The 51,620-nt window shown below is 41.1% G+C and overlaps 2 protein-coding genes across 7 annotated transcripts; one reads left to right on the top strand and one right to left on the bottom strand.

Annotated features, from left to right (window-relative positions):
* Positions 1–2,005: 2,005 nt before the first annotated feature.
* Positions 2,006–23,165, top strand: FBXO9 (F-box protein 9). 6 transcript variants are annotated; one of them, XM_080614750.1, is made up of 14 exons: positions 2,009–2,291; positions 4,048–4,269; positions 6,218–6,291; positions 7,267–7,425; positions 7,791–7,848; positions 10,694–10,793; positions 12,474–12,604; positions 15,983–16,097; positions 16,788–16,906; positions 17,210–17,300; positions 18,340–18,435; positions 19,184–19,277; positions 20,019–20,173; positions 21,470–22,947. In XM_080614750.1, exons 4-14 carry the CDS (start codon positions 7,279–7,281, stop codon positions 21,576–21,578), a joined length of 1,215 nt encoding a protein of 404 aa, XP_080470876.1. In that variant the 5' UTR covers positions 2,009–2,291; positions 4,048–4,269; positions 6,218–6,291; positions 7,267–7,278; the 3' UTR covers positions 21,579–22,947. The 6 variants fall into 6 exon arrangements, 5 of the variants coding, with proteins under 5 accessions (XP_080470878.1, XP_080470876.1, XP_080470875.1 ...); XM_080614749.1 differs by having other exon boundaries at positions 6,214–6,291; XR_013956536.1 differs by lacking the exon at positions 4,048–4,269 and having other exon boundaries at positions 2,006–2,291; positions 6,214–6,291; positions 19,990–20,173; positions 21,470–23,165.
* Positions 23,166–37,353: 14,188 nt separating this feature from the next.
* On the bottom strand, positions 37,354–44,509 carry GCM1 (glial cells missing transcription factor 1; the record flags this gene model as incomplete). Its single annotated transcript, XM_080615922.1, has 5 exons — positions 37,354–37,956; positions 39,680–39,808; positions 41,413–41,525; positions 42,394–42,646; positions 44,408–44,509. The coding sequence occupies 5 exons, from the start codon at positions 44,507–44,509 to the stop codon at positions 37,354–37,356; spliced, it is 1,200 nt and encodes a 399-aa protein (XP_080472048.1).
* Between the last annotated feature and the right edge of the window lie 7,111 nt (positions 44,510–51,620).

The following is a 51,620-nucleotide window of genomic DNA, read 5'->3' as shown; positions in this document are numbered from 1 at the left end:
TGAGCTTGGAATAAGCAATTCTTGAATGCCAACCAACTATCTTGGGCCCCTTTACCTTCAAGCAGCCTTGCCCATGGGACTTCCCCTAGCAATTGCTTGAAAAGGCCAAAGTTTGCCCTGCTGAAGTCCAGGGTTGCAATTCTACTTGCTATTGTACTGGTCCTACCACACAAGATCCTGAATTCCACCATCTCGTGGTCGCTGCAACCAAGGCAGCCCTCAACCCTTACTGCTTCGACCAGCCCCTCCTTGTTAGTGAGGATGAGATCCAGCAGCGCTCCTCTCCTGGTTGGCTGATCCACCATTTGCATGAGGAAGTTATCATCCATCCACTGGAGGAACCTCCTGGACTGTGGCTGGGTTGCTGAGTAGTCCTTCCAGCAAACATCAGGGAAGTTAAAATCCCCCACGACGACCACGTCCTGTGACTGTGAGGCCGCTCTCAGCTGCTTGTAGAAGGCCTCATCAACTTCCTCACCCTGATCTGGTGGCCTGTAACAGACACCCACAACAGTATCGCCCCTGCCAGCCTGCCCCTTAATTCTCACCCACAGACTCTCAACTCGCTCATCCCCTGCCCCTGGACAGAACTCAGTACATTGTAGCTGCTCTCGCACATAAAGAGCAACCCCACCACCCCGCCTGGCTGGCCTGTCTTTCCTGAAAAGGACATAGCCCTCCATGAGTATATTCCAGTCATGTGAGCTGTCCCACCACGTCTCTGTAATTGCCACCAGATCATAATCTCCTGACTTAACACAGGTCTCCAACTCCTCCTGCTTATTTCCCATGCTGCACGCATTGGTGTATAGGCATTTCAAGGAGGGAGCTGAGCTCACCAATTTCACCCTAGCATTATAGGAGGCCTCCCGGTCTTCATCAATCCTAGAGTGCTGCCCCACTGGGGCAAGCCCAGTTACAACCCCATCCCCCTTCGAATCTAGTTTAAAGCTCTCCAAATGAGCCCTGCTAATTCATGCCCCAGCATCCTTTTGCCTCTGTGAGTTAAACCTTTCCCACATGCCATCATCCAGACTGGAGCCTTATAAAACCAGCTGTTATCAAAGAACCCAAAGCCCTGCCTAAAGCACCAGTCTCGTAGCCAATGTTTCGAATGTTTCTATGATTCCCAAAAGACAGGACATTCCAGGCAGGAGAAAAAACTGGCAGCTTTGACTCTTGACACCAAATGAGAAACAGCATTAAGGATCACTAGTTGTATTCATGATGACCCCACCTCAAAAACTCAGCTGCCCTGCTGTCGCCTCAGTTATTGACACAAGGATGCACTCAGTGGCTTCCCTCGCCCTCCCATCCTGTAGCCAGCCAGCCAGGGATTGCCAGAGGGGACACATGCCTCTTGCTCCTGACAACATTCAGGGTTGTGAATACATGAGGGTCCATAGGTCCTACATAAAGACCCATACACGTGGTCTTCCTATAGAACAGGATTGTAATACGGGTTAGAAAACAACAGGTTTAGTCCTATTTTAGAGAACCTGATGAGGTGTACTGACAGCACGTAGTAATTCTGTGCACAAAACTGGATGGAGAGAGGACAGGGGGCTGTGAACCCAACTGTACCTCAGCAGCGCTGCTGCCACACAGGAGCAGCACTCACCGCTCCCCTGCCACCGCGTTTAGCTGCTCTACAACGAGGCCCCGGTCTGACCGCGGTCACCGCGGAAATGGCGGCTCCAACAGTAAGCTCTGCTCCTGCTGACACCTGGCTGAGGGGCCATGCTGAGGGGGCAGGAGGCTGCGCAGGGGGGAAGGACATCTCCGCTTGCCCGCATCAGAGCGGCGGCGGCGGAGCGCTGGACCGGGCTCGCCTTCCGGAGCACTACGCTTCCCAGCAGCCTCTGCCCCACCGCCTGGCGCGGTCGGCCTGGGGACGAGCCACTTCCGAAGCGGGTGCCGCCGCAGGACTACGTTTCCCGACAGGCCCCGCGGCGCGCTGGTCCAGGCGAGAGAGCCGCGGCGGGCTGCGGTGCGCACTGGGACGGGTAGTCCGAGGGGCCGGTGACCGCGCCTCGGAGCGGCCCGCGCGTCAGGCGGCGCTCTGACCTTGCGGGTTTGTCTGGTTATGTGTCTCTGCTGCTCCCGGCCCGCCTGCCCATCACTCGCCGGGAAGATGGCTGCCGTACGCAGGGCCCGCAGTTACTCCCGCTGCGTGGTGCGCTTCTCCGACCGAGAACTCTGCTAATTTCCCCTCGCGGGGACGACACACGGACCGAGCAGGGGGCAGAGACCCCCGGACGGGACAACGCCGTCCGAGCGTTGACAGCATGGTGAGCGGGCCCCGGCCGGGCAGTGCGGCCTGCGGCGGAGCGTGTGCGGGCCGTGGCTCGGCTGTGGCGGTGGGGCTCGGCCGGCGTGGCAGGTGCGGGCGAAGCTCGGCCCTGCCCCGCCGTCGGAGAGCTGGGGGGTCGCTGACTGATACAAGGGGTGTGTGCCCTGGCGGGCGGGAGGAGCGGCCCGCCAAGCCGAGCAGCGCTGCCCTGTCCGCCCGCCCGGGCACAGGGAGATGCCTGCGGGCAGTATGCCGTGCTCCTGGCCGTGATCCCACCCCGGGTAGCTGCGCCGCAAGGAGGCACGGCCGCTTTCCGCAGAGGATTTTGGACTCGTGAGTGGGGCTGCTTGGTTCAGGACCGACCTAGCTGTTCTTAGAAATCCCCGGACAAATCACGGTATCATTTCCGAGGAGCGTGCCCTATCTTTCTCTTTCTTCCCTTCAAAGAACAGATGGCATAAAGTCTCTTCATAATTTTAGCAGCTCCATGGGCCCGGCACTCTACTTACTCGAGTTTGTGAGTTACTGTTGGGTTCAGTATTGCTTTCCTGGCTGCACCTCGATAGGCACTCAAGTATCCACCATGAAAACTTGATCATTCAAAGTTAAACCATTTCTGTCATTCAGGAGGTCTTAAAATGCCTTTCCACCATGATTAAAACAGGTATTTTTTGAGCACAGTGTTGCTTTCACCACATTGACAGGAAAATGAAGCCATTTCCTTGTTTTCATATAGACCCTCCAGTAGAACATTTGCTGTTCATCACTGTTTAGCTATGCCATGCTTGCCTCCCTTAGTTCTGTACAGCTTGAATGTAGCCGTGTTCAGCTGGTGACAGTCAACTTAGAACTCTTTCTGATCTTGGCTTTATTTTGCTGAAACAAAAGATCTGAACTATTAAAGGACTTGGCATTACAGTTTAGTAAGTGATTGTTGTGCTCTGAAGAAAACAGCATGGTTGCAAAACACTTAAACCTAAGCTGTGCAAGTAGCGTTTACAATTGGCAAATGGTCATTTGCATTTGGCAAATGATTTTGAAAGCTTTGCAAACAAATCAGAATCAAATCTACCAAGCTATTTACAAGTCGCAGTCTAATTCAGATGTTTACTTTTGACACGTCAATCTTTTGGCTGCTTGACCGCCACTTTTCTCATGTAAAATTACTTGAGCTGGTCAGTACACACCAAGGATATCTCACTTTCAGTCAGAATAATGTCCGTGTGCCATATGACAGCTGACTTGTAGCAGAGGGAAGGCCAGGAGCATAAAGATGAGCAGCCCAGATGGATGCACTCGGTAGCGGTTACAGTGCAAAGTTCTGTGAACTTTAGAAACTACAATTTAAGTATCATCAGAGCTAGGGTGAGGAGCCAATTTTTAAAAGTTACAACATGCTTTGTAGGTGTGGTCTCATGAGCTGCCTGCTGGTGAAGACCCTTGCTTCGGTGAGACCTGTGTTTACTCATTTATTCTGATTCTAGCAAAACCATAGGGCTTAGCAGATCAAATACATAGCGGAAAGGTTGTTAATAGAGATCAGTTTTCCAGTCCAGTTAGCCATGCAGTAGTAATGTTAATGAGTTGCTTACTGGTAGATTTAGAGGGATGGTCACTTATACTGCCACTGCTGCCAGGAGACAAACCTTTGATATGAGAGGCTTCAGATCACATATGCACTCACTATAGAGGAGGTAGTGATGAAAGTCAAAACTTTGGTTGTAATGAACTTCATGATATTTTTTTTTTGACAGCTTTTAGGCTGTGGACTAGGTCTTCATAATTTGGTGTATTTTTTGTTTGGATTGAGAGCACATTTAAGTTTTAAAGAGCATTGAATGACATTTTGGAAGCAGTTGGTCCAGAACCATGACTGTCTATGACTCAGAAATGAAGGAGAAGGAGGGCAGTTGAACAAAGGGAGCAAAATCAAGACTCTTGAACAGATTACTGAGACAACAAGTTTTGAACATGAGGTAAACATCAGTCAACTTCATAACCTTCTAAATAATTCTAACTCGTACTCTTAAGTTAGTTATTTACGGACTTTATGAGTTAAAGATTTTAATGGGTGTGCCCTTATGTACAAGATCGTATGTTGATTTGGTTTAGAAATTGCTAGTTTCTGCAATTTGCAGATAAAACCAGGCTTGTTTTGCCCAGAGAGCTGACCGGACATAATTCAGCTGAAACCAGTAGCCTTAATCTCTGTGCAGACTTTATTTTTGTCAGCCCAGTGCCGTAATAATGCACTTACAGACACCCATTTCCATGCTAGCTCGTTCCTAGGCTATCTCCTTTTGGCTAGCATAGATGTAATCCCTGGATGCTGAAATAATGTGATAGAACTGCTGTAACTCATAGGGCATTAGCTGCCTGCAATAAAATTCTGGAATCAAACCCCGTGAAATTCCTCAATTATTTACTTCCTGCTTAGAGGTAATGCTGCTTCAGGCTTTGGAGCTTAGGCTTCCCTGTTTTCTCCACTGAGAAATTAAAAATGTACAGCTTTCAAATCAGAATGTAGAAGTAGATGCAACGTATGTTTACTTCAACCAAGCAACACTGGCCACCTTATCAATTGTAAAAGGTAAATTGACTGAGGCATCAGTAAAAACATGTTTACAGATGACAAGCAAATAAGTTTGTGGTGGTTTGGGGAATCAGAGACAAGTACTCCGGGTGAATTGTGAGGAGGTGCTTGTCACCAAGACAGAGAGAACAAACATTGCATTCCCACCAGATTTTTCAGTATTTTGTACTTTGAGCATGAACTTCTAGGTGCTATGAAAGTTTTGTGCATTTTCTGAATACAAGAATGCTTTGATTTCTGCACTTTGTGCAGGAAATAGAGATTTCTTTATGAGAGTTTGGAAGAATCCCACTGACAGAATGTCTCTTGAAGTCTTTGAGCACTATCTACAGTAGGATTGAGTGGGAACCAAAACTTTTGTAAGCGGTTGTGGTAATCTTAATGCCAGGTTTACCTTTTTATAACCTCACTTTGCATTTGTGCTTGCAGAACTACAGATGTGAAACAGTGCAGAAAGGTAGAAAAACAGGGGTGCTTCAGCTGCAGGAAGAACTTTAAACAAATGTCTTAGTAGTGGCATCTTGCTGCTGTTGTCATTGCAGTGGCTGTCACTGATGCTCAGAATTAATTTTCCTTTGGTTTAGTATAGATTCCAAAAGTCTCAGTATATTTCCCAGTGAGAATTTATTGCATCTTTTTGAATTTTGCTCTTAAACTAGCTGTAATTCCTCTGTAGAGCTCTGTCAAGTTTTCTGAAAGATCTTATGTAAGGTCTTATTTGTTTAACCTATCTCACAGCAGTACTGTAAATAAAACCAGCTGTCAAGCTCTCATGCTAGCTTTTTGTTTTCTTTTACAATATATTTTTTGTTTAATTTCTAATATATTTTTTGAGATTCCCATATTGACCCATAATTCTCATAAACTATTTATTGTTACTCAAAGCACTGGTCTTTTGTGCTTTTGTAAATATTAAGCAAATCAGAACCACTGGTTGTCTTTACAATGAGAAGACAGTTATTAAACTTTAATTTCTTGTGTTAAGCATGCTGCTGTTCAATACTGAAGCTTTAGCTCTATGCTTTGATTTAGACACTGACCTTTATTCGGGTATTGTGGCACTGTACTGATGCAAGTCTTCAAGTGATACGTAACTAAGCTGTGTTAGATTGATGTGGCTGAAATACAAAATCCAGCTTCATTGGGTTAATGTAGACAGCAATTTTAAGATTAATTTTTATTATCAATTAATGAACTGTGAGGTAGGTAGGGAAAATGGGAGTATGCTTAAGGGTTTTTTAATGTGTGTCAATGACAGTTTTGATTTTTGAAAGTGCTGTAGAGACTTACTCAGGCTCTATAATCATGTCTGACTGCTCTCTACTAGGCAGAAGGTGAAGAAGATTGTCACTCTGATTTGGTAAGAACCGATGACAATGAAAGACCTGGTGAAGTGAATCTTCAGGTATGTCTCTCATGCTAATGGTGTTTTACAAACATATTACTGGTGTGATTTAAGCTGCATTACTGTGCTCATTTAGTTACCACACATTTGTTGATCTGCCAAATGTTCAATCTGTCTGTTCTTTCAAAAGTGAAATACAAATTCTGCATTGTTTTCCACGTGTCAGATTAAGTCTTCAATTATCTGTATAGATGAAAAGAAAGCTTGTGACAGATCCGGAATTTCTTTGAAGAAGTATAGAAATTGGAGAGCAGTTTCTGTATGGATCGTATTCCAGTTTAAGTTGTCATTCTCTTCTGGAGAAGAAAGTTGATAAAAGCAACGTAATAGAAAAGTGTGTTCTCACTAGATATCTGTGTAGTTGCTTCCCAGAAGTAGTGATGATTGCAAGAGATGTGTAAAGTGTAACTTTAAAGATGCTGAAAAAAATGCATGGCAAGAATTATAACTTACTTTGTTTCACATAGCATAGTCCTTATTTATTAAAAGAGAAAGGAGTGTAAGGTATTATTTGCATATTATGTGAATGACAGCCTTGATTGCTATAAAGCTCAATGTGCCTGTGGACAAAAAATTAGGTTTTCTGAATTTTAATTTGAATAGTTAATTGACTTCTTGCTTAAGATAACTCTGCCTAAACAAGAGCAAACATCGTGTCTAGAAAGTATACTTTTCTATGGAGTCTTAGGTCACAACTATAGTACTAACAATCACTTCTGAAACATCAGTGTTTCTTCTGAGGTGAACAGTGCAGGTAAAAGCACTTATGTTACTGCATGAGATTGAACAGGTATTTGTGCACTTTTTTAAATTTACTATAAAACAATTGCTAATTGTGTCCAAACTCATGGAAACTATTTAAGACTTTGAAGTGTGAAGCGTAATTTTGAAATTCTTTTTTGTGTTTATAATACTCCTCAGAAGATGTATTGTTTGAATATGTGATACTAAGTCAGAATTAATCGTATTTTTTAGGCAGAGCTCCAGATGTTCAGAGCTCAGTGGATGTTTGAGCTTGCCCCAGGTGTGAGTTCTAGTGGGCTGGAACCTCCACCGTGCAAAGCATCTTCAAAAGGACCTGGAGTAAAGTCTGTAGATGCTAGAAGGACACAAGAGATAGCAAAAGAGGAAAAGGTACAAAGACATAAATGTATAATTTGGGGATTTTTTTGTGTGTGTGTGTTTATGTTAGTATTGCAATATAACTGTCATAAAAGCTAATGCTGAATTATATATAGAGAAACAAGAGAGGTGATTAACCTGTTGTCTCCGTACAAATGTCTTTCCATAATCCTACACTGATTTTTCTAGTTTTTGTTCTTGGCTTTGTGTCACCTTCCCAGTCTACTTTCTTAAAAGCTGTAGGTAAGGAGTGAGCAGCAGGAACTTAGATAGTTTGTTGATTGGAAGTTTCAGTTATGGCTTGTAGCATACTCTAAGTAAAGGGACATTGCACTTGTAAGGAACTTAAGAACTGGTCTGTGTAATTTGTTTTGCAGGCAAAAGAACTTTTCCTGAAGGCAGTGGAAGAAGAACGAAATGGGGCCCTTTATGAAGGTAATGTGAAATTAAGGTAATGTGAAAGTCTACAATGAACATCTTTATTGCAGCAGAATTTAACCCTCTAATTTATGTGCAGGACGGCATGATGCCAGTGAACTTAAACTGCAGGCTAATAGTAATTTGAGAGCTCAAATACTCAGATAAGCAAGCACACTTGCTATAAAAGGAACACAGTCCTAAGGCTGAGGTGAAGCTAAAGTGAGATCAAGAGAATAATCTTTAGCTTTCAGACAAAACAGCAGCATTTTGAAATCTGGCAATTTAATGAAGCACTGGATTGCTCCTTCGTGTAACATACTGCTTCTTATGACTTTTCTAACATGAAATAAGCATAGTAATTAATCAAGGCAATATATTTCCTGTGCTCACAGTTTTCTTCATTTCACTTTGAACAGAACTACTTAACCCATGGAATGTTTTGTTGTTTTTTTGTTTGTTAAATTTCCACAGCATGCTAAAATAGCTTCTTTTAAGAATTCCTGAAGCAAATCTTTAAATCTGGTAGTCTTACGAGGTTTGCCATAAATATTTAAGATACTTAGCTTGCTTGCCCTCTTGCTGTCAGCATTGGTAAAACTGCAAATTCAAAGTTTTCTTCCTCATATTTAGTTTTCAGAATATGTAGAGTAAGAAGCCCATTCTAACTTCAAGTCCTGTAGGTCTGTAGTGGAAATACCAGTTTCTATTTCTTCTGTGGCAAAAGAAAGGAACACAGGACATACATGCCATCCTGCTCGTCCACTAGAGGTTTTGGCCGCCTTGGTTCAAGTGCAGGTGCAACATATGTCGAGATATGCAGAACTCTGGGAGCTCCTGAACTCAGCCACCTGTTGAATACAAAATTTCATCTCTGCCATGGAAGTTTTCTTTCCCTTGCAAGGGATTTCTGGTTGTTGTTCCAGATCTCAAATGAACTGAGTGACATAAGAGTCCCCAGTAGGTAAGAAAAGTAGTTGATCAGTTTCTAATTTATTACATGCTTTTACAGGGCAAAATTATTTCAGGCGAAGGTATTTTGTGTTTGGTATAATTAAATGCACAGTAAAAAAAGACATCAGAACTAAGTCTGGTATGTAATCTACCATATAGGAAATCATGTAGTACACTATAAAGGTTCTTTCATACCAACAATTTCCAAGTAAATTTAAAAACAATATGTGACTAAAGCAGTCTGTTTAAGCATTGTGCATATAAAATGAACACTATAGCTTGAGTGTACTCTTTGTATGTTAAACATAGCAGCAGAGAAGTAGTAACATCTAACAGTTGCTTTCACAGATGTGTTTTAGGCATCTGGATTGCATGAATATGAATCCATTTTTTCTCATTTGAATTTGATTTGAGACTTAAAGAAACAAAACTGAACTGTTCCTACACATGTATCTATATGAGACCTTAGAGACAAGGTCCTATGCCAGACACAGATACATTATTGAGCACATGTCAGGACATCTGTTTTTAGTCCACACCTTTTGATCTGCTGATGTGGCTCAGGTCACCAGAATCCAAGTGACATTTCAGCCTGCTTCTGAAATCTGCTAACAGCTGACGTATGTGAGACAGCTATGTGCAGCAGCTTGTTCATGTTTAAGTACAGTACAGGTGTTGCTGCAAGATGAAATGCTAAAGTTGACACTGATCTCAGTTTAGCTGACTCCTGGTATTCCTCATCCTCATCAGCTGAAGGATACTACTTGTCAGTCACCAGCCCTGAAATGAACTTGAAAAAATAGGAACATTTATTTGCCCCAAAATCAGGCTTCTCAGACTCACTAGTGTGTTAAGTTCTGAGCTCCACACTCATTGATATTTTACTTTGGGTTTTGTTTTCAAGGGTCCAAACTGAGGGAAAGTTGCCCTCTGATCAGCATGTGGGAATACAGAGACATGAATATTTATATGATGTTAATAGTGGTATTAAAATGACAGTGTACATACAATGAATCCACTTATAGGATCCACAGAGTTAACTCAAAAGAAAGATGCTCTGCAGCTTAAATAATGGTTCATTCCCATAGGGTGATTTTCCTGGGCCCATTTCTCTACTTGTGTTTGTATCGTCTTTGGAGTGTTAAAGGCAGAAGTACTTCTCTGTGTGCTAGAAGAAATCCAGTCTGTCAGTTTTACCTTCACATCCCATAATCTTGTGCTTGCTGCATAGCTTTTTGACAAGGCTTCTTTCCTCTAGTCAGGTTCTTCACCCTCCATGAAGTGGCTTGCTTCATTGCTTTCTGTAACTTCCAGGGTTTTGCTACAGTAAAATTTACTTGTGTCTGTTGTTAAGTTTTAAAATTACAACACTGTCTTGCTGATGTTTCTCACCTCCATAATGTTGTATATGTGTGAGTGACTGCACTGTACAGGGACTGCACAGTGACTGCAGGACTTTAAGGTACTTGCATCATTCAAATTTGTTTTCATGTTCCTCATGGTTACTTATGAATATAATGCCTAAAATCTGTATGGCGTGTGGAGAAAGCTTTGTAAGTGCTGGGCCACAAACTAAATCAGGACTTTTTAATGTTTTAGTGTAAAATTTTGTGCTGCATAATTGAATTAGTAGTAGTTAAGGTAAATCTATAAAAGATGAAGCGCATCTGAGGGAGCTCTTTATCCTGGAAAAATACATTACATTTTAGTTTGGAAAATAGGTGCTTAATGTACCTCTCTTCTATATCGAATTTAAACCTAATCAGTTTAGACTAAATAAGATTTACTAGGCAAAGGCATTTTCTGCCTTTTTAATGCTTTTAGCTGAAGCCATCTCTGAAAAAACCCTTTGCTTCGATGTGCTAGTGTAGGTATCAGACATGTTTAAACACTAAACCTTTATTTTCAGCCATCAAGTTTTATCGTCTAGCAATGCAGCTTGTACCTGACATAGAGTTTAAGATCACCTATACACGGTCCCCAGATGGTGATGGAGTTGGGAACAGGTGGTAAGTATGAAAATTTACTAATTAAGTGCATAGGAGTACTGAAACCTGAAATTTTGTTTCTAAAGCACATGAATGCTGTGCTGTGCTGCACAGTTGTAAGTTTCTCAACATTTGGAAAACTTGTCCTCTTTCATTTGAATAGGCTGCTGCTACATAGAAAGTTTACAGATGCATTAGTCCAAGGAGGACTTTTCTGCTGTAGTTCAAAGAAAGTAACAGGCTTTGTTTTTGCAGATAGTTAAATTCAGTGAAAGTTTTACAAATAGTTACATTGTCACTTAAAAAAAAAACAAAACAAAAACCACCCAATTTTTCACTTTATGACTTTTGATTTCTGAGTTGTGTTTTTTTACACATTTGGGATCATGTACAAAATTGTAGGTGGCAAAAAGATCAATTAGTAGAGGCTTTGTACCATGGAATAAACATAGTAATTAAGCAAGGGAATATACTACCATTCTTGTGCTAACACATCCAATGGAGAGCATTTTCAGTAAGTAGAGCAATATATTTAGGAGCTCATAGATTGAGTAGTCTAGCCTTTCCTCATTGCAAGCAGTGGAATACCTCTGGCCTAAGCACATCCAGATGTGTAGCAGCTTAAGGCTGGCCTGACTTGAGCCCAAGACATAACATTTGAGGACAGGATTCGGGTTAGGGCCAGAACTTCTGTTATTTTTCAGATACCATAGTGAAGACAACCTTACGATACAGAGCTTTCCAATTCACTGCTTACTGATAGCGGGCATAAATGCTCCTGATAACTACAAGAAATGAAGAGTTGTAAAACTGAAGATAAAGGAGGAAAGTCCAGTCATGTTCGTGCGGTATTACTCACTCAGTCTTGTTGCCCTAGGACATGACAGCTTCAGTGCAGTAGTTGACTCAGTATAAAAGAGAGTAATATGAGCTAAGTGCTTTCTTTAGTTTCAGAACTAACATGAAATCTTTGCTGTGCATTTGTGCACTAGGGAAAATACTGGGTGATAAACTACAGTCATATAAAAATTTTGGTTTCCTTAAGATTATATTCTTCTTTCAGCATCATTTTCCTACTCCATTAAGCCTCTGTGACTCTGGGGGTGTTGATCTGCTTGAGGGTAGGAAGGCTTTACAGAGGGATCTGGACAGGTTGGATAAATGGGCTGAGGCCAGTGGTATAACATTCCAAGGAGAAGTGCCGGCTCCTGCATTTGTGTCACGACAATCCCATGCAATGCTACAGGCTTGGGGTTGCTCTTCAGTGAATAACGCAGGAGTCAAAAAAAAAAAAATCCCTAATTGTTTTCAGAATCTTACATTGTGACAAAATACAACTTCCTGTCAGTTATAATTTATTCCTGTATATGGCGTATTTTAGAGAAAGTAAAAGAGGAGGTTTTTCTTCTTATGGAATCAAGCAGTTCTTCAGTGACTTCACTAAAAATGGTGAACTCTTAAATACAAAAAGGAACTGGAATTAAAGAAAGTTGGTACTGGCAGAGGGATGCCAGCAAAATCTAAATGAACTTGGTAAGATTGCAGTAGGTGTTTTATAGTATGTTGAAATCAGATTTCTTCAAAAACATACAGGAAACAACTATATTAAGTACGGGTAAGACAGTGGGTTGGTGCCAAAAGAACGATATCTGTTGGTATGTTTTGTCCAATATCACAGTGTTGGCATTCCCCCTTTTCTAGTGTTGAGGATAACAAAGAGGAGGACAAGATGGCTGATCTCCTGTCGGATTTCCAGCAGCAGTTGGCTCTTCAGGAATCTTCAGTCAAACTTTGTCAGCCTGAGGTTGATGCCAGCCAAACCCATATCTCAGGTATGACTTAAGATACACTCAGTGTGAGGGTTCAGTTTCATGTTTCACTCAATTAAAGCATGTCTCCTTCATTCTAAAGCAACTTTTAAAGAAATGTACACACTATCTGTTTACTTTTATAGTTAGATGTAAAAGAAAAAAGATCATCAACTAGCTAAACAGATCTTGCTTTCATACATGATTTTACCTTTATTGCACAAGGTTCTCTATATAGTAGTACTACTAAGTAGAATTTTTCAGGATCAGTCATACTTAAAAGTAGCAACTTCTAGGAACACAATTGCTGAAGTAAGTGTATTCCAGTTTTCCTTCCAGTTAATGTTTGAAGAAGTGAAATGTAGGTTTGTTTTTGGTTTTGTTTTGGTTTTTTTTTTTTGCAAATACTTGTTAGAATTCTGAAGTCTGAAAAAGAGGGAGCTGTTCTGTGAAGAATGTGCATCTTTGCATTTCCTGTTTTATCTGATTTTGTATCAGATCTTTACAACAAACATGTTTTCAGGTTCAGCAAGACTGTATAACATAGCTAGAAAGGCTTTTGCAGGGTAAAGCTTTTCAGTACTTCAATTCCAAGATAGTCATCCTGAGAGTTCCTTGAAAGATCTAAACCGTAGAAAGTATATATGTTAGAGACTCTCTTAAAATGAGATGCTGATTTGCATCCCGAATTACCAGTTGCTCTTGGAAATCTTATTCTGATCGCCTCTGTTCTGCTCAAGGAAGGAAAATAAATGTAGCAAGCTGTTAAAGCATAAATTTTAACAACTTCGGCATTGTACACATGAGAAAGCATCTTTCATTTTTTTTTTTTTTTTTTGCCAGTAAAGTCAATATTGTAGACGTTACTGTAAAATGATCTCAAGAGATGTCTCTTTTAAGCAGCAGTCTTGGTCTCTGTCTAGTTACGTTTTCTGCCTTCCTGCCAGTCCTTTGTTACAGTATCTTGTTTACTAACTGTTTTTAGCAGAATGAAAACTCTTAAGATCATGATGTCTGCTTCAGAAGTTAGTAGGCTAGAATGATGACCGTTCCTCTTGGTCATCACAGTAGTACAATAGTCACAGAATTCAGGAGCCCAATATAAATTGAAACAGTGTGAAATAACAGATTTGGTTGAATGGATTTTCTGTGTTCCATTTTACATTTTGTTGACGTTCATAATCTTGGAATGCCAGTTAACCCTTTGTACAGGACAGGATCAGACTTCTGCTATGTAACTGACATACTGAATATATTTACTTCACCTCCTGTCGTGGTTTAAACCCAGCCACACAGCTCGTTCACTCCCTCCCCCCTCTTTCCTTCCCCCACTCCTGAAGGGATGGGGAGGAGAATCGAAAGAGTGCAACTCCCACAGGTTGAGGTAACAGTTTAGTAACTGAGGTATAACACAAATCACTACTGCTACCACCACTAATAATAATGATAAAGGAAATAACAAGGGAAGAGAATACAACACCTCATGACCTGTCGACCGATACCTCGTCCCCCACCCAGCAGCGATCTAGCCATTCTGGGTAACTCTCAGTTACATCCTGGGCATGACGTGCTCTGGTATGGAATACCTCTTTGGCTAGTTTGGGTCAGGTGTCCTGTCTCTGCTTCCTCCCAGTTCCCCTCCTCCCTGGCAGAGCATGAGACTCACAAAGTCCTTGGTCAGACTAAACATTCTGACCAGCAACTAAAAGCATCGGTGTTATCAGCACTGTTCCCAGGCCGAAAGTCAAAAACACAGTGCCGCGCGAGCTACTCGGAGAAAAAATGACTGCTACTGCTGAACCCAGGACACCTTCCTAGTGTACAAGCAATTTTTCATATTAGTTTTGTTGTTGTTTTACACAAGTAAAGCTTAGGGCCAAGATAACATTCTTCACCAGAAATACTGTATTTTCTCTACAGGGTGTGCCCAGTATCTGAAGCAAAGTGTCTTAATGATCCCTAGTTTACTAGAAACTTAGAAACATGGATGATAAGATGGATAATCAAAGTCTTTGGCTGACGAGTGACTATCTAATAAGAGGTTTTTAATCCTTTGCATCTTCCATTCTCCAAGGCACTAATTGTTCACATACCAAAGTGCTCATAAGTTGCCAGAGACTGTTTTGTACCTTGTAGCCATAATCTGCACAACAGTTTTTTTACACTGGAACATTACTTTAGTGGTTACAAATACAGCAGATATATGACTTCTCAATAACAAAACATAGAATTAAGTCAGATTCATGAAAGGAGATATGTGTTAAATGAATACAGAACTAGTGCACAGTGATGTTATGTACTTTTTATCATGTTAGTATTCTGAAATGTGAAACTTAAGTTTCATCAAATTTTATAGCAAAACCAATCTCATTGGATTTGTGGGAATGCAGCAGTGCAGTCTAAAAGAAAAGTTCTGAAAGTTTGAAAAGTTCTTAAAGAAGCATATTCTTTTCACTAACAATCAGTATTCTATTAAATTGCAGTCTCTGTCACAGTATTTACAACTAGTTACTGTTTAGTGTACCTTTGTGCCACTCAGCTGCTTTCTCCGTTTAAACTCAAAACAGTTACACTGAGTAAAATCATGAAGTCTTAAATGCACGTGCTGCTATAGTTCAAGTCATAGGCTCTGGAAAGAAGCAGTACTTGGAAATAAATGAAGTATAATTCCTGGTGGTATAAGAGAAGCAGAAAAAAAAAAAAAAAAAAAAAAAAAAAAAGAAGAAGGAATTTTGCCTTAATTTTCCAGGGCTTTTTCACTGAATGCTAGGAAAATTATCATATGATCTTGTGGTGCTTTGATGAGGATTCTGTCATTATCTTGTGTTACGTTAGAAAAAGTAGTTCAATACTACAATGATGTGTGATAGCATTTTCAATCATTGGAGCCGTACCACAAAATATAGAGTGATATCATATCAATTTCATAGTGGATAGGTTGGGCTTAGGACCTCCTATCCAGTACTGACCCTGACCTGAGCTTATTTTAGCTTGGCATGCAAAAGTAATATGCTTTGAGCTAATGTTACACACTAGGTCAGTTTGAAGAAATTACTGCTTCACAGTCACTGTGCGTGGGCAATATACCTGTGGGATTTTTGGTGTAATACCTTACAGTTGTGGATATTTGTGGTCTAAAGCTATGTTTTACCCTATTATCTTGCTGTAATGCACTTCTGGCTCTTGATTTTTGTGCTTTCATTACGTGACTTTTTTCTAAATGTCGTGACTTTTTCAATTAAAGGTTGCTTGGTTTTTTTTTTTCTGTTCCCTGGCTGCCATGTGAAAACATTGAATTTTTTTAATGGAAAGTCAGAACTTCAGTAATGGTCAAGCCTGGATTGTAGATAACCTGTTGATTTATAGGCTACCATCTCACAAGGATTTATTTTCTCTTTGCAGTGTTGCCTATGGAAGTACTAATGTACATTTTCCGATGGGTGGTTTCAAGTGACTTGGACTTAAGATCATTGGAGCAATTATCTCTTGTTTGTCGAGGATTTTACATTTGCGCCAGGTATTGTAGATAAGTTATCTAGAGTGAAGCTTGTCTCTGCTCTAGGGAAGAAGAAAGCACTTTTTTATGCTCAAATATGTGTAAACTATGTAGAGGTGGAATCCATAGAGCGAAATTGCTTGTGTTGGAAAGGTGGGTTTATGGATTTTTTTGCTTTTATGGTGCTAAAATGTACATGTTGGAGTATGCCTTGCTTTTTCTTCCTGTGGCAGTTTTCATGTTATGCTCCTCACAGTGCTAATCAGCTTTCGAATACACCACTAATGGTATGTTAGATAGATGAATTCACTGTAATAAAAGATGTTATTGGAAGTCTTACTTGCTCTGCTCCGAAAGTTAGAGTTGCAAGATCTCCAAAATAATGTTTGTTGTGTTGACATCCTGATATGCCCACTCAGAGCAGTGACAGGCTGCTGCAACATTGTTGTTCTGTACTTGGCTGAAAATGGCATTGTGTTCTTGAATTTCAATGGGACAAGGGAGTAGCTTTCAAATGCTCCAGGACTAAGTAAATAAGTCAATGTTTTTAAATTAAGAGCTATTGTTGTTCAAGAAAGTTTCTTTCAGTTGCATCCAAACAAAATAATGGAGTGTATATATATATATATATATATATACACTTACATACATAAAAGCTAAACAAGGTTTTCAGAAAAATTACCGGGTTTGCTTTTTTCTCATTTTCACTAGAGATCCTGAAATCTGGCATCAAGTCTGTTTGAAAATATGGGGTAGGAGCTGCAATAAGCTTGTTCCATATACCTCTTGGAGGGAAATGTTTTTGGAGAGGCCTCGTGTTCGATTTGATGGTAAGGTGTACTTTTGGATATAGTTTTGTTTGTTTGGTTTTTTACTGCATGTAACAGTGACAGAAGCAATCAGGTGGGTTTGATGTTTTTGACGTTGTTAGACCTAATCTGAATTTGTTTGGGCTTTTGAATCTGTAGAACATCTAAACAAAAGGGAAGGGTGCAAGGGAAGAAAATAAAAACCTTCCATGTATCTAAGTAACCAAAGTAAGCTCAAAAGATTTAGATTATTGTTATTTTTTCATCTTAAATATTCTATGTACTAAATTTTTGTTTGTGTAATTCTATCTTCCTTTCCTGTAGGTGTCTATATCAGCAAGACAAAATACATACGTCAAGGAGAACAGTCACTTGATGGTTTCTATAGAGCGTGGCACCAAGTGGAATATTACAGGTAGAACTGTAGTACAATGAGTGAGTGAAATGTTTCTCTCTCTTTAAGTTTTTTAAATCCAGCCCTCAATATCACAAACACTAATCATTCTGTAAAACTCAGTGGAACTACCACAATGTGTAAAGCTATGTTTATTTTTTGAGAATAGGTCTTAAGAAACAGAATTTATTATTATAATTAGAGATGGACTTAGAAACACATTTCATCCTCAGTTAACCATTTCATGTGGATAAAACTTAAACAGTAAAGAACAGCAATACTTGCCCACATATTTTTTTAATCCAAATTACTTGTGTTTTATGTTTCCAATGTAGTAATTGTTTTCAGCAAAAGGAAAAGAAGCGATTATACAAGAATTGTCTTTTAACTTACTTTTAACTGGTTGTAAATAATCAAGAGGCTGGGCTGTCTCAACTTGCTCTTAATACCTTGCCATTTGTTTTCTCAGCCTGTTTCTATGCTGTTCTCCTCTTGCTGTGGCCAGCATTTGTTGTTCCATTCTGTTGTTCCTTCTGAGGCTGGAAGCTGTTACTAGAAACCATGGAATCTTGGGGCTATTTCTGTAGTCTCACAAACAGTAGTGTAGTGTCTTGAGTACTGCAGGAATTGATCAGATCCCAGAACCTGAAAAAGTCCACATGACATTGTCCATAACATGTACTGTTAACAGTAATAAAGATTTTGATGCATTTGTCTCAATGGATGCTCTGAGTGGAGAAACTTACTTCAGGGCAGTTTTGCTTCCAGGGTGGCCTTCTTGTTTTGATAGAGGTGAAAAAAATCCTGAACTTCTTCCCTTTTTCATAACTCTTCATAACTTCATCTTTCAATCTTCAAAATTCTCTTTTGGTTTCTGCTCTGTTTTTTTTCTGTTATATCATGCGTGAAGAAATGTATTTTCAAATCCTGTTACCTAGTAAGTTCTGTATCCTTCTGGGAAACATCCTGTGATTTATTAAAAAAAATCCTGAACAACCCACAGCACAAAAGAAAAAGGATATGTTTTCTAGGTTTATGTTGTGTAATTATATTTTTGCAGGTATTTGAGATTCTTTCCAGATGGCCAAGTTATGATGCTAACAACACCTGAAGATCCTCAATCTATAGTTCCTCGCTTACGGACTAAAAATACAAGGTTATTGAAATAAAATTCATCTTGCTTTTACTTGGCAATTTCTGTTTACTTTTGTCTCAGATTCTGTATATTGGCTTATCAAAACAGGAGTAAAAATACAATGTTATTTATATTATAGATATTTATAGTTCTCTTCTGAGAATTAAAAAAAACTTTTACTTGTATGCAAAGATACCTTTGTATTTAAGGTGCTGATACGGTAATTACATTTCCTTTGCAGATTATGTGACTTTAGACTTTGAAAGGAGGTAGATGGAAGAATATATGCTATTAGCTTGGTGGCTTTAGAATCCTTTTGAAGATAATATTTCGTTATTGACTGCCTTCTCGTAATTCCTTGACGGTTTGAAGGAAAGTGAAGATTTTAGTGGGATAAGACTCAATTATTGCTTGATTTCTTTATGATGTTTGCACAAACTTGTTGAAAGCAGAGAAAATTGTTACTTCAGAACGGGTTTGAGCTGTTCCTTGGAAGTCTGAAAGCATTTAGCAGTAGGCTAGGTAGAACTGACTAAATTATCTTTACTGTCCTATCTGGGAAAATGAAAAGCAATCTTCCAAAATGCTTCTATCATATCGTCAATGAGCCTGGTACTTTACTAAATGGAAATAAAATAATAGTTTCCGTAATTACAATATGCAGCCAGTCTTCTTTTCATTGCTGATATTTGTATCGTAAGTACATCACTCTTCTGAGACACAGAGTGTTTTTTATGTCCTTGACCCTATGCTCCTCGTAACCTTCCAGAACGGATGCAATCTTGCTTGGCCATTATCGCCTTTCCCAGGAAACAGACAATCAAACCAAAGTATTTGCTGTAATAATGAAGAAAAAAGAGGAGGTAAGTAGCAAAATAGAATAGAGGAAAAATAGTGTAAAGATGGGGCTTTTTAGTTTTTTTTTTTTTTTTTCCCTCAGACTGAATATTTTAAGGCACGCGAAGATTTGCATTACACCAGCGGATTAAGAAAAGAATTTTTTAAATGGTTGAAAAATAAATCACCGTGTTTATTTACGTCTTACATTTCCCCCCACCCCCATTTTATTAGGACAGATAAATATCTGGTTCACATTTGCACAACGTTTTTACCCCTAAAGTCTTAATTGCTGTGCGTGGTGCTATTAGGTAGTTTGGGAGCATTCTTAATAGACAGAAGGGCAGAATGAAGAGGTCATGTTCTGAGATCAGCTTTAACTGTATGCAGTTCTGTTCCTCAACATTAAATAAAACTAAGCAGTATTCATTAACTGAACTCTGAATGATTTGGTTAACTTCATATCACAGTTACACCAACTTTATATTTTCTGACTAACAACATGTCTGTAAAGAGAAACTTGTGAAAATTTACAAGTGTTACATTATGTTACAGTGAGTTTACATAGTTTTAGTGCTGTCCTCCACACTTAATCTTACTTTCTGTGAGAACTTCTTCTATAATTAATGTCTAAATTGATGTATTTTCAAAAAATACCAGTACTTGCTTTTAAGTATGAGGGTCCTCACAGTTACTTAGGCATCAGGATAAATAGTTACATAATGTGTTTCTTTGTAGGTCATGATACTTCTTTCCTCTTTGTACAGAAACCAATTGACTGCCCCAAATGCAGGTATTTCCGACGTGTTCCTGCACAAGAAACAGATTACAGCTTTCATGTAGGACTACAGTTGTGCTCCAGTGGGCGCCAAAGGTTCAACAAACTTGTCTGGATACATCATTCTTGTCACATAACTTACAAGTAAGTAAATGGAGAATAAGGTCAAAGAAGGATACTTACCTCCAGAAGCACAGGTCACATTAATTTGTCTGGTATTAAGTATAGAAGATGTAAAGACTGTGAAACATAGGAGACTTTAATGAAATGTCCTGAAAACAGTAACTGGTCTTGATTTGACAGACTGTAATGAACTTTAAGAAATCCCAAGATTTACTAACTTCTTATAAAGGTATAGGAAGTTTCTGAAGTGGTAGAACTGCAGTATTTTAGCCATTATGCACAGTGTTTGGATGATTTCAGAACTGAATGGAATGACTTAGTGTGGTGTACTAGTAAAGAGGTTTGGAAAACATACATTAATTGAGATACATTTCTTTTCCTCTCTGAGCGTGCAAGCCAGAAATGTCTGCACCCTTCATGTGAGAACTGTAACATGTACAAGCTCTGTAATCCAGCAGTGCAAAATATGGGCATGTGTCCAGCTGTTCTTATCACTAACCAAGTGAGAGCCACTGTTCTTGCACCTCAGGCTCTAAATTACTGTCAAGTTGCCTGTCCAGATGTTAGATGTCGGCATTTAGGGTGGATTTAGGCATTGTCTCCCAGTCTTCTAAATCTTTATATTCAGTGTTCTTATAAGGACATAACTCAGCTATTGAACTGTAAGTATATAAACCTAGGAAGTAAACTACTGGTGGTTGGGAGTATAGGTAATTTCCATAAACAGAAAAATGACTTTTTTCATTTTTTTCAGAAAAATGACAGTTTTTCATACTTTATTTATGAAGAAGTTGCAATATCACAGACATTCTTTTCAGTGTTGATTTTCTGTACTGCCTGGGTTCTGCTCTATCTCTCAGTATGGTGGTGACCTTTTGAAACTAGAATAAGGATGAATATAAAACACAGCTAGGAGGGCATATGCTTTTTGTCACTGATGTTCAGAAATACTTGATTTTCTTGTTTTTAAAGTTTTGCAAACATGGTTTTTACTGTCACTCTAATTCAAGGATCTAATTGAAACAAATGAACGGGTTTTTTTACTTCAATATTGATATGGTGACTTGAGTGACATCCTGCACTGTTTCAAGTCTAGGAGCTAATAAGAATGAAAGAGGAAAGTGGTTTCTTTGATATTAAAATAGAAGTGTATAGTGTGATTTGGCCAGCATTCAAATGCTCTCAGAACAAGGCAGCATGAAAGACACATTCTGGCTGTAGTTTGGTGCACACACTGTACTGTGAAACATGATTGCATTATAGAGGGCTTCAAACAGCAACTTGTGCCTAATTTAGCTTCTACAATACTCTTTGCAGATCGACTGGTGAGACAGCTGTTACTACTTTCGACATTGACAAAGTGTACACCCCTTTGTTCTTTGCACGAGTGAAGAGTTTTACTGCATTTTCAGAAAAGCCGCTCTAAGAAACGCCTTTTCCCCTCACAACTCTTGCATGAATAAAAGGTTGTAGCTAATGAGCACTTAAGTTATAAATGTGTATATATTTGGTACATTTTAAAATTTTAGGGAATTTTTTGAAGACAGTATGTTCTATTTGATTATGAATGGCCAGGGTTTTATTTTGAGATCAAGCTTATGAGTATTAAGCACCTTTACTTTGTGACAAGAATTTGATAACAAAATTCTGTTGTTTGTTTTGTTTTGCATTTTTCTTCTTGAACAGATTTTGTAAATCAGTCTGCTTAAAATTTGCATTTTCATCTGCCTGGACACTGGTTTGTCCAAAAGGAATTATTATAAGAAAATCTCACTGTCCATGGGACAGTGTGTGTGGTCTCTGGTGAAGGCTTGAAATGTGAAGAAGAGAAAGTTGTCTGGTATCTGTTAAACTGTGTGATTTAAAAGAACTTCAAATAAATGTTTTCTTTAAATTAAACTTACTTTGTTTGCCTTTAAGATCTGGCATTTTGTCAACATCAACCTTAAGGCTAAAAAAAAAAATCGAGGACAAGCAAGCATGGAGTATAAAATCTAACTGTGAAGGTACATCCCCACCAATGCAGTGATGTTGGTTGGTGATAAATTCAGTTTGATTTTGATAGAAGGTCGGTGGGGCCTGCCTTCTCGACAGGACAGGCATGAAGGGGAGTGGGATGTGGGCAGTGAGTTGTTCTCTTATACTGTAGGATGACTTTGCAGAGTACGTGGCTCTGCTTGGGAAGTGCTGCAGTGCAATGGTGAAATGCTGGTGTATACTGCGTGTGCATTGGCTAGGTCTGAATGCACAGCTAAGCAGGGCTCACTTGGACCTGGCTGTAATGTGTTTTAACCCTTCACCTAACCTTGCTACAGATACTATAAACGCTTTGAGCATTTGTTGTACTAAGATGAATTTTGAGGCTGCTGTAGATGTTCAGGTGCTGTGTACTGCTAGTGATAAAGTGTACCTTGAGGTTTGGTGCAGGCACTGTTTGCTGCGTCTCCTGCATTTGTAGCCTGGGGGGGTGTAGTGCAGACGCTGTAATACCGCTTGTGTATGTATCTTGGATGCTGAAAGAACTGAATCTATTTAGTGTAGTTTTTAAAAGCCATTTTGCATAATTTACCTTTGAACGTCTCCTTTAAAATAGTGACCTGGACTTGAGGATTGAAATGTGACAGTTGTTGAAAGAACTATACTTGGTCCATAATTTATAAAGTGTATCTTTGCAAGGAGCTACATGATTAAAAATACATCAATAAATCATGATTTTGAACATGCAATCCCTTGCAATTCCTTATTTTGACAAGAAATTATTTTCCTACAGTTAAAGATGATTAGTTAGGAATTAGCATGCATAAGCTACATGCTAGAAAAGATTGAATTAATTCGGTAGAATTAATATCTTAATCTCTTACATTACTTACAGGTTATCTGAGAAAAGTAGAGAAGCTTTTGGGTATGTGAGTTCTAATAGGATGTGTATATCTGAAACTATATGCTTTTTCTAGGTAATTAACAAGACTCTGCCTACAACCCTTCTTTGGCCTATGTCCTTAAACTGCAATTGCACTATTACTTCATACAACAGCATTTAATAAAGAGTGTACCATGTTCTCATTGCTGAACGATTACTTAGAATATCAACTTCCATGTTTTGAAGTATTGCCAAGTTTGTAAACAGGGAAGCATGTTAGTTAGGTACATTACTGTTGAGGGTGAAAGACAAAGATCTGATTCTGCCTGCTGATGAATATCAGAAGTTTTTGTCACAAAACTCAGAAGATGATTATTCATTTAGATATAGTTTTGTCCAGTAACCAAGTTGGGTGTAATAGAAGAGCTTTTTGAGTCAGAGCTTTTTGAGTCAAAGCTTTTTTCATAGCAAGACTTACCTGCTGCTTCTGAGCTTTTGTTTTTTCTTGCCTTGACCATGTGTTGGAAATACATTCTGAGTGGAAAGGAAAAGCTGGCTAATGTCCTGTTATAAATTGAGATGTTGATTCAATGGAAGTCTCAGGCAATGATGAATTTAAGATTATATGAAGCATTCCTTCACCAAGAAAATCATGTGAGCCTTCTATCTGTGAGACAGCTGCAATTAATATGCTTGCTCCTCTACATTTAAAAATGGAGAAAAGTCAGTAAGAAAGTCAGCTTAGTTTTGTCTTTTGAAATGGTTCATCAGCATATACTATTACTGGCTGTTCACGTGCAGCTATTAAAATAGTACTTGTTTCAGAAAAGAAAACCAGTTGCTCTCCAGTTGTTCTGTGTAGTATTTTTAAAGTCCAAGGTTTTAGTTGCTAGATGCTCTGTGTTCTTATAATTTAGTTCTGTTGTCCTTTGAATTGCCATATAAAGACATTAGTTGGCAGAACTAGTTTAATCCTGGAAAATTGTCCTTTATTAATTATATTAGTAACTTGAATAAAAGAATAAGGTATACACCTATGCAATCCTTTTTCCCAAGAGTTTATTGTATAAGTTGAGACAAGTTCACTTCTCAAAATGGAAGGAGGGCTACAGGAGGTGACAGAAACATTGTTCTTGGAGCTGTAGGTCTCTTTTATGCGTTGGGTTAAAGACAGTGGATAGTTCTGTGGAGAGAAAATGCTCAGAGGATCAAATGGAGATTGGCAGAAGTTAAGCCTTTATGTGTATTGCTGGGCTGTGTAGGTAGAGAGAGGAAGTGGAGATGGTGTGATTCAGCGCTGGGAGCTAAGGACCGGCAGTGGACACTTTCCAACTGCTTCTGATTCACTTGGTAACCATGAGCTAAGCTGGTCAGAATTGAAAAACACATGGTGTTTATACAAGGTTTTTTGATTAAAGAAAGAAAACAATAGGGTCTGTTTTTATTTTTTTAAGCCAAGAAAATTCCTCTGTAATGTGTGCCGGGGTATTTGGAAACTTTTGTTGATGATAGAATGGCTGAACTGTTGAGGTGGTTTGCTGTTTTGTCTTTTCTACTGTCCAAGATGAGAAAAATATGAAAGTTTATGTACATTTGCAGAACAGTTTGGGTTTCAGAAACTAATGTTACATATGTTATTTAGTATTAATAGGACCTGTAAAGAAATAGAAAGCTTCCCTTTGGTAGTCACTCAGTCTGGATTCAAGCTTTGCCTTTCATGCTAAGACTTAGCAGCTTTCTTAATAAAATGACTTGCATACTTTTTTGCTTACATTGTGGTTTAACTTGGCTGAAACCAGGACAGCTTAAAAGGAAGTTAGTGCTTCACCATATCTCGGTCTTGTCCAGAGTATAGTTCCTGAGTCCTTGAAATAATTCTTAAATCCACAAGTCCTAGATAATATTGACTGAAGCAAAGGATTTGGAAGAGAAACTAGTCTGTTATTGAATGGAACTTTTCGGGATGTAAAGTGGCACTCTCTTAGGTAAAACTGCTTTCAGCTTTGGTAGCATAGCCCATGTGAAAGGGTCCAGGTGCACCACGCTGACATGTACCTATCCTTCAAGGCAGTAAGAGACAGGTGTTTAAATTATGGTACAGTGTTATTTTATGGGGCACATATTTAGAGTATGAATAGAAAAATATCATGAAACGTGCCTGCTTCTGCACACAGTGCATCTTTCAGGATTGACAGCCTTCCTACCTTGGCCACTGCAGGTATTCAGGCATCTTTTGAAGATTGTAGCACATTTATTAATTTAGCCTTTGAATGCTCCATGAGAAATAGCTGGATAGGATGCAGAGCTAAGAAAAGTAAGACTAAACTCTGCTAAATTAAGTTATTCTTTAATGTGGAAAGCCAAGATGAGTAGGCATTTTTTCCGCACATTTTATTTCTGAATTATTTTTTCCTTGAGAAGAGACATACAAGCACCGTGGCCCCTACGTGTTGCCATGCTCAATTTACACGCAATGTAAATTTCATTCATTCTATACTTCCAGGATGGTAAGAGATTGCTGAAGTTGCTAAAACAGAAGTTCTGCCTGTTTAAGCTTGCAAACTTTTGGGCTTTTTTTGCAAAGGAATTTCCTTGCTTGATTTTTGTTTATTTATTTTTCCCTAAAGTAGCACTACCCCTGCAGGTTGTGCAGCTCCGTAATAATCAAGAGCTTTGGGGGGTTTCCTGGTGTGTGTTTACTGGCACCAATACACCATATTGCTGTTCTGCCATTAGGTGGCGTGCCACAGTTTGAAGTCTTTTGTAGTTAATAAAGTAAGTATATTTAATTTTCCCTACAGCTTATTTAAAATTTGAGAACATTCCAGGAAAAATAGAGCAAATGCAACAAGCAGTAGTTTAGCATTACGTTTAGCGTGTCAAGCGTTCAGCTCCTTAGGTTTCTGCACTAGTCAGACATCAACAATAACACAACTGAACAGGAATAAACAGGCCAGTTTTTCAAAGGGATTTTAAGTACCTGAATCTCAGAGTGAAGCCTTCAGTCCTGAGTTTGCTTCCCAGGCTCCAGAAGGACAGCCTCCAAATGGGATCTGAAGCAACCAATATGCGAAGCAGGAACATCCTTATATGACGAAGGATGGTGCACTGCAAAGAAGTATGTTTTAACCACTGGCACTTACAAAGCGTAAGTTCCCTAAGCAGTGGTCATCATTTCAGTCCCTGCCCTGCTCTGAATGTTTCTGTTCAGAGTCCAGGTTTGCAGGGACAAGGTTGTTAGCAGTAGCCAGGGCCAAGCAGAGATGCTGTTGGGGGGCTTTGGTCATCCTGTCCTGTGGTATGGGCAACAAATTGATCTGTTCTAGAACAGCTTTAATAAAGAAGAAGGAATCCCTCCCCAGAAACCCTATAAAACTGGTAAATGTGGATTTGAATGGAGTACTTCTGCTAGAGGAGAGAGGTGAACCCATGAGCTGAAAGTGTGTTTACCTTCTTCTGTATGGATCTCCCTAAAACTTTGATATTGCATTGCCTGGTGTCTCTGGGAAGGAAAAAGGAGCAATCCTTTCTCATATTTTTAAGAAGATGCTGCAGGGGTGTCTGGCTTCGAGGGGAGTTCAGGAAGCTCCTTCCTACACTATTAAGAAATTAGGTTTAGGTCTAGAACTTCACACCCCAGTGTTTATTGACCCTTGTTAGCCAATTAGGATAAGTAAGTAAGTGTTAACTCATAACTCAGCTGATTGCTGCTTCCCACACCTCACTGATTTTTTTTGGGGGGATGGGGGATACCCAGGGAAAAGATTGTTCCTATTACATAATCTCCAAGAAGACCTTTGAAATTCACCATACATTCCACAACTTCAGTTCTTTGGTTTCAGAAAAATCAGTGTAAAGGTCTTTAATTCGTTTGGGATAATGTGCCATCTGCCTTAAATGACAAATGCGAATATAGTGCTGCCTGGAAATTTAATCACATGGAGAACAAAATATTGAGTACTCTTAAACTCACCTTGAGTACACATGTTAGTCATTGACAGTGTCTAGGCAGATGGTGATCTGGAAAGTAAAGTCTGGGAAAAATAAACTTACAGATATTAAAGTCAGCCGCATTTCCCAGTGGTAATAAAGTGGGAAGACTATGAGCCTGTCATAGCAGCCAACAAAACAGTTGCCATCATTTTTGTTTGGAACCTGCTTCTTCTTTAAGACGTGTGCCTTTTTAAACATTTCACATAAACCCCATCAAAGTCTGCAGAACCTGAAAAACTACCACAAATCTGATGATAAGGTGAATATTTGTCTGGCTATGTGCAACGTGGTGAATCAGGTTTTTCTTCTTTCCTCTTGAAGGACTCTAGAGTCTTTTATAAGACCAGAATCATACAGTGTATCGTCAGCATGTGGTTACTGCTACTTACAGGATCTAAATAAAAATGCTGGGGTGCACTGTGATCACTGAGCTTCAGCACAGCAGCATTCCTCACCATCATATGCTAAAATTGCATTTCTGCTTCTCCTCAGGCCTGGAAGATGGTTTGCTATAGAACAATTGCAATGTAAACAAAGTTTAAAAACTTGTGGTGTATGAACAGAGAAAAGATTACTGTTACCCCATTTTACAATTAAGTCTCAGTTAAGGTTTTCCAAAAGTTCAAGAGCACTAGGTGATGTGCTGTCCTTCAATTCAGTGCTTTTTGCCCTGCTGTAGTACCTCAGAACTACTAAAATACAGAGGTATTACAGTGATGAAAGGCTGAAAATGTGGGTGAAAGTAAGAGTCTGCAAGCTTTTCAGGAGGCCTTGTGTTTGAAATGTGCAGAGCATGCCTGCTGGTTTAGGCAGCATATGTATGGCTAAATGCAGGGTGGGCTGAAACAAACCGTGCCTTTCTACACTACGTGGGGACAGAGCAGCCACATGGTTGTGGGACAGCCCAAATGCTGGGGCCCACTATCTGTGTCTGGGTGGTTCTCAGGAGGATGCTGGCTGACCCATCTCCTGGCCTGGCTGTATGCCTTCGGCATAAGGCATTTGAGGTTAATGATGGAAAACCTGGCCTAGGCAGCTATGCCCAAACCACTCACATTTCATGTAGTAGTGATGTTGGCCTGCATGAAGATGTGTGTGAGCTTAGGCTTTCCCCCATTTGCTCTGAAGCTTTCCTGAAACCCAGGCCTGGGAGCAGGCTTAATTCCTTGAATGGGCAAGAGCCAGACAGGAATACTTTTCCAAACTGGAGGAAGAAGTTATCTTGAGTTACAGCTGGTAGAGTCAGTCACATGTAGGAACTGAGCTCCATGGGGGTAGTTCCAAGTTCCCACAGTGCAGTTAGGATAAGGTAAAACTGGACCTTTAATGCCTTGCTATAAATCTGCATTTATCAACAGGACTGGGATGAGATAACAGCTGGTAAGTTATAGTCATCAGGGAGACAAAGAGACTATTTTGATGGAAAAAAGATCACATTATATAGCTTAACTGGATAATAATAACTACCTGCAGCAGCAAATGTACCCGTGCTGCCCTCATCCTCCAGTGAACCGGCGTCAAAGCCTGTCTAGATTCCAAGTCCTGTGGCTGCTGCAGGTCAAATTTTAGGCAGTTCCCTAAAGAAAAGAAGTATTAAGCAGTCATCTTGCCAGCCTGACAGTTTCCACCAATAACTTTTGAGCTCACTGACCAGTTTCCAAATATATCTGACAGAAGGGACCAATTCAAATATAACCAAGTAGCAGAGGGTTTCATAAAAGTAGGCAATGGGTGGAAAGAGATGCTGCTAGTATCTCCATGGACAGAAAGCCTGCCGTATGATGTCTATTTTCAGGTTTTATATTATCAGAAATGATCTTTTCAGTACTTAGTTTTTTTATACTGTTCAATTATTAGATCCAAAAAAATCCATGAGGGAGAGTGGCACAGGAAGCTAAGCCCCAGCTTCACAATTTCTGCTGTATAAGACCTTGGCTTTAATCAAGTAGGTAGAAGTTCTGAACGATTTTTTTTTTAGGTTAAATTAGCCTTCAAGAGCAAGTGTGGAAAAACATAAATCCACTCTGTGCAGTGACAGGAGGGAGGGAGGAGGCTGTGTGGAGTTCAGGACACCATATTCCCAGGATGAAGGAGTGATCACGCTTGGAGGAGAATAGCCCTATGCTGCCTGAGGCGGTGTGAATGGCCAAGAAAAACCCACTGACAGCATTAAAAGGATCTACTTAGAAAAACTTTAAGCTTCTTTCTGCATAATGAGGTTTGTTCTCTTACTGGAATAGGGCTGCTGAGATACTAACCATTTAAAAATACTGAAGCACTCCCTTGGTGCCTGGGAGGGACCTTTCCAGAAAGCATCAGTTTTACAGGAAAGAGCAAATCACAACGTTATCACGGGGTCAGGAGGGATCAGGGAATGCAGAAAGACAGCTTGGCAGGAGTCTGAGTGCTATCTATCGACAGCGAGATGCCTCATCTCCATCTCAGAGTGGTGACTCTGTGAGTGTGCAGGCTCGCTGAGCAGCCCAAGTCACAGCAGCCTGGCTCTCCTCCTCCTGCAGCCAGGGCTGGGAGCCTGGGCTGTGGCTGTCGGCACTCACATGGCACAAGGCCACAGACATGTTTTTGAGCCAGCTTTTTGTGCAAATCATGGTAATGGAGAATAGTTTAATCTGGCTGAAGATAAACCTTTTTCCTTACATTCTTCAGTACTACTGTGTGTAAAGAAGTTAACAGTGAATGTGGTGATTTAGCAAAGTCAGGCAAACCTCCTCTGCTCCCAAAAGCAGGGCTCCACAAGGTGCTGGGAGGGAGCAGGGCTCAGCTGTACAGAAGTTAGTACCTTTGAAGGAGCATTTTCTGGAAGTTCACAAAAGGGGAGGCTGATATGTGGCAAGAGTTGTGTGCAGTTGTTGTGTGCAGTTCTGGTTTCCTCAACATAAAAAGGACATGGAACTGTTGGAACAAGTGCAGAGGAGGGCCACGAGGATGATCAGGGGACTGGAGCACCTCCCGTATGAAGACAGGCTGAGAAAGTTGGGGCTGTTCAGCCTGGAGAAGAGAAGGCTGCGTGGAGACCTCATAGCAGCCTTCCAGTATCTGAAGTGGGGCTATAAGGATGCTGGACAGAGGGACTCTTCATCAGGGACTGTAGTGACAGGACAAGGGGTAACGGGTTCAAACTTAAACAGGGGAAGTTTAAATTGGATCTAAGGAAGAAATTCTTTACTGAGAGGGTGGTGAGGCACTGGAATGGGTTGCCCAGGGAGGTTGTGAATGCTCCATCCCTGGTGGTGTTCAAGGCCAGGTTGGACAGAGCCTTGGATGACATGGTTTAGTGTGAGGTGTCCCTGCCCATGGCAGGGGGGTTGGAACTGGATGATCATAAGGTCCTTTCCAACCCTAACTATTCTATGATTCTATGATTCTAAGAGTTTTAGTATCATTGCAGTGAAGTACTCAGTGAGGGCCTCGTCTGAGTGCTTCAGTGCAGTTAGAGCTTGTCAAGTCACATCAGCACCCCCTGTTAAAGTCGTTGTACAACTATTGTTAGCTAATGAGCTATAAAATAAAATAAACCAGAACGTACCTCACTTGAACTGGAGGGAAAAACCTTCCTCTGCCCATTCCTAGTGGTGAGTTGGCCTGTTCGCCAAGAGGAGAAGACAAGAGCAGGTTACTGGAAGCCTGGTAGCTGGGTGATGCTCTTCAGATAAGCTTTGTGTGTTTCACTGCATTGTGCTATCTTTATAATTTCAGTGGCACAACTGTGGTCTGTGCAGGTAATCCTGCACATGAACCCCACATCAGCAGGGAGCAGCTATACGGGCTGCACTGGTTGGGACTTTCCTCTGGGTCACTGCCTCCGAGCACCAAGTGCCCCATGCCAAAGGGACCCCCACACCCAGGCTGCACGAGTGCAAAAGTGAGAAGCAGCCCCCTGATGCAGACAGTGCTTGGACGGGGCTGGTGCTTTCCGTGACCCATCTGTACGAAGAGGAGCAGTTCTGGATTTCCATTTCTCCAGGGGTGGGCCTTGGCAGGTAAGTGGGGCTTATATGGGAAGTTCAGTCCTTCTTGGTGGGGTGATTTAGTGCCTGAAAGTGTGGTAAGGTCAGGGCAGGATTACCGTCTGGCCTGAGGTTTTCTCTTTAGCACATACAAAGACTGAGAAGGGTGAATGACTCCAGCGGAGTAAACTGTCTAAACATCAGATTACCTTGTATTTTAACTCACTTTGGCTACGGTCTATTTGTTCATCCTATATTTCACCCACCCTAAGGGCAGACACTGGTTCTTTTTTCTCATGCCCTCCTCCTGCATCCACACTTTCCTTGGAGTGCGGGGTTCAGTGGGTCTGCATTGGCCTTTGCTTAACAGTTCCCATCAGGCATGGAAAGCAACAAGAAAAGAGGACAGTCTTATGCAGTGGTTTGTGTTATTTATGACTAATCTGTCTTTAGATGAGCAAATAAATTGGGCAACCCTTGGTAACAGAAGACTTAAACATGTCACTGGTGATATGATTGCCAAATGATGTGAAGTTTGAATCTTGACATAACTGGTCTTGAGAAATGAAAAACACTCATCTGAGACAAGCCCAACTAGGCAGTTTTGCTTCCTCAATTGCTAACTGGAAACAGAAGGAATGAGCTCAGAATGAAAAGCTGGCCAAAAACCTTCCTGTCTTGCTCTGTCCTCTGAAGAGACTGACTGTGCCTCAGGAACTACTTTCCATACAGGAGATCATCTCACATTGCCCACAGAAATAAAAAAAATCCAACAAGAAGAGCAAAGGATGGTTGTGGCGTTCAGATGCTGATGCTGCTGTCTGCAGTGTCCTTCTGCCCCGGGGTGTTCTCAATATGTCAGGCCTTTGGATGACTTTCCGGATGTGGCACATGGTACACAGCTAATTCAAGCAGAAGCATCTGGATATTGCAGTTGTCTGGTATGAGAACAGCTATGGCTGATCCTAAATGTTCCCAGAGTCACAGAATAGCGGAGGTTTCACTCCACCTGAGTGTCCACTTAGCAAGTCCATCCTTCATGAGCTTGTCTGTGAGGATGTTATGAGGACAGTGCTGAAATCCTGGCTAAAGTCAAGATGAAAAAACAACCACTGCTCCCTGTCTCCATCCACCAAGCCGCTCATCTCACTGTAGAAGGTATCAGAGGCTAAGCACAATTTACCTTTGATAAATCCATGCTGACTACTCCTGATCACTTTTTAGTCCTTCACATGTTTGCAGTTTCCAGGAAGATTTTTCTCCATTACCATCACAGATTTTGAGGTGGAGCTGGCTGGCCTATATTTCCTCAGATCTTCCTTCTTGTTCTCCTTGAAGACAGGAGTGACACTTCTTTCTCCCAGTCTTCAGGAAGCTATACCAGTCACCTTAACTTTTCAAAGATGATTGAGAGTGGCCTCACAATCACACCTGCCAGCTGTCACAGCACTCACAGGTACATCCTGTCAGGGCCCATGGTCTTATGTATGTAGGGTTTAAGTGCTCCCTGACCTGATTCTGCTGCATCAGTGGTGAGACCTGTTTGCTCCAGGAGCTGAGAATGTTGGTGAAGTTTACCTTGTGAAAGGCAAAAACCCAATAGTGCCTAGGGACTGCAGCAGGGAGAAAGGGGCATTGTATTGAATCAGGGCCAGTCTTCATAGCTTGCACAAGAGCCAGGTCCAAATTGTTTAGAGTGTTCAGATGTGCAATGTCAATATCCTATTCAAGCTCTGATTACGGATCACATCTATTTTCACTCTGACACCAGCAGACATCCTTCATTTTTACTTCTTAAATAAACTTTCCATCTTCCTTTGCCTCCTCTGGGTCCCCACACCAGTCACTACCCTGCCACGTAAGGCCTATTCCTGGCACAGATGGGCCATATCTCTGCTGAGATTCACCACAGGGACCACATCTGCATTTTGCTTGCAATAAAGTAGAATACATTAGATGGTCCCTTTCAAACTCCTTGGCCATAATTACTTAGAAAGGCCCAAATTATTACACTGAGGGGAAGCAGAGCAAAACTGCTGGGAGTACCAGCCAAATGGATTAGGAAACCTCCCAAAGGCTGTGAGAAAAAAAAAGCTTTATACAATTACTTAGGAGTATACCTCCTAAAGCTTCCTCAGCTGGAGTCCTTCCTGCCACCAGCAGTTTGACACACTTGTTTTGTCTAAAAATATAGAGGACGTATTTAAAACCATATTTGAGAAAATAGTCCATAACTTTGCAGTTCATATAAAGCAGTTATAGCTTCAGTCTACCAAAGGGCAGGAGCTTTGTACGGGGTGGGGGGGGTTGGGGGGGGTTGAAAGTGAAAACATCTGGCTGTGCTCAGTCTGACCTGCAAATCTTTTCACATGCAAAGGTAGGGGCCCTGAGGAAAGGAAGGCCTGAAGAAATGCAGGGTATGTGTGCCCAAGGCTGGGGAGATGTGGGTCAAATCTCTGTTCTGCCTTCTCATCCCCCCATCGGTATGACTGATACAAAAGCATTTCCCTTTCTCACAGCGATAGTCTGAGGATAAATATGCTAAAAAATGGAGGTGTCCAGCTGCTGCCTTGTATTTATTAATATAGCTTTTTCTGATTATATGTCTAGACTTCATCTTTAAATGCTGTATGAGTCATAAAAACACCCATAAAACTGTTTCTGTAAGATACAGTCTGGCTAATGTATCATTCTGAGCAACATTGCTGTGCTTCTCTGATGGCCTCAGAAGAGCCCTTGTAGCTAAAAATATTTGTTTCAGAAAAGTACAGAGATTACTCCCAAAGAATTACCCCTTAAGTATTAAGGCTAGTGCTTTCAGAGCTAAGACCTTAGGAAAGCAGCAAGCGTGGAACATCCATGCCATGTAGGGATATTTTCGTAAGCGCTGGCATTAGCTAGAGCCATCTGAAACAACGATAAGCCAGAACAAAACATTTTGCCTGTGTAATCATCCATATCCTGGCCTCCTTGCATCTCTGCTGCCTTCCTAATAGTTTACTGCAGCTGTGCCTTGCAAAAAACCATTTTCTACAGCAGAGAGAAAGGTTACAGGGTTACCTGTGGGTGGATCCTCACATATCAAACGGTGTTTCTTCAGGAAGCTACCCTGAATAATGTATGTCTTCTTAAAATTGCAGAGGATAATGCATCTAGTGCCATCTTTCACCTTTGATTCTTATCACTCAGTTGAGCACAATACCTTAGAGCTGATTAAAAGAGGGTTGAAGCAGCAACGTGCATATGTTTCTTTTCACATATCCCGAAATATGTTGCAAAAAGTAGTTTTTGAGAAGGTCAGAGCTGAGATTGGTATCTTCATATTTTGAGCCAAACGTATATAAATTTGGCACTATATCGACCCACTGTGCTGGTTGTACGGTGGAGGAAGTGGAGGAAGTTGCTGCCAGCACAGAAGTCACTGCAAGAACACAGGAAGGTTGAACTGACCCTGGCAGCTTATAAATCTGGAAAGCCTTTCTGCATTTAACCTTAGAAAAATAATGAAGTCTCAGTTTCCTCCTTATTTTAAAGGAATAACATGTCTTCCTTGAGCCTGAAATTTGTTCCTTTTGGAAACTTACTGGGTGCCATGAATGTTGCATGAATGGGTACTGGGTGTCCCCTCAAACTGCGGGATGGTTCTGGGTGCTTGGGATCACAAGCTGCAAGAAGATACAGCCCTGCTATGGCAGGTAGCTGCTAAGTGGAGCTGTGCTCACAGGAATAGGTTTCCTTTTGCTTCAAACTTAAAGGCAAACCAACAAAAAGTTTCCTGCGTCTCAGGCAGGAAGACAGGTTTGGTAGTAATTGGCTTTTAGGGAAGTTTGGTGGCCAGAGTCCTTTAGGAAGCCCGTGAAAATTCTACTGAGTTTCACAGTACACATCTTCAAAGATTTGGAGAAATGGTCAATCATTGGGAAAGAAAATCAAATGTGAGGTGAAAATGGTAACAGTTGGGATTGGGACGGTGAAGCTGTGTAACAGGTTATGTGATTATCAAATCGCTTTTGCTGGAAGATTTTAAAATCAGGGGAAGGGGTTGGTGGGTGTAAAGGGAACTGATGGTACTTAGGTGCAGTAACACTGTCCGAGGAGCCCCCTAGCCTCACATCTGTATGGTACCATTGCTGAAAGGTGGTGCTGGCAGTGGTGCAGTGGACAGGTAAGGAATTCAGAGGAAAGGCGAGATGAGACAGAACAGGATGAGAGGAGGCATGGTCCATGCCCTGCTCCGTCCTCTGCTGGTGTGACCGGTTTGGCAGTCATTTGGCAGTTGCAGAGGAATCTTGGCTATTGGACATGAAGCCCTAAGGGACCTGTCTGTCCCCATAGTCCCACAGCTCACCTCCCAAAGCACAAGCACTTATAGCTCCTGTTGATTTGCCTTTTTCTGTCTTAGAGGTGGAGGTTTTATTACCCTTGATCAAAGTTTCCTTCTCTGGCTTACTAATCCAAAGAATCATCATAAAAGACATAAAAGTATGGTATTAGCGTGAGAGTAACTCACAAACTAAAGGAAAGTTTGGTGAACTGACCTTCACATAAAACAGCAGACTGTCATTTTGTGATCTACATTTAGATTTTGTCCACATAAATCACTACACATCCCCTGTTTCACAAATTGCAGTAAATATTTTGAAACACTCTACCAATATAATTTGTTCTTGCCTCATAAATGTCTCTGAACTCCACCCCCTGCAATGAGAGTTGTTTCCCTAGTAAGTAATATATTCTAAAGTTTTTTTTAAATAGAGGGAATCTAAAAAGATGAAAACAAGCAAAAAACCCCACAAAACAATTGTAAGATTGAATGTGTTTGATGGACACAAGGTACACCACAGTTTGAGGTACTGTGAAGTTTTTATTGTCACTTGTCTAGTAATACTGTCCTCCCAGACTCATCCCAATAAAAGGTGTACTTTGCCTCGAACTTAAAGGCACAACTTGCTTTTGCAGGCAGGGTAGGACACAGTCAGGACCAACAGCTGGATGGACCATGGAACTGAGGCTCTCTATCTTCGTCATGGTTAAAGGAACCAGCCATGAAATGTGGCTTCAGACAGGACATCCCTCAGCTCTTTCTTGCAGAGATGGCAGCAGGGATGTGTGTCACTGCCTCCCTCTGTGGGGCAAGGGATAGCAATTCCTGAAACAGTCCAGAGAGCAGCAGAGGCTAGTCAAGCAGGGAAGTCATGCAGATGTGAGTTATGGGAAAAGACAAAGGAAGCTCTGCTAAAGATCTCTGAGCTGGCCATTAAGTTCAGGCAAGAAAATACATATTCAGCAACCTACTTTTTAAAACAAATGTAGGGAACTGGTAGATCCTGCTGAAATATAGCTTACGGTAGTGGTCAGAGAAGGAAGTGGATGTATGGAAAAAGATGCTGAAGGATTTGTTATAGTTTGCAATGAAAGAAATGACGAGTGGAAAAAGCAGCAACCCACCTTGACCATAAACTTATACGAAACTGGGTTCAGCCCTGCAGAGAAGCACTGGAGCAGGTTCAAAGGAGGGCCACAAAGATGAGAGCACCTCTCCTGTGAAGACAGGCTGAGAGAGCTGGGGTTGTTCAGCCTAAAGAAGAGCAGGTTTGGGGAAACCTTATTACAAGGGTATATGAAAGGGGCTTATAAGAAAGACAAAGAAAGACTTTTTACTAAGGCTTGTAGTGATAGGAAAAGGAGCAACAGTTTAAAACTGAAAGAGGGTAGGTTGAAATTGGACTTAAGAAGAAAAAATTTTTAAGAGGGTGCTGAGGCAGTGGCACAGGTTGCCCAGAGAAGCTGTGGCTGCCCCATCCCTGGCAGTGTTCAAGGCCAGGTTGGATGGGCTTTGAGCAAAATGGTCTTGTGAATAACATCCCTGCCTATATTGGGGGGGGGGGGGTGTGTGTGGAACTAGATGAAATATAGGTCCCCTCCAACCCAAACCATTCTGTGATGATTCTACACAATACTTTTGCTGGGCTGGTGCAGTGGAAGAACTTATCTCACTGCCCAAAGGAGCTGGAAGAGTGCAGAGGGGCACACAGGACATTGTGGTCCTTGAGGTAATTTGTCTGCATCTTCCACAGTCCCACAGGCTTGAGCAAACTGTGTATCAAGGGGGACTGAAATGCTACCAAAACAGAATGGCAGCAAGGTCTGTCAGCAGAGCTGATACCTTTTATTAGACCAATGAAATAGTGGGGGAAAATACAACATTTAAAAAACCTGAACAAAGACAAGTCTTCAGGTATATGAAAGCCCCACCTGAGCCCTGCAAGAGCAGCCGAAGTGGGAATCGGCACGGTAGCACTTTGACATCTGCGTTGCAGCAGGGATGGAGAATTAGGCCTGTTGCCAAAGGAGGCGGCGGAGAGGACATTTAAAGCCGGTCACCGTAATGGGTACAGGTTAAAAAACATGTCGTCATTGCAGTAGTTGAGACCCACGTGGCGCCCTCCCTCACCATCATGTCCTTCACTTCCCCTCGAAGGCACTGAGAGCTGTTGGTGGTGCTGTGCCCCACTCTCCATGGGGCAGGGACCTCCCTGAGGCGCAGGGTAGGGCAGTGGAGGGAGGCCGTAGCCATTGTAGGCCAGCGGGGATTTGTCCTCACAGGATCCATCCCCTGAAGGACCAGTGCTATGCCTGAAGGGGCCATGTCCATCCTTCTCCATGGGCAGGGTGTGTGGGGTGCTGAGGTGGGTGCAGTGCTGGGGGGAAGGGGCTGTGCAGGGGACAGCAGGGCCGCTGCCAGGCCTCCTGGTGCTGGGGCTGCTCCCGAGGGCTGGGCTCCTGCTCCAGGCCAGCACCTCTCCGGAGCCCCCATCCTCCCCAGCTCTGGAGCATGGCATCCACCCGGAGCAGCTGCTCAGCACCGGCTCCTGCGAGCTTCTGCTTATGTGTCCACTGAAATTATCCGGTAGCGAGTAAGTGTCTGGCTTGGAAAGAAGTAAAGGCAAAGCCTCCCGCGTCGGCACTGCACCTGTCAGAAACTTGGGAAAGCACGGCATGGGTTAGCAAAACAAGGGGTAGTCTGGCAACATGACGTAACACCCGTCCTGTATGAGACACTCATGAATGCATTCGACTAATTCAGGTAACGAAGCAGGTGCTGTAGCAGAACCTCCTTATGGGGTAGTGCCAGTGGGCTTTAGGGGCAAACCAAACAGCGCTCCCAGACCACGGATCTGGGTTTGTTTCACCAGATTTTGCTCAAAGCCTGTTTTACACTGAAAGAATTGTTAGACCTCGCATTCACAGCCCTCAGCTCCCACTGCCAGCATATGTTAAATAAACACCTGAAAATTTAATTATGCGAGTACACTTGACGCCACAGATTCCTTTTTTCCTATGGAGTTTGTAAAAGCTAAGTGTGATTTTTCAAACTGATTGTTCTGAGGTGATCTTTTCACTACAATAATATTATGCTTCAGATTTTCAAGACTCTACCTGTATTTCTAACTAATAGATTTTCCTGTCTTTACATTTTTTTACCCCACAAACAGAAATTTCCTTCAGGGAGGGAGAAGCACACAAGAATTATCCTATGTCTTTTGTTCTGGATATTTCACAACTTCTTTAATTGCCCTAATTATTGGATTATAATTTTGCAAGCTTTACTTCCTTTCAGAACACTCACTTCGTGCTACCATTTTTGATGAGTACCTACAGGTCTCTCTTCTTTGTAATTCTACTTTTGCATCCATTTAATTACAGTGATTTTGCTGGCTGCCAGAGTAGCAAAGCTCCTTTCAGTTGTTCTCCACTCACCATAAGAAGAAATTCCAACAACCTGATGTAGGACCCAGCCCACCTTCAGCTAAAGACCTGCTGACGCCATAGGGAAAACGTCCTGTGTATCGCTTGCTCTATTTTGGGCTCATATTTTTTCTCTTCCCTTGTCTCTTGTGAGCACATTAAAATCAAATCTTTCCAGAAGACTTTTTGCAGATTCAGTGACACAGATTTTGTGTGTCAAATCAGGCTCCTGAGTTAGTCGTATTGCAGCCAATCTTGGCAGAACACAAATATGATGGGTTATTTACCCCCAAAGAACCTGCTGGAGAGCCATGAACAGGGAAGCCAGCTGAAATTAAATGGTATCACACCAGCTGCACAGAGTCAGACCAGCTGAAGAGCAGGCTCTATAATTAGGTATTTAGGACATCTTTGGTCTGTTCCTACTCCCACATGATTCAAAGTGAAAACACCAGGAAGCTGTTGTAGGAAGGGAAGGAAGAAGGCATAGAATCATAGAATAGTTAGGGTTGGAGGGAGGCTGTGTCCAGTGACAGGACCCAAACCTGATGCAACTTGGTCCAAAATCTGCCAGGAAATGGCCACTGGCACGTGCTGTTCTCCTTGACCTGTGCCAGGGCATGTTGTCTTGGAGCACAAGTTAGCACTGGCCAAATCCATGGCAGGGACGACGAGAATAGTGACATGATTGAGTTTTCCCTCCAGCCCTGCTTTGTTTAACAGTATAGATGTAATGCCATGTTGCCACCATGCCCAAATTGGCTCCAGGCAGGATGTGCTGGCAGTGGATGACAGTGCTGAGCAGAGAAGGATGCTGAGAATAGCTCTGTTCCTTCTTGAACTGACCACAGGGAGGCAGAATGTGTGGTCACCCAGACCCAAAGCCAGATAACCTCCACCATGCTTGAACCATGGATCACTGAACCCACAATTTCATTGATCAATAATAAAAGTTACCTCAAGTTCCTGTATTCTTTTTAATCTTGGACAAGATGGAGAAAAAGCTGTCTGTGCTTTTTGGGTTGATCTTCTTGCTTCTGCTTCTAATTTTGTTTCTGGACGTGGATGGTCATGAGCTCCTTTGGACTTTAGAAAGTAATTATGGTATGTTAAAGTTAGAAACAACCTTGTTATTAATCTTAAGGGAATAGAATTTGTAGCACAGGCCAAACCCACGCATATGGCCTGATTTAACACTTTGTATTTAATAAGTCAATGTGTGCTCACAGCCCAAAAAGCCAGCCCTGTCCTGGGCTGCATCAAAAGAAGTGTGACCAGTAGATCGAGGGAGGGGATTGTTCCCCTATACTCTGCTCTTGTGGAACCCCCACCTGTAGTACTGCATCCAGCTTTGGTGGCCCCAACATAAGAGGGATGTGGACTTGCTTAAGTGAGTCCAGAGGAAGGCCATGAAGATGGTCAAAGGGCTGGAGCACCTCTGGAATGGAGACAGGCTGAGAGAGCTGGGGGGTTGCTTAGCCTAAAAAGAGCAGGCTCAGGGGAGACCTTAGAGCAGCTTCCAGTACCTAAAGGGGGCCTAGAAGAGAGCTAGAGAAGGACATTTTACAAGGGCATGTAGTGGCAGGGCAAGGGGGAATGGCTTTAAACTGGCAGAAGGGAGATTTAGATAAGATATTAGGAAGAAATTCTTTGCCCAAAGAAGCTGTGGCTGGCTTGTCCCTAGAAGTGTTCAAGGCCAGGTTGGACAGGGCTTTGAGCAACCTGGTCGAGTGGAAAGTGTCCCTCTTCATGGCAGGGGGATTGGAACTGGGGGTTTAAGGTCCCTTCCAACCCAAACCATTCTATGATTCTATGGTAAGACCTATTTAATGTGAGCTCAAGTAACAAATGTATCCCAGATGAAGAGTGATGGGGTAGAAGTTCTCTGAAATCATAAAACCAGTGCACCATATTTATGTGCAGAAAAGACTCCCACACTAGAGCCTCAGTTGAAGCCACTGGGTCTTCTGCAGCCTGGCTACAGTGTTCCTGCAGTCATTTCCATCCTTCTCACACTTCAGACATTTTTATCAGAACATTAATTTCCTTTAGCTTCCATAGAGAATCAATTTTATTAACCTGCACATAAGTGAAAGACTGGAAAACAGGAGACAGTTCAATGGTTATGGTACTAAACTAGGACTACATCTTCCAGAAATAGTGCCCAGTATTTAAACACTTGCATACATTGTTTTCCATATAGAAATTACATATAACACAGAGATGGCATTTTCCATAGACAGTCCCTCGGGTAGAACCGTTTCCTGCTCTAAGATAACCTCGTGCTTATTCATGGTGCCTGGGAGAAAAGGTTGAGAGAACATGGCGTTTCTGATTTTCTGAGACTTTGTTGGTTTCTATGTACCTGAGGCAAAGTGATTCAAAATCATGGGAGCTTAAGTGAAAAAATCTAATATGCTGGAGAATCATAATAGCATAGGTTAATTCAGGTTGGAAGGGAGCTCTGGAGGTCTAGCTCAACCTCCTGCTCAGGCAGGGCTAAGTTCAGGGTTAGATCAGGCAGCTTGGGACCTTGCCTCACTCAGAAAATTTTTCTCCTTACAGTCATTTGATCTTGTCGTATTCAATGACCTTTATTTATTTGAACAAAACCTGTCCTTAATCAATCTTAAAACCCAGTCTTTAAAATTACAATTAACCTGCACAGTGTAAGGTAATTTTACACCAACCTGAAAAAATATGAATTGTCCTTCATGCCTCCAGAAGTTGGTAACTGGGTAACCCCCATGGCCTCGGCAGGAAAGGAGCCTCAGGGGCCCATTGCAGTTTGGACAGCATTTCCCTGGAACAAAAATGATGATCAGAAACTACACTGAGAAAAAACTATGCCAAAAAATTTCAAATGTAACCAAAAATCAATATAAGCAAACTAATTATTGCCTTTATTCTGTTCCAGTAGTAAATACAATTAGCAAAAGTTATTTCTATTATAGCTTTAGTATAATTTTTTCATTTATTATCATGGTCTGGTTTAGGTTTTCTTAACCTGGCAGTGTCCGGAATTTCATGTGTTCTTGTCTGATTTTGATAGAGGACAGCATTCTGACCTCAGTAAGTGCTTGAGCAATACTTCTCTTTAGCCAAAATGTTCATCAGATCCAGAAATCAGTATGTGTTAGCTCTACTGAGCAGTCAACAATCGTTTGGAATGGTCTCATTAAAAATGTGCCTGCAGGTTATGTTCTCTGTTTTCTTTGTGTTGCTCCAGTGACATGACTATGAGGCCTATTTTCCAGTCATCAGAATTTATGAGCAACTTCTTTCCTGCAAGAGCTGTCTCCTAAGTTACTCTTGGGCCCATACAATACTGAAGCTACACTCAGGTCAGTAGGAACAGCACAGCAGAAAGCTGCCTGCACTGCACAGCTTTCTCAGTAGCCTCACTCATGGGCCAGAGAAGGCTGGGAATCAATCCCCAACCATCAGAAAAAGAGACTAAAAAAGGAAAAAGCAAGAAACCAAACAAGCAAACAACTCCTGACCCAAAAGTAAGAAATGTAAAATGCATTGTTCCAAAATCGAGAGTTGCATTTGAATATAAAGAATGACAGCTGAAAGGCTGGATAATCCCAAGGGTATCCTCTAGCTTGATTTTTGTGTTGTGATCACTTATGACTGTCATACAATGAACAGTCAGTGTTCATACTCACGCTGTTGTTTTTGCCTTGCTTTATCACATATGGCTGGTCTTAGGTAAATCTTCCTCCCATCCAAGGTTGAGCAGTTGTTGCCACATACCACCACTCCGAGGCAGGACTTTTTTAAGATGCGAGAATTGTGGTTGTTGGTGTTTCTCATTGCCCAGCTGCTGTGGTGCCTCTGGGCATTTTTATCTTCCGAGCTATAGATATGCTTTACGTAGGAATCTGGCCATTCTTGAAACCCATCTATCTGTCTTATATCCTGTGGAGAGACCAAAGCAAGCCACGTTTTAGGCTGAGGAAAAGAAGAGCGTGTGCAAGAACTCAGCAGACCCGGTTTTCCAGGACCCTGTCAGACGATGCTGGTTGGCAGGAGGGAACAGTGGAGAGAAGGCAGGAAAGCCACAGCTCCCTATGGCTCCCTGTGAGCCCCAAAGCATCAGGAAAGCCTAGCTGGGAGGCTGTTTTAACTCACCCATGGGTCCAGCTCAGTACAGGACCTGGCTGGGAGAGGAAGGTGAGGTGCCTGACGTAAAATAGCAGATACTTTCCTTGCAGGCAGCAGTCACCACCTGACTAACTACTGTTAGCCTCTCACAGCAGACATCCTGCTTCACCTTTCAGGCTGTTCTCAGCACTGCTACACTGAGTCATCTGTGTTGATTTGGCTCAGTTCACTGGAAAAAAGGCAAATACTGAATCAGGTGGAGACTATGCCCACATTTAGGCGGGTGTTTGGTTCTGGACTTCGGTTCGTTTTGGCCTTTTGCTGTGACAGACTTCCACAGTGATTTTTCTGAAGTCCAAAACAAAGACACCTGGCATTCTGGACAGGTTTTATTTTCACTGCTGTGGACTAAGCTACAAAACAAAAAGACAACACTACAAGGAACAATTAAAATAAAACTTAATGGAAAAAACCCAAACAACAGACAAACAAGGGACCAAACACAACACCTCATTTGGTACAGTCAACACAGTAAAATGCAGTAAGTTGTAAAGCACCTAACATATCCGTTATGGTTTGAGGGAAAAGATCTTGTAGGATTATAAAACTTGTTAGGAATGTCCTTGAAATTGCTGATCCCAGCCACTGAGAACCATTGCAGGAGAGGGAGCATCCACTGAAAGAAAAACTCCTGTGCTCCCTCTAGAGCCATCAGATAGTGTAGGGAAGGGTGTGGAGGAAGCCTCCAGGCTGAAATGCAGGTGAAGGTGACCTTGGAGTAGAGGGCAGGGAAGGAGGCAGTTTGGAACATGGAGCTTTTGCGTGAACAGCAGTGGCATAGTAGGGAAGAGACTGGGATCAGGTAAGAAGGCAGAGTTAGGAGATGAAAGGCAGAACTGCATGCTGAAGTATCGCAGCAGGAATAATCTGTCACAAGTGTGCTGGGTTGAGGGACATGAAGACAATGTTTGCATGCAGGGTGCTGTGGGCTTTCAGTGAAGAGCATGGTTGAAATTTTTAGGTAAGAGGACTAGAAAAGGACTGAGGGATGCACAGATCACTATTCTGCCTCTCAGCAAATCTCTGCAAAAACAAAACAAGCTTTTCCTAGGTGTTCATAGAAGGAGTGTTGCCTCCATGCTCGATCTGCAGCAAGGCTGAGCACCCAGAGTTGCAAAGCAGCCATGTGTGCTGCACTAACTTCCCATAAAACACTACCCAGGGCAAAAAGCAAGTCCTGGACATCTCTAATTCAGTACTTACAGCAGGAGGTTTTTCTTTTCACCCTTCCTTTTTCTGTGCCTCATCCACCAATGGACAAGAAAGGCAACACATCTGCAGCATTGCTCTTTTTCAAGTATCTGCAGGTCTTTCAGTAATACATTTAAGGAACAATGCATGGAAACTTCAATATTTGCCCAATATTTTCTAGCTTTCCAGTAAAACACTGTCCCATACCTCAATGTGGCAAAGAGAATAAAGGCAATGAAGCATAGATGACTGAGAAAGCACTGAAGATCAACGGTGGAGATGACTGGTCAGAACTTCATAAATTTCTAAGACAAAGACACATACCTGGGGAAGTTTGATGTCATTGATATCCCAGCTTGTCATTTCTCCATGTCGGGAAGCAGATTCCTCATGCTCCATAACAACATCATCTGCACCTTTCAGCATTTTTGAATTCCTTCCCAAAGTTAGCGAGAAAGGTTTTCCTGGCTGCTTTTGAAGTTGACTGGCTGTCAGCACTCTCAGGCAGTTTACAACCAGGAAGCTGCTTCCTGGAGCTAAATGATAGAGAGGCTGCTCATTAAAGATAAAAATCAGTGTTCTTCTGCCAGAAAAACTTGTTCCATTAAAAGTTTTGCAAGCTGGCAAAGCAGTGGAAAATATAGCTTAGAGATAGCCTGTGATGTTACAGAGGCACTGTTAGCAGCAAGCAGATTGTGCCTTTGTCATCTATTTGTTTTCGTCAGTGTCTTCTCATACCATGTTTATAATCACGTAACTCTACTCGCAGGCTCCTTGTACATCTGATCCGACTCTGGCTTAGTATTTCCAGAGCCAAACTGATTGAACAGAGTGGCTGCTAAGGGCTCTTTGAGTTGCTGCTTACCCTTTAGTTACTTCACACACCGCACATAGCAAAGGTGAGCAACAAGACTGGGCTGCATGAATGAAATGAAGACTTCACTTCAGATGAAATGGCACTCAACTATTTCAAATATTGTTGTGATCCCTGAGATCTTACCAGTTAGATGAAAGGTTGGGCTACCTGCATTTTCCTATTTCAACAGCAGCCTGAAGTAAAAAAAAACCATCAAGGTGTGTTTGTTAAAAACAACATTTTTTTTTGCCTGAAATCCTGTAAAGCAGGCAGTTGCCCTCCTCTGAATTTCAGTACCTGCAGAGCTTAATACCGTATCCTCAGGGATCCCATGCATGAAAAGGTTTTGAGGTTTCTTTTCTTTTGACAAGGACAGAAAAGGCAAATCAGAAAATGTACAGACCAGTTTTCTCCTTATGGAAACTGGAGCAGCTTCAGTGGTTTCAGGAAGGTCGCTGCAATTTATAACAAGGATTTGTTAAAGACTACTGAGTAGTGGAAGAAGTAAAATATACTCGATGCTATTCTATCTCATGGGCCCTATTAGGCATAATTCATTTTATTGTTATTTCTAGCTCTGCGTATGCGCGGCCCTTGGAAAGTGACTTAGCCTCATGTCCTTAGTTTACCCATTTACAAAATACTTGTGATCTTAATTTCACATGTTGTATTATCACCTTTAAGGCAAGAGTTTCCAGATATTTGCAGAACACTTGAGACATTCAGCTATGTGATGCTCTGGCAGCATGGTCAAAGCTATGCTGCCCCACTCTGTGGCTCAGGCTGTGGCAGTGGGGGAGAAAGAAGGATATGGAAGAGCATGCCCCATTGAAGAAGACCTCATAGAGGCATGCCTGGCACACTCAGGAATTTGAACTGAAGCTGGCTTGTTCTTGGAGGGCAACTAACCCATCACAGATTCAAATGAGATGTTAAACCAGAGGAGAAAGGAATATCACTGCTCAAAAATACAAACAGCTGTAAGAAACATTTGCATATTGCACTACAATGATGATGGAGATAGTAAAGACAGGACAAACAAAATATGAGCTGCATTGGACAATTGAGATGAATTTACTAAACAAACGACCCTTGACTATTGTGTGCTCAAAGACATGTAATTATTTGTTGTGTAATTCAAAATGATAGTCTCATTGCTTTTAAAATTACTTGTCAAAATTACATGTCTTAGAAATTGAATTTTAATTTCATTCTTATTAGAGAAAATGGAATATTTATTCTTCTATACTATATTGATAGAGATAAAACAATAATTAAATATTACCTTAAAGATTAATGAAAGACACAGGTATTGTCATAATACACACACAAAAAATGAAGTTACAGAGAATCATACATTTTTAGCTATTTGCAGGCAAAGGCTGAAATAATAGCAAAAACTTTGATAATTACAGAATGATGTGGCCTATTAAATTTCTGATTGGAATTTGTGTAGCTTTTATTATTACTAAAGTAAATAATAAATATATTACTATATTACTAATTTTAATTAATTACTAATATTACTAAAGTAAGCTTTATAAATTATAAGGTATGAAATATTTTTCTTTTTCCTCTCCTCTTTTCTCTTTTCCTCTCCTTTTTTCTCCTCTTCCTTTCTCTCTCGCTTGCCTTGCCTTCCCCAGAACAAACTGTTCTGCTCCGCTTAGATACAAGGTGAAATTATTTTGATTTGGAAAAATACATGTAAGAAAAGTGGGAATTACTGTATTAAGAAGAAATGATGTAAGTAGCACCTCTGCTTGACACTGGAATGTGGCACAATCCATTGTGCTTGAATCACAGTGAAAGTAATCTAGTTATTTTCTGCCTTTTGGTTTATCTTTTTTTTCTTGTTCCTTGTAAACTCTCATCAATACAGAAGGTAAACAGCGGGGTATAGCAAGTTCTGGTTTTGGTCCAGTGTTTAATGTATTTGTTCATGTTATGGATGAGAAGAAACAGAAAGGGAGAAAAAATTTCAGATTACAAAAATGTATCTGAATTAATCCTTCAGAAGAATTTACTTATATTTCACCCTGACAAAATAATCCATGTTTAGAAGGGCATATAAAACCCATAAGAGTAGGGATTGTTCACTTTAGAAGAGACGTATAAGTAAGGGCAGTACAAAAATGACCTAAAACACAGGAAGGGTGCAGAAGTAGGAAGTCCTTTTCATTTTACTGCCTAAGAGCCCAGGGGCACAGAACGAAAACAACTAGCAAATTCAAAAATGAGGCAAAGGAATGCATTTTTCTGTCACTATATTATTAGAATCAGTTTGTCTAATAAAAAATATTTTCTTTCCCTACCAGCCTTGCCCCGCTTATTTCTTTAGACTTTTCTACTACAGCATTACTACTAGTATTGCTGTAGTATGTCATGGAGGTTGAACACTAGGCAAGACTAAAAAAGAGAGCAAAATATAGCAAAGAATAATATTTGAAGATCTGCTATCTAACACTTTTATCTGTGTAACAACTGAAATATAATACATTTAGAAAGAGATATTAAGCTTCATTTTGAGACTTACAAAATTTTTAACTAGCAAAATGTAGGAAGGCTGCTTCTATCTTTCTTAGAAGTATTTGGTGTTGACTACTTAGGAAAATGATGATGAATTTTTAAAAGAGATTACGTGTATTACCAATTACATGATCCTACAGGTTAAATTAATTGAATATAATCTGTAAGGTCTGATTTGGAGGGCAGTCTTGCAGACCGTAACCACAGGTAGATGTGAGGAGTTCTATAGTCATGTAAAACGAGAGCACTGGAAAAAGCCCTGCAGCCCTAAAAAGCTCCCTGCATTCATGCTCATGCTCTGGAGAGGACTGTGCAGCCCTGCAGAGCCATACCTGAGGAAAGCAGCTGCCCCTGCTAAGGTTGTCTACTGCTGTCTTTGGCTGCCAGGCTCTGCTGAAAGTTGGTATCTGATGGCAGAAACACGTGGTTGTAGGCTATTACAGAGCAGTGACCAGATCATGCTCCTTACTTGTATTGTTTTACCATCACACAAAGAAGGTGCTTTTGTCAGTGCTCCCATCAGTCTTCCTTTTTCTCTCTTTGGTCTCATCTTTCAGCGAGGTCAACCTTTAACTGATCTCAGGTGTAGTCAATGGCCCTTTACATGGGCTGAGTTACATGTGCTGCAAACAGTGTGCACTTCACTATCTTCCACAGCTGCTTGCCTCCAAGTGCATGATTTCCCCTGGCACTGAAGGTTCTCCCTGCTGATGGAAGCTGTCCTGCCTTTCCTCTACTGCAGGTGTTGGCCTTTGCATGCCTCTTATCCTTCTTCCGTTCTCCTTTCATTACTTCAGAGTTTCATGGTGCTGCACTGCAGGAACTGAGAAACATACAGGTTTGGATGACAACTGTTTACCAAGGTCCTACTGGTGCTCCTTTTGAGCAATATTTCTCTGGATTGCCCTGACAATTTTTTTTTTTTTTTAATTAGTTTTTATTTCTTAAAACGCATTCTCTGGACTTAAAAATAACAATTTAATCCCCCAGTTCAGCCTTGCTATTTGATCAACTGTGACAGCAGGATGAAATAATATGATTACACTCACAAACATGGAGCATAAACTCACTACAAATGGAGATGTCACTTGTAATGAAAAGATAGTTTTGGCCTGTGCAAAAGTGCACTGGGGATGCTGCTCATTTTCAGGAGACAAGCTTTTGTTCCCAGATGGTGCTGACATATCCTCAAGTTGATTGCCTCTATAGTCAACATTATTTGAAATGTTTTATGCTGTCTTTGCCATTCAGTATCCAAAAGTGAAAGCTTCTCCCCTGTGGTCTGCCGCTTTGAAAGAGAGATTGCTGTATTTTGACATGGAATTATTTTTAAATTCTTGGGGATTTTTTTGGTGGTTTTTTTTTTTTTTCCTTGGGTTTGTTGGTGGGTTTTGGTTGGTTTTTGTTTTTTTGTGGTGGTTTTTTTTTTATTTTTCCTTTGTTTCTTTTTAATTCTTTTCTTGAAACTGGCCTTGCTAGCACCCTGGATATCAGAACTAGCTGATGGTCTCATGTTTTTGTTCAGTTGTCATGTTTCTGAATTCTGGACTGCTCTGTATAAGAAGCCAGTTGTATGTAGGTAGTGTAGTTCTAGATTTGCTGCTTCCGTCACATTCATTGAACAGTTTTCAAGTTTTTATTTAATTTAAAAGTTTAATCTCCCACCCCCATTCCTCTTTCTAGAAGTGCTGTAACGAAATGACTTATTCTGCAGGGTTCTGTGATGGTCCCATCATGTAGAACAGACATGTCTGTACTGTAGATTATAAACCAGACAGATTAGCCTGGAATTCACCTCAGAGCTCAAGCACTGATGAATGTCTTAGGCTCTTTTTTTATCAGACTACAAATATGTTGTTTCATCACTTTTGCCCTCATGGGGCTAGGTCACTGCTCAGCACAGGCTCTCAGGGTGGCTTTGTCAGACCACCTGGGAGTACTGTGTGTTGCCTGCACAGAATAGAGATTCACACGCATCACCATTGTAGCACTTTATTAAGGGGATATTAAAGTCCTGCTGGTGGGATGGTAATTTCTTGAACTGCTCCAACTCAACAGCTTGCAATCATCTCAGTTTTTCTCTGTGTCAATTGAATGATACTTCAGTCAGATGCAGTATTCTCATTTTTCATTGTCTATTTACTTCCCTAGCTGTTTCCAGCAGACAGATGCACTTGTCGGCATGATTTGCCAGAGGCTCTGCCATATGAGCTTCCTGTCCACACACTTACATAGAGTAAATATCTCTGCCAGGCTTCTCAGTTCCTGTTCTTGAGGAAACTAATATTTGTCCACTTGTGGATTAGCTCCCAAGCAATATTCTCAGCTGATAGCCTGGTAGTTGTATAATTTACTATTAAACAGAATAATATGAATAATCTATTAAGACTTTTAAAAAATTATTATTACTATTTATCCCAGGGGAGTGTTTTAGCATTCAATACTAGGCATATGTCTTCTTCTGCCTTGTGAAGAACATAGCTCCAACTGAAAGGTCTGGGGCCTGAGCTCTTTTTTAATCATCTATTTGGATTCTTGAGCATATGCAAATAGTTGTTTCACTTCATTTCTCAGTAGCTCTTTATTAAAGCTGTGAGCACTGAAGTCTAGCTTCCTATTCACTTTATTGCTCTCTTCATTTTTTTTTTTCCCCTCGTGCCATACCAGACATTTTGCAAAGCATGTAATGTTGTGGCCATTCCATTTACTTCCTTTACATCATAACAGCATTAACGTTGGGGTGCTGCGGTCTGGATAAAATTTTCGTTTAACTTTTGCATCTTGCTGACTGTATAAACTATCTCTCCTAATATATTTATATATATTTATTTATTTTCACTAAGATAATAAATTCTTATGCTTTAGCTGAAATCTCCAGCTTCTGTGGAGAAGAAAACCTAAAGTTTTAGTTGGAATGCTTTTTGTACGTCTTATGCTTAAAAATTACAACATCTTGGTGGCGGAATTATAATGTGATGTAAAAATTAGCTTATGGCTTTTCTTATTTTGCAAGTTTGCAAAGCCTAGTGCATTCACGCATGTCATCTCTTGAGCTGGTATTCAATTCCTCATCTTGCCTTTGCATCCGAACATTTAATTTCGTTCTGCCTGGTACGAACATCACATGCATGCAAAATTTCATCTCATGGATTGACACTTGCTTATTGAACATGGTGCTTTTCTCTTCCTTGCACTGTAGTCTTCCTTTTTGTGATTTAAAGAATGTCTAATTGCTAAATGAGTTGTTTTTCATGTCCATCTGCTTCAGAACAGGAATTTGGTATGTCACTATGATTATTATTTTCCTTGCTCCCTCTCTGTTCTTGCAATCTGCATTCTAATTTTCATGTTGTAGGATCTGACTCGTTTCTGTTATCTCTGAGAACACTCTCTGCTTTTCTCCAGGGTCAGGTGGAGTATCATATCAGCTGAATATGTTCGCAGCTGCAGGTAATTCCAAAGTAAATGCCTACCAGTTAATCGTGCCCTAACTTCAGAACAGGCACTGTTTCTGGTACAATCAGCTGCTGTGGCAATCATTTATGCACTTTATGTTTCCCTTTCTACAGACTACATTGTCTCAAAGACTCAAGTGTTAAGGTAGAATTATAAAGCTTTAGATAATTTGATCTGCTATACATTCAAGAATGAGAGGAACTTTTCATAGCCCAGGCAACTGAAAGGAACACTTCATGGAAGAAGATTAGTTTCATTCTGGTTGCTTGCTTTGCAACAGGGCATTGCTGACTTTACTCCTGAGAAAGCATACCTATTTGTCCAATTGGGCTGAGGTCAGTATCCAAGGGATCAATGGAAATTATAACCATGACACAAGATCAGATCTTTTTCAGTTTTGAGAGTGCCAGATTACACTTGATTATCTGTTTAGTTCCAGGTCCTATATCTGTTGGTCTTAGAAGAGAGGAATACAGCTAGAAGCCTAGGCTTGGCAGCCTGGTATGGCCTCTTGAGATGGTTTCTGTCACCCTTTGATATCTCTCAGTTCCCTCCGTGTCACTGGCCTCATCTGATCCAACCCAACAAAAGCTGCTTCAATATCTTCTATTCAAACATTTTCTCCTTGGCCTTCACAGCAGTCCCCAGCATATATTTCTGTAGGTCCCTAGCAAAACTCAGTGAAGACCAGCTGCA

The sequence above is a fragment of the Psittacula echo genome, assembly GCF_963264785.1.
Source record: "Psittacula echo genome assembly, chromosome: 4".
Lineage (NCBI taxonomy): Eukaryota > Metazoa > Chordata > Aves > Psittaciformes > Psittacidae > Psittacula > Psittacula echo.
The sequence above is the reverse complement of the archived record's forward strand: the minus strand, read 5'-3'. Positions and strand labels throughout refer to the sequence as shown.

Coding starts and splice junctions, on each gene's coding strand:
- FBXO9 (XM_080614748.1), top strand. Junction 16,907..17,209: donor GCCTCGTGTTCGATTTGATG/GTAAGGTGTACT, acceptor CCTTTCCTGTAG/GTGTCTATATCAGCAAGACA. Junction 17,301..18,339: donor CACCAAGTGGAATATTACAG/GTAGAACTGTAG, acceptor ATATTTTTGCAG/GTATTTGAGATTCTTTCCAG.